Raw genomic sequence first — 72,089 nt, forward strand, 5'->3', positions numbered from 1 at the left:
CCGAGGAAAGAAATCGGTCTCTCCTTTTCTCTTCACTTGTTGAGGAAAAGAGGAAGCAGCTACTAGAAACGGCTCTAATTAGAGACCCACTTGTTTCTGCGTGGACCCATAGCTGGTGTAAAAACATCAGGCCTCGAGGATACGGAGGGTGTCTCGGCTTTTCGTGTGCCTGCGTGACTTCGCACAATCTTTTAAAGGGGTCGGTGGCTTGAGGGCATTCGTAGTATTTTCTCCCTCTAGCATACAGATCAGCAGCTGTCTTCTGCATTCCCCCTGTTTGTATTTTTAAAGACTGTATTCTTTCTGTCAAAGGAGGCTTGTGCCTCTTAAGAACATGGACAGTATTTTAGGGCATTTGCAGTGATCTGAGGACTTTCTGTGTTTTGGAGACGATGGCCGAATCGGTTCATGTGATGTTTTTGAGAAGTGACGATTGAAGCGAACGGATTTGTCTAGGGGAGAACGGGGAACCATGTAATGAATGTCTAGCATCAAGGTTAACTCAGGCAAACCTTCACTGAGATATCGAGAAACACACTTATTTTTATGACGTTTTACTCACACAGTTCACAAAAAAAAAAAAAAAAAAAAGATATTGTGCCCATTTTAATGAACAAACAATTCCAAATAAGATTGTGCCTTTTTTAAAGCCAACAAGAGTTTTTAGCAAGTCACCCCCAGCAAAATGTTTTTATCAAAAAAACACACACACACACACACAAACAGTACCACCATGCCTTCTGTTTTTTGTAAAAGAGAGATACAGAATAAGTAAATCTACACATATATATTTTATTCAAATATATATTGAATTCAAATATTATATTTCAATATGGTCATTTGATACAAATCAGGAAAATCCTATTTTTAACGGTAAAGATATGTATATATTCTAATGGGCATATTATTACCAGTATAATTCAGCCTTTGCCTTCTCACCCTTGCCTTCTCTTGACCGTTGAGCTGCAGTGACAAAGGCCACCAGTATCAGAGTTTTATATTTATATTGTAAAAATTAAACAAACAGTTATTGTGTAATCAGGGGGTGGAGGGTGCGATGGGACGAGGATTAAATGAGCGAGCAGAAACTTTTAACCAGACCTGGGTCAAATCCTATTTACCTTGTTGGTGGGCGTGTTTGTTTTAACATCCCGTAGTAGCAGATAGGTGGGGTTTCCCACATCAGGAAACCGAAAGGTGACTTTAATTCCCTTTTTCTGTTAACATTTTAGCTCTTTTTACTTTGTCCTGGGTGGTTACCCGCCTGCAACTCAAACCCGTATTTGGCAGCCACTCTTTGACCCCGACCCGCTTAAAAAAAAAAAAAAAAAAAAAAAAAAAACTGTAACGGGGAGCTGGTGACGGACGCCTGTGTTCAGAGCAGACATGATGATTCTGATTGGATGACAGCAGGTTGACTCTGGACTCAGCGTGGACTCTGGACTCAAGCAGGCTGTGTGTGAACAGAGTGTGTATGGGCTGCTCTGAACCCTGCCCATACGCAACACACACACACACACACACACACACCCTGCCCTGGTTACATTGAGGCTTTACTGTGGCTAGAATAAAGGGAAACATGACATCACACGTGACATCAGACACAGTCTCTCTGGAGTAGACTGCAAACCATAGAAACTACACACACACACACACACACACACACACACACACACACACACACACACGGAGGAAATTGCATCACAAAACCTCAGAGCGGAGTGGAGAGAGAGGGACTTCCCATAACCTGACTCGCTCATTCTGCTCCGTGTGTATGTGCACTTGTGAATGTGTAGGTTCTATAGTTATGCTCTCTATACACACACACACACACACACTTACACACTTTTCAACACCGTTCAGAAAGGACTAGCCAGATGAAGTCTTTGCCCGCGGTATTTAGTCCCAGTTTTCTTGTCCAGATTGTCCAACTTTCTCCAGTCTCGTGCAAATTTATTTTGAAATTTTTCCTCACCAGGCACAAAAAAACTCCCACACCTATCCTTCTAATTGGCTTGTTAACATTATCAGCATTATAAAAAGTCAAACCTCCCAACTTTTTGCCATTTGTTAGTGTAGATTGCTAAAAAGTGCCAGCAAAAAAACAACATTTTAGGTAACTTTAAGGCAGTTTTAAAAGTGTCTGGTAAAGCAGAACACAAACACCAAGCTGTACCTGAACTGTTGCACCTGTGCTGCCTTACCTGCCGTGGCTTCAAACACAAGAGAATAACCCTTTCCCCACCGGTCGGTATTTTCACCCCTCTCGATTTCATCAATGCTTATCATTTCTTCTGTATTTTTTTCAGACATATTACTGTTACTCTTGTAATTATTATATTATTAACATGACTATTTTTCATTATTTTGTACCCTCTTGCCCATGGCCCGGTCTCTTCTCCATGAATTCTGTTTTTCTGTGAGTTTTTTTTGTTGTTTCAGTTTGCACGCTTTCCCACAAACTTCAACTAGTTGGCTTCAGTGCAGTCTTTGTTTTCTTCTTCTTTTCTTTTTACTGATTTTATAACCATGTTACCATGGACAAGAGGAGGGTCACATAATCCCCACATGATATACAGCAGGGGAAGAAACTATTGTTTTCATATTATTATGTTGTGTATATATTTTTTTTTCTCCCCATTTTGGAGGATTCTGTATGAAAAAAAGCTTTGTACTGTTTAACCATTGTATTATTTGAAATGCGTCCCCTGTCCTCTCTCTGGTCGTCTCAGTCTCTCCTCTCGTGTCCACCTCAACACTGAGCTGTCACTCCAGAGGAGAGACTGAGACTTGTAGTTTTTATCATGGAGGAACCACCTGTACTTCAGTTTCTCATCTATCTGTTCATCTTCATTTGTAATTAAACAATAATCAGGGTTCATTAAAAAAAGGTGAAAATGGACATCAGTTTCTCTCTTTCTTTCTTTCATTTATTCACCTTCTTCCAATGGTGGAATGCAACTATACTTAAGAACCCAAGTACAATTTTGAGGTACTTGTACTTTACGTGAGTATTTCTTACTACAGAATACTTCTAACCCCACTACGTTTTAGAGGCAAATCTTGTAATTTTTAATTGTTTTTACTTCACTACATTAATTTGATAACTTTAGTTAGAAGCTACTTTGCGGATTTAGATTCTTAATACAAAACTGTAAATGAACTAATAAAGTATGATCTATTATTGTAGGTTAAGCTAATTATAACTGATAATCCATTAATATATACACGATTATTAAATGGGCAGTTCTGCGTAATGAATACTTTTGGTACTTTGAGTATATTCTGATGCTAATACTTTTGTACGTTTACTTCAGTAAGGTTTTAAATGCAGGATTTCTCCTTGCAACAGAGTATTTTTTACACTGCAGTGTTGCTTAGAGAACTGAATACTTCTTCCACCACTGTTTTCTTCATTCCTTCCTTTAAAGCATCATTTCAGAAAAAAATAACCAACCAAGAATAAGAATGTGCATATAAGAGGTGTTTTGTACTGACTAAATGACATTTTATTGTACACCTGAACAAAAATGTAATTATTAAACAGAGCTAAAATGATTAGTCAATTAAACTAATTGTCGACTATTCTGATAACCAGTTCATCATTTAAGTTTATTTTTTTTTCAAGTAAAAATACGGCTTTGTTCCAGCCTTCTACCTCTTCAGTGATAATAAACTGAATATTTGGGGGGTTTGGTCTGTTTTTTGGGCTAACCAGCAAATCACCTTGGCCTTCAGGATGTTTTAAAACCTGTTCTGACATTTTATAGACTAAACAATTATTATTAATAAACAATGACAGTAATTGTTAGTCTGACCCCTGATTAGTCATCCAGAGGATTTGGGTTTAGTTATTAATTGTTCTGGGGGAAACACACACACACACGCCATCCTGTATCACCTAGTCAGATCTCCTTCCTTTATGATGGTGGATTTGTATAACCTGCATCCTCTCTCTCTCTCTCTCTCTCTCTCTCTCTCTGAATGCTAAGGAGAAGCATTCTCAATTCTGCTTGTCCCTGACTTGGAGACAGCTGCAACAAAAAGACCTTGATGGGAGATTAATATTTAATAATAAGCTATTGCACTGTTCACTTTTGCACTACCACCATTGCGCACACTCTACCATAAAGCACCTTATCATGGTCATTGCATCACATGGTCAGTCCTTACCAGACCTTTGTAATCACTTCACAAATTGTTAACTATTTAAATTTCTGTGAGTGATTTTTATGTATGTGAGATACATGTGTGTGTATGTGTGTTTGTTGTGTTATGGTTGTCTAAGCTACTAGATGCCTTAAATTTCCCTCGGGATTAATAAATTATCTATCTAGCTATCTATCTTTCTAGCTATGACAATAGGAATGATTCAGGAGGATGGAGTGATGTTTGTATGAGAAAGACCTTCTGTTTAGGAGCAGGTGAGTATTTGGAAGAGATTGTTGGTCTTTGTTGGACATACAGAGTTTTTATTGTGTAGTTTTTTTAGTGTATACATTGGTTATCGGATTTTTCTTTTACATTTATACCAAATGTTTAACTGTTTAGATTCTGTTCTTGAGTACAGCATCATGATTGCCCCAACAAAATCCCTGAAAACTTTAATAATTAAAATCGGCTACTAATTGTGTCCCAGATGACACCTCAGTGATCCACCCACCTCATGTTTTTACTTCTGCTGAAATGGAAGTTTTAATTACTCACCAGACTGGCAAATCTCTTCCATACACAATGTGGGTTTATCTCTATCTCATGATTTGAATCAGACACATGACTGTGCCCCCTCTTTGGGTTGTGGTTGGTCCTGGTTTGATTAGAAGGTCAGAATTTGTGCCCGAAGGATTGTTTTAAAAGGCTGGCATTTAGATTATTTATTTATTTTTTACTGGAAAGTGCTGATAATGGTGATACTGTTTTTATTTAATATTTTTTTATTTTACAGGTGTTGCAAATAAAGCTTGTTTTCATTACAAATAAAATCAACTAATCATTTGTTCCGTAAAATGTCAAAAAAGAGTGAAAAAGAAGATGATGTCTTAAAAAAAAGCTTGTTTTGTCCAACGAACAGTAAATACCCCAAAGACTTCACAATCCCAGAAGGATAGGAAAACAACAAAATCTTCACATTTGAGAGGCTGGGGCAAATTAATTCTTGCTAAAAAAAATGACAAATGATTAATATGCAGTATTGTGAAAATAGCTGCCAGCTCTAGCCAAAACATCACAAGTTCAGTTTGTTGTGTAGCCTATATATCTTTCTTTCTGTTATTTTTCCCACAAATTCACCTCAGAGGGGTCTTAGGCTGCAGGTCAAGATGATGATCATGGGACTCAATTTTACTAATACAGTACAATAAAGGTTATGTATAAAGTTGACTTTGTTCCCTGACTTTGTTCTGAGCTTTTTACCCAAATCTCGCTCTTACTTCTGCAGTCGCAGGGATCGATTTTGGACTTTAACGAGACACCTTTATGTTTTTCCCGTCCTGTGTATGTATTAGTATAATAATCACTAGACAACCTTTAAAACCCGCTGGAGCAAAAGCCTCCAGTTGATTTCTCTCCTGGTGTCTCTATAAAACTCTGGCTCACCCTGCTGTCAGTTTCTAGTAGTACACCTTCTTGTACACCTTTCCTTTCCCGCATGTGCTCTGGAAACTCTCGCGAGACTTGTCAGCGATTCGTGGGATGGCATGTGAAGCCTGTGTGAAACCTATGCGAAACCGTAATGGCTCGATAATTGAGTGTTTGCCTGAAGTTTGTTTACTTTACATGTAAACACACATTTATGTCTAGACTCATCTTTCCCGCCTGGAAACATCTAGTCAGGGAAAAGTCTACATTATGGAAGGTAATGGAAATATAACAGGGGCCTTTTGAGCTTAGCTCCCTAATTATCATCATTACCACAGTTTGGTAATGTTAGCTAGGTCAACCCAGCATAATAGCTTATATTGTGGGGGTAACACTGCGATTTTTTTTTACAAACAATATAATATAATAAACAAAAAATGGTATAAGTCAATTTTTTTTTTTACCATTGAATTGGATTGTTCAATCAAACAACTCTCTTACATGCTAACTATGAAGCTAGTTTACATCCAGCAGGCAGTTAGCAATTAGTGTATTCCTGCAATGACCATTTGAACTGTACAGACTAGATAACTTGTTCCAGTTCCAATTCTCACGTATTTGTAGGCCTTTTTGTGTGTGTGTGTGTGTGTGTGTGTGTGTGTGTGTGTGTGTGTGTGTGTGTGTGTGTGTGTGTGTGTGTGTGTGTGTGTGTGTGTGTGTGTGTGTGTGTGTGTGTGTGTGTGTGTGTCGCGCCGTATATATATTGTAAAACAATGATTTTAATGACGACACTTCAGTTTTTGTTCTTATTAGGCAAACGATATATGTGTGAATGAGTGAGCTTTTCAATTTGGGATTTTGCTACCTACAGATCCAGGCCAGCTGTTTACCCCGTTTCCAGTTATGCTATGCTAAGCTAAGCTAACCGGCTGCAGTTTACCACACTGAGACAATAGTGGTGAAGTCTTTAGGCAGTTTAAATTATGTTTCCTTTATTTGACTCTGCATCATGAGGCATGTAGGTTCTCAAACATATTACAATAAAGTAGACATTCAGTTACCCTTCTGTGCTAAAAGCAGTGGTTTATGAAGTACTGAGATATTTTTACTTAAGTAAAAGTAGCAATACTGCAGTGGAAAAAATATTAAAATCAAAGTCCTCCATTCAAACCCTTACCTAAGTAAAAGTAAGAATGTATTAGCATTAAAATATACTTAAAGTACCAAAATCAGAATTATATATATTTCATTTTTAATTATACATTTTGATGTAGTAATGTGTGCATCACTTTAATGTTGCAGCTGCTATAAATGGAGTTCATTTTAATTACTTAATGTACCCCTGGGTAGCTGTACCTATAATAATGTATTAATAATTATATTATTATAATTATAATTTATTAGTTGATTTGTATTTTGTATTAATAATTTAAATCTGCAAAGTAACTCAAGCTGTCAAATAAATGTAGTAGATTAAAACATACAATTTGCTGCCAAAATGAATAGGAGTAGAATTATAAGGTAGCATAGAGTAGAAATACTCATGTATAATACAGCAAAATTTTACTTAAATACAGTACTTGTGTAAATGTACTTAGTTACAATCCACCACTGGCTAAATGGTATTCCTGTAGCAGCTATTTAACACATGACTGATTCTCTGTATCAGTCATGTTCTATTTTTTCTTCACTTTCACAGTCTCTTTTTGTTCTCATTTTTTAAATCCTGTTAATCATTCCAGTATTTGTTTCATCTCTCTGACCACCAGCTCTCGTCCTCCCCTTCTGCCTCTCTGTCTCCCCCCTCCACCTCTCTGTCTCTCCCCTCTCCCCTGCAATCTGATTTGAAGCATTCATCGGCTGCTGATCTCAACAGGGGACTGGCCGTGTTGAGTGGAGGCTGATTGACGGGCTGTTTGGCCTCCAGCGGAGAGGGATTGTTGTCTGGCTGTGGGACGAGGTCAGAGGTCACAGTCCAGAGAGGCCGAGACAGAAACCAGATCACAACAGAAGGCTAATTATCATGCATTGTTGCCGAGCTCCTGCTGGGACTCCGCCTTCAACTTTCACCATAAGGTCACAGCGAAAACTCTGGACCTCCAACATTTAAAACCTGGTGAGACATGTGATTGATATTGATATTGATTTCTTATCTTATTATCATCGGCAGTGTGTATATACGAGTGTGAAGGGGCGGGTCAATAGACAACAGATTAGCCGATTAATTGCTTAAAAACAAGATAAGTGTCTCTTACTATTATAGTAACTGACAAATAATTAAAAAAAAAAATGTAATCAGATTGAAAGTAATCAAATATTTAAAATTGAAATTATATATTGTATATATATAAATATATAAATGAAAGCAGATAATTTAGAAATGAAACTATTTTGCTACTTTTGATCAACTTTGAGACAAAATACATATTATTGTTTGTTTTTTTGGTCTGAAAAAAACATCTGTGCCACGCCATATTTAGTCTCCCTTCATTAGTATCCTGATTAAAATATGGGAAAAAGTGAGATTAACAAGTTTAATAAGTTATGTATCTCCCCTTTGTTTCCCAATGTATCAAATGTGAATGGGATTCACTTTATTAGGGACTCACCTTTTATTTATTTATTTGTTTTACTTTCAATGTCCTCCTCTATTACAGTTACTTCCTCCTAATGATTAGATGTCACACTATGCCACCCACAACTGTTAAAACATGATGCATTGGAGGCTATGAACCCAGTAAGGACATCATTAATTAAGTTGACAGTAAAGTATAGAGAAAAAGTTTAATTTTAAAGACTATAATACAGGTGGCAACTCACTGAAGACGGGTTGGCTTAGTGCTTGAGCAGGTAGTCAGTATGCGTGAAGGATTAAATGCTGACAGTTGAGTATTTGTGCAGCAGCAGGCGTGTGAGTGTATTTCTGGAGGCAGATCGTCCTCACGGCTCAGTGAACCGGCAGAGCAGCATCCTCGGTAATAAGGATTCATTATCTGTGGGAGTCACGAGAAGAGAACGTCCACTAGCTGCTGCTCGGATCTGTTGCCTCTTCAATATGTTCTCAAACGTCAGAAGAATAATTGTAGAGATCAAAATCACATGTTGAAATGGTCTCATGTGTCCTTTTCAGCCAACAAGCAAACCTCAGACTGTATTAGAAATCACATTATGATTCAAGGGAAACTAGAGATACTCTTCTTCTAATACAGTATATCTTTATACATATATATATATATATATATATATATATATATATATATATATATATATATATATATATATATATATATATATTGACTATATCTTTATCCTTATTAGAAACCTTTCTTAAAGTTAGTGCAAATTGGCTGCAAATGTAATATATCCACTGAAAATTAACCTAGTTATAGTTTCAAGCTCCCTATCTATTTGTCTGTGAAGCCGACATGTGTCAAATATATCAGCTTTACTGTAACCATAATGACAATGTTACACACCCAACAAAAATCAGGAGCATGCCACATCGCCAGCTTAGAAGAATGTCATTGTACAGGGAAACATGTTTCCTTACTGTGAATATGACAATAAAACTTTGCAAAAACAATGGTCAGTGCATTTTAGTTCTAGGGTACAGCGCCATCTACTGAGCAATAGAGACTGTCGCAGATATTGTAGAATGAATTAAAAAGAACAACCATTCAGAATGAATAAAGAACTGTCATCTATATCTATCTATCTATCTATCTATTTGTCTGTCTGTCTGTTTGTCTAAAGAAAATCAGTGCAAATACAAACCGTAAAAAGTGTGAAACTAAAAATGCAAATAATAAAAGTGAAATAATAAAATAAATTGATTGATTGATTGATAAACTAAAAGTAAATTATAATAAAAAAGTGTAACGGAAAAAAGGCACAAAAAAAGTGTCAACAACAGGAAAGTAAAGAAGAGCATGGCGCTGTCTCCCTGCAGCCATTAGATGACATGCAATGTGTGTGTGAAAGTTCAACAGTCATTTAAATAAGTACAACAAAAAATGATATATTAACATTACATTTACATATCTTCGTCAGGCTTCTCACACAATGTTTGGAATGCCCATTTTTCAGTCATGTTAGAAGAAGACAATGATGTGTGCAAATGGCTGCAATGTGCTCATATAAGAGAAATGTGCAAACTGAAGTGAAGAAGTTGGCGTCTTATTTCTTGATTTGCAAGCAAGTCAAAAAGTGGTTATCAAAGGTTTCAGGTATCCATGACAAAAAAGAGGCATGTAAGGCCTGTATTTTAAACCAAATATACAGTAATTATAAACTGTATTGTGCGTGTCATTCTGTCAGTGCAACATGTAACCAAAAGTGAGGAGCAAAAGCTCAACCCTTATCTCTGTTGCGTGAAAAGAGATGAAAGGAACAGTTATGAGAAGCAATACATAAACTAATCTCTCACTGAGATTATATTGTGCATTTATTTACACACCAGTATATGAATTGGAGCATGAAAGTTCATTGAATTTGGAAACAGCATTACAGTAAAAAGATTTCAACTCAAGGTGCCCTATTTTAACGATGAAGCACATGGCGTGAAGCACATGGCGCAGGTGCGTTCAGGGCGTGTCCAAATCCATTTTTGAAAGTTTGACGGCGGAAAAAAGGGTCCATGCGCCAGGCGCGTGGTTCAAAAGGGTTGGACTTAGTGTCTTCATTAATCAGAGGTGTGTTTTGGGCGTAACATGCAATAAACCAATCAGAGTGTCATCTCCCATTCCCTTTTAAAAGCCTTTGGACCTTGGCTTATTGCTATAATGATGGAGGATTGCACCATAATATTTTTATTTGTAATCTTTTGCATGTGTGTGTGCTGCTGCGCGTACCTGTGTGTGTAATAAGCACAGTGTGCGCGCGCTGTGCACTAGCCTAGGAGCATTTTACTAATGCTCTGTTAAAACAACAATGAAATGCTGCGTTATTGACTTTAGACCAGGTTTTTGTTGGTCACTGGCGCGATCACTTCCTGCTGCCTCAAGATAGCAACACGCCAAGAATGCACCTGAACACACCTCCCTGTAAGACCAGCACGCCCATGGGCGCAGGTGCATTTGCTATTTAAACAAAGTGGGCGCTGGACGGGAAATTGACAACTGAGTCGGTCTTAAACTAGCAAAGACACTTGTGTCAGGCTTTGCGCTGGGCTGCCCCGGGTGCAAGATAGGGCCCAAGGTCTATTTACCTGTTTGCAGTGATGGAAAGCACATTTAGTCGAGTTCTGTGTTTAAGTACAACTTTGAGCTAGTTGTTCTTTTCTTGAGTATTTCCATTTTCTGCTATTTTATACTTTCACTCCTCTACTTTTCAGAGGGAAATATTGTACATTGCATACTTTGCGAGATGTTCCATAAAAAAAGATATAGTACAGTTGACATTGCAGGTTTAAATACACTTTTCTTGTAATACTTCTGTACTTTTGAATGCAAAACTTGAGACAGTATTGTAAGCGTGTTATTACTACTTTTACACGAATAAATAATCTGAGTACGTCTTCCACCACTGCTCGATTGTTCTGGAGATCTCGTCCGACTGTGTCACTCTGCCCTCATCAGTAGATTGGGTTTGCTCAGTTGCCATGAGACTTTAGAGGTTCAAACTTTCCCTGATCGATGAGCACCTTCAGTTCAATTCAATTTTATTTATAATGTCAAATCATAACAGAAGATATCTCAGCACACTTTACAGATAGAGTAGGTCAAGACCACACACTATGATTTGCAAAGCCCGAACAACAAAGTGTATTACTACACTACATAGTATTTGTAAAAATGTAAATAGTATAAAAATGTGTGCCTTTATACCTTGCTGCTGTAGCACTGACATTTCCCAGTTTGGGATAAATTAAGTCCCTCTATCTATCTGAAATAGATTTGGGATACTACCTACTCATCTAACACCAGAAAGATATTAACATTTTTTTTTTTACAAAATTACTCAGGGGATTATAGAGGAAGTGGCTACGAGTGACTGCACGCTCATCTTTGATTTCATTATTCACAGCAGGTGCAGGCTGTTAAATCTACTGTACATCTACTCAACCTCAAAATGTTGGTCGGGGTGAAGACGAGTAGAGTTGGACTCATCTGGTCCATCTCTTACTGTCCATTTGTTCTTTTTTTTTTTCCCAAACACACACACTCTTGAATTAGAGAGTGTTAGAGTGTTGGGTCAGGTGCAGTGCAGGGTCCCTGGAGCTGTTTAGCAGTTAAGTGGCCATAATGCATTTAGAGTAAAGTGACTGGGATTGGGGGGGCTTAGCCGCAGCTCTCCGTCTCATTCTTAGAAAGTGCTCAGAGGTGCTAATACCAGCCGAATTTATGGCACTCATTCAGAAACTGCTCAACTTCTGCAGCCACTCTCGGTCTACCTCTCGCCATTTCACTCTGCTACTGTCTGTCTCCCTCTTCCTGTCCCTGGCATGATTCATGTCTGTCTCTGTGTCTTTCATAACTCTCTTCGCTATCTGGTTCAGGTCTACCCTTTCCCACAAAAGTCTCCCTTCACACATTCATCTCCAGTCACATTGTAAAGCTTTTCTGAGACTTCAATAGACTTCAGTCTCGGGTCTCTTTAATGTCTGTCAACGGCGCCTTACGAAACCAGCCACCCCTCAAAGTTCCGTGTTCGCTGTACTCGTCCTACATTTCTCGTCTACAGTGAATGAGCAGTCAGTTAGAGGGAGACAGAGACTGCAGTGCTTTACTATCAGGGGTGGGGAAAATGTCTGGAGATCACACTGTGTGTTCGTGGTTCATTTTTCACAGATTTATGAGTCACAAGTTACAGCCATGAAATATGTACAGTAAATACATAAATGCTAAGCTTGTGCGTGCGTCCATGCATGTGTGTGTGTGTGCGTGCAACAAAGTAATAATAATAAACCTGTACTGTACTTTATCGTATGTGCAACAGTGCATGTCTGTATGTTTGCATGCTCAAAGAGGCTGTATAGTCTGCACAATACACAAAAGTGTGTGTGTGTGTGTGTGTGTGTGTGTTTATTTGTGTGTGTACGTGTGTGTGCGTGTTTGATTGCACAGGACTTGGCACAGTGTGTGTGTGTGTGTGTGTGTGTGTGTGTGTGCTCCAGTACACGTACATCTTATGTAACGCCCGTACATGTTATAACTCCACTGCGCCTGCTATGTGTGTGTAGATGCTTGCTTGTTTGCGTGCACCCAGTTGTGTGTAACTGTGGCAAGTGTACACGCTTGTCTATGTGTGTCTGTGTGTGTGTGTGTGTGTGTGTGTGTGTGTGTGTGTGTGTGTGTGTGTGTGTGTGCGCGTGCATGCGTGCGTGCGTGCGTGGGCGACTGCAATGCCGCAACCAGCCAGCTCTCTATCATCATTGACCAAACTCGCCATCTGTGCCTCTAAGCTATAGAAACAGCGAGTCACACTGCTACACAGCAATCCACACACCATTAGTGTCTCATGAAATCACAGTGGGATGCCACTGCGTGTGTGTGTGTGTGTGTGTGTGGTACACAGGCACATATCTGTGTGTAAGTGTGTTTGTTTGTATGCACTCATGCATGTTTAACTGTATTTATTTTTTTTATTCAGCAGTGCATTACAGCCTGTACCTGCTTGTACACATGCACACCTCCCCGCTTGCACACAGTGTTTGTGTGTGTGCAGGAGGGAGGTCCAGAGTGTATGTGGGTCACTCTCTTAGGAACCATAATCCCACGTTTGGACCAATTTACTCACTGGGGTTTCACTTTTCCTGATGCCCAAGCTGATGGCAACAAGCATAGTGACCTCACCACAGCATTCGGTCATTGGCCTGTAGACCCCAGGCCTCTCAGCCAATTACACACTGCTCTGGTGACGTATAGCCTCCAGCTGCTGTCCTGATTGGCTGGAGAGGCGGGACTAAGGGATTCTGTGCCGTTTAGAGCACCTCTTATTAACTCGGAGAGAGTGAGAGAGAGAGGGAGTTTGTGAGAGGAATGGAGAGAGAGAAAGCATGTGAATTTGGGAGTTGGTGTTCTCTGTGGTGTGTTCCTCTAATACTACATTCAACCTGTGGCTCACATGGATCATAGTAAAGACAATAATGAATAAATAGCAAACAGAGAGCCAACTATTCTTATTAAAGTGTGGGTTGAAGTTATAATATATGAGACAGCTTGGGGCATATATTGATCTATATTAAAATTGATAATGTCATGTCAGTGTTTTATTTACTGAAATAAGTCCAACCCGTTTCAAAAGACAGGCAGTCCTCCCTCTGTCTACGCCATCTTTGCAGACAAATGAAAAGGGGATGAAAAGAAGAAGAAAGAAAGAAGGGAAAGATTTCTCGTCCTGCTTGCCTGCCTGTAGACATGCCCACCGAGGAACCCCATTGGCCGCCGCAGACTCGCTCTTCCAACAGCTGTTCTGTGTTTTCCCACACTGTGATTGGCCACGACGCGCCGTCGATCAAATTTACTTTGACGCGTGGCTCCGCCCCCGCTCCCATTCCGCGGAATCCTATTGGTTACTGTACGCGTTCGTGCTCCGCTATTGGCCGCGCGGGCTGGTTGTCAAGGCTTTGGGGCTTCATTCACCATTTTGCGACTGTAGTGTAGAATGTACAGGGCAGTAGTTTTACCTCCTTTTAAGTTGCTTTGCCGGAGAAACATGAACGGACGCTAATTGGCAGCTGCGGACGACCGGCCACCCTGCCCTATTTCACCCGGCGGACTCAACAGAGAATCACACTGGGGTACTATACTAGCTCTGGTGAGTATAAGCTGCCCACAAATCTTTCTCCTGCAGCACTGCAGTGGGGTCTTGTTGTGCTTTTGCCGAGCCGCTAACGTTGTTCATGTTTACTGTGGTCACAAACAGTATTAGCAGTTGAGCTGATCAGCATATTTTCCGATATCTGGGTGGCCTACGGAGAGGAGTAGAGGGCGGATTGGGTGTCTTCTGCGAAAAAAAGGGAGCGGTGCGGATAGACATAGTGAGCTTGAAACTTTTCCACTAGAAATAAATTCAACGCCATAACTGCTGTTGGACTTCCTATAACAACTGTTATTTTCCATGGGTTGTATCAAACCTCGAAAACTCGCTTGTCATTCCACCTTCTCTCTTTTACGTTGGCATATTTTCTTCCTCTTTTTCATGAATCAACGTGGCTGTTTGAATTAATGTGTTTTTGAGGGGCTCGAGGGCCTTCTTCTTGGACTAGTTGGCACTTTCTCCTTCTTGTATCTCGGTTGCAATAATGCAAATGACGACGAGGGTCAATACAAAGTTATTCGGGCAGCTGTAGCTATATTTTCAGGCGACTGTCACTTTCGGATGGGCACAAACAACCGACTTTGTCTGCTGTTTGTCGGTGTGTTGTGTGTGATTGACAAAGTTAACGCGTTCATCTGTTTGGGACATTTCACACCGTCATGCAGCACGGTGAATATGGGCTATATTACATGGTATTACGGGTCAATATGCCCGTTAAACCGGTTATGTCCCCGGTGACAGTGAGTTGAGGATTTCCAAGCGGCCTTGTGTGTAGTTGAGGCCTGGTCGCTGCACGCCACGGCCTGCTGAGTGTTGTGGAGTAAACCTGGTAGTAATCGCGGTACTACGAGGGCTTGACACATACACGGTACTATCCAGCTAAACCAGAGGTGACGACATCACCTTCTGTAGTTTGCATTTGCGCTTTAGGCCTTGTGTAGATACATTAACAGCTGTTATCTACTCTGGATTATGATTAGCCTTTATCAGTATATTTATACACCCTGGCCTGTCGTCAATAATGCACTGTAGTAATCCTGTCGTACACTTTCACAGAGGTGCTCTCTACAAAACTTTTAAATATCATGCAGTTTGGTTTAGATATAATACATGAAATATACTATTAATAATGATTTGGCATCTCCACAGGAGGTTAAACATACTATAAGGGACTGAAAGGTCTGCAAAGTTCACTCCTAGACAATGTATCCCCAGGAGAATTAAACGTATGTCAATGTTGCAAACATTTGTTGAGGGCATATGCTGTTTTATTCTTTATTGCTAGCATAAACATTTATGTTATATTATATATTTGGTACGATAATTAGTTTCATTTTGCCTATTTTTAGTTTGTTGTAGCCCAGTTGCGGTTGAAACAGTGATTAAACCATGACCTAAACCTGGACAATTGCTTAGCTAAACTAAATTATGCACCCAGAAAGGCAGCAGTTCATGTTTTTGTCACCTCACGTTACTCATATCAGCTCGATGTTGCCTACAGTCATGTTAACCATGTTTCATGTTTACCGTGCATTTGTGTCAAGAAGGTTAAAGTTGTTCTGCAAATAAAATAGTGCTCTGCTTGGAACTGAAAATGCAACATAGGAAGCCTACCATAGCTCGGATATGGACTTCCTTGCTCCATATTTCACAGAGAGGAGCGTGAGTTGCGTCAGTTTGTCTTTAAGCTGTTATCATTAGGCCCATGACTCTGACACCAGCTGTTGTACACAGTGCACTACTGAGTAAACACATGTAGCATGCCTCTATCGTGACCAAGTAAGGCTGGCTGCCAAATTATTTTATGATGGCTGCTCTACGGCTGTCTGTCCTAAATAGGGATTTACATAGAGCAAAGTGATGGCTATAAGCTCTCTGTGTGCATTATCAACTATCATCACATAGAGGTTTGCTGTGTGTGTGTGTGTGTGGCCTTGAGACAGGCGGCACTCATGTCTGAAAATGGATTTCTCTCTCGCCGATGTGATGTGGCAGATATTAAAGGACCTGAATGAATGCTGGCCTTCACAGATAAACAGGAAGGCAGCAGAAGGGAAAAGAGACAGGCCGACATAGAGAAAGCGATTGGTGGGAGGATGGATGTACAGTACAAACAGGGACAGACAGGCAGACATGGAAGTTAACTGACAGTCAAACAGTCACTGACAAGTAGACATCAATCCAGAACATTTTGACAGCGAATATCACAGTTGGATAGAGAAATTTCGACGACAGAGCATATAGGGGGTGTTTTGTCTCTCCCTCTTATACACTTGTTGTCAACATCTTTCTGGCACTCGTAGCTCTGTGGAGACTGTTGTATTGGAAGAAATGAGGCAGAGCACACAGCAGCTACGACCTGAGGCAAGTCCCGCATGTATCAACCACACAGCAAACAAACCAGTTAAATGGCAACAGTCTCCCGTTCAACAAGTCAGCAAAATCAATTTGCTTCACTTTCTAAACAGGGGCAGAACTGTGAATGAGTCCGATATGGAGTAGAATATATTCTGAACGACTCTGGCATGGTTAAGAGCGATACTGAATGACTCTGGTGTGGAATAACAATTTTTTTGGAACGATTCTGCTTTTCTGTATGACTGCAGCACAGAATGAGGAAAGAGACTAAGTGGAGGGAGGGGAGAGATAAAAAAAAAGGAAGAGATGAGAGGTAGAAATCAATATCAGAGAGAGAAGGCAGGCAGGGGATAAGAATGAAAGCGTAATAGTAGCAAAGAGAGAGAAGGAGAAATAAAGTAACGGGAAGTTAGGTAATGGTCTTCCACAGGAAATGGAGTTTGTAGGGGCGGATTGGTTCTGCTTTGAAATACATAGATAAAGGTCGCCACAGAGAGAGGGAAAGAGAGAGAAAGAGGGGGAGAGAGAGAGAGAGAGAGAAAAAAAGAAAGAAAGGGAGGGTTTCAGTATGTGAGCGAAGAAGGAATTCCCCCGCCTCTACTGCCCCGGCCAAGGAGGAGTGTGTGTGTGTGTGAGAGTGTATGTGCATGCAGAAAGGCTTGTCTGGGCAAATTGCAAAGTGCTCCTCACTATTTCCATACTGTGTTGTAAGCCTACATTGTGTTTACCCTACAATATGGCCTCCTGTTTTCTATATACGCCTGGTAAGGATGCAGGCCTTGTGTAATGTGAGTAGAACCTGTTATGTAATGAATTAATGTGTAATGAATTTGTAGATGAGTCACATTCATTACTACTATAGTACGATGGTGCATCATTTAGTAGGAAATACATTTTTTAGAATTAATGTTTAACTGTTTAGTCTTATTTTTTTTATGATGCATGTGATCCCTCTTTGCTTTGATTTTGTTTTGAATTACTTTGATGCCACTTTAATGTTTTCATAGATGTTGATTCAATCAGTCGCTTTTCCTCTCATAGCCGTGCAGTTAGTATCTATCTTTTCGTGGTGAATGGGCTTTGTGCATGTCTGAATGTGTTTGCCACATGAGTAACCCACACTCCCTGTTCCCTTTCTTTCAGAGTCTCTGGAATAAGGTGGGCAAGTGCCGAAGTCGCGCAACGAAGACAAGACAGGATGAGAGAGAGAAGCCCTGGCAGAGGAGGAAAATAGAGAGAATAGAAAGGAGGGGGAAGAAGAAAAATAAGAGGTAGAGCAAGAGAGGAACGCCAAAGAGAATCTCTGGGATAAATAAATAACAAGACTTGTTTGGAGAAAAGGCAAGCTAGATGAAAAGATGAAGCCGATAAAAAAGCAGCGGCGCTCTCCTCCCTCCACCCGGGCCAAAGGGGGGAAGCGTCGCGGAGCGGGGGATGCCCCAGAAGGAGGGGAGAAGAGAGACTCAGATGAGAACAGAGACAGAAGCAGATCCCCACAAAACCGAACACCCTCCTCTTCATTTTCTTCTAATTCGCATTCAGAGTCCTCCCAGATGGAACCAATCAGAGCGCGGGACACTTCAGAGGTGGAGGGGCTTCACAGAGAAGGGCTGTCAGAAAGGACGGTATCACTTGTGATGGATTCTGGGAAATTTTTGACAGCGTCGGATGATAGAGCAGGGAGGTTAGCAGTGAGCGGCAGCAGCCACAGTGACAGTGGTGGTAGCAGTTGTAGTAACAGTAGTACACCAAGCACCAACAACAGCCCAAACCCCGCCTCCAGCCGAAAAACAGCCACCTTCAAGGCTCGTGTTCCCAAAAAGAAGTACACCTCTGAACACTGCATGTCTGCTACTGGTAACCATAGCAATCCTTCCTCCAGCACGCCCCCTCCTCTACCTCTTAGTGGTGGGGTCATCAACCACGGGTCAACAGGTTCAGGAAGTGACATCTATGTCTCGCACCCTGATGGCAACAGTCAGAGCAGGAGCCTGATGGGCGACTTCCACAGCAGGACCACTGGCAGGGAAGGGCCTCAGAATGGCTCCTCGGGACCCCCTACCCTGTCGTTGGGAGGGGACAGGGAAAGGCCTGGAGGGGGTGAAGGGGTGAGAGAGGCAGAGGGAGTGTTGCCCAGTCCCCTGCCCCGCTGCTCCTCAACGGACACCGCCAGCGAGCACTCGGCTGACCTAGAGGTAGTCGGCGACCCACACGCCCTCACACAGATGTCTACGCACGCAGCGCCCAGTCTGCCCGACGCGCTGTCTGACGCCCTTGCCAAAGGGCTGAAGAATCAGCGTGTCCTCGCCCGCCAGCTCAGGAGAAGAAGTGACGAGGAGGGAGGGGGCGAAAGGAGGGACGAAGGGGGGATTTCAGAGTTGGTGTTCCGGGCTGGAGTCGTCCGCAAGGTCAGCGATGACTTTGGAAGCCTGGAGGTGCAGCTGAACGGTGAGAAGACACTGTGCCGTTACCCGTATCGACATGACAGCCCCCCAGGGGTGGTGGACATTATCCTAGATGCCCCGCCGCCTGGTGTCCATCCAATAGCTATTGGCACCCGTGTCTGCGTACCTTTTGGCAATGAGGAGGGCAGCGAAGGCCAGTGGTATCGACAAGGTGTGGTGACCCAGGTGGATACACACCCTGCTGTGGCCAACCGCTACCGTGTCCTCCTGTCTGAGGAAAGACAGGGCGTGGACGAGGAAGAGGATGGCAGAGGGACAGCTGCTGGTACCCAGGCAGTGTGGGTCTCCCGACAAACACTCCGGCTTCTGGTGCCACCTTGGGACCTGGATCTGCCGCCTGGAGGAGGACGAGGTGGAGAAGAGGGAGTGAGAGACAAGGAAAGGGAGTGGGAGGACAGGGAGGAGATAGACGTGGAGCAGGAGGTGTGTCGTTTGAGCTGCGGGATGACACCCGGCGTGGGGACAGTGTTGGGGAGAGGAATCCCCTACCCGGGCATGGTTCCTGTTTCCTCCACATCAGGACACAATATTACCTCCCCAGTAACACCAGCGTCAGTCCTCAGCCTGGCCCCAGGCCGAGAGTGGGAAATCGAGAAAGACTTAGAGAGGGAGAGGGACCTCCAGAGAATACAGGAAAGAGAGAGGGAAAGAGAGCGAGAACGGGAGAACAGTGCAATGCAGCAACAGCAGCAACAACAACAACAACAACAGCAGCAGCAGCAGCAGCAGCAACACCACCAGTACATGCCACTCACCCCCGAAGAGGACATGGAGGTGTCCCACTTTAATATGCTCCCAGTGGGGGCGATCATACCTGGGGCAAAACCAATGGCACTTTCCCAACACCGCCACATTGTCTCTAAGCCCCCGCCTGGCTACCTCAATCCCCACCTGTCTGTGGTGCGGGGCATCGGGATCTCCGGGATCCCCCCTACCCACCTGGCCTTGAAGCCCCACCCCCCTCCTTCACCTGTTGTTTTAAGCCTTGACCCAGCAACCGCAGCAGCTGCAGCAGCTGCAGCAGCTGGTGCTGTCATTACCACCTCTCAGCTCCCACCCCTGCCTCCCATCTCCTCTTCTACCGCTTCCTCCTCCAGAGTAGAGAAGGCCTCAGGAGGAGGTTCTTCCAGCGGAGGAGCAGGTGGTGGCGGTGGATCCGGATCAGGTTCAACCTCCTCGTCCTCGTCACGTTCCCGCACCCCACTGACAGCTGCCCAGCAGAAGTACAAGAAGGGAGATGTGGTGTGCACGCCAACAGGCATCCGTAAGAAGTTCAATGGGAAGCAGTGGAGGAGGTTGTGCTCCAGGGAGGGCTGCTCTAAAGAGTCCCAGCGCCGAGGATACTGTTCCAGACACCTCTCGATGAGGACCAAGGAGATGGAAGCCAGCGGAGGCAGCCGGGAACGGGGTGGAGCCAGCAGCACGGGGACCCTGACGCCGTCTGACCTCCGACTGAGCGGTGGGAGAGCGAGCTCAGAGTTCGACTGGGACGAGACGTCGCGTGAGAGCAGCGAGGCCAGCAGCCGTGGAGGAGACTCCCGCCCCCGCCTGGTCCTTCCCTCTCTGCTCCCCCAGGACCTCTCCCGTTTCGACTTTGATGAGTGTGAGGCAGCGACCATGCTGGTGTCCCTGGGGAGCTCCCGCTCAGGCACACCCTCATACTCCCCTATCTCCAACCAGTCGCCCTTCTCCCCTACCCCATCACCCTCGCCCTCTCCGCTCTTCGGCTTTCGCCCTGCCAATTTCAGCCCCATCACTGCTCCCGCCTCACTCACTCCACGCCGCCATCGCCAGCTTAGCGGCACTAAGATGGGTACACCAGGGGTTGAGCGAGAGCGCCACCTGTCGGGGATCGTGCCCACTTTTCAGACCAATCTCACTTTCACAGTCCCCATGAGCCCCAGCAAGAGGAAGCTCGACAATCACCCGCCCCCTCCGCTGCCTGCAATCCAGGACTACCAGACCAAACCTGAGCAACAGCAGCTTGTGAGCATAGGGGGAAGCTTGGTGGGAGACCCAAACCTGGGCCACAATAATGCCGCCTTCAGAGTCCTCTCCCCCCAGAGCCAGCCCACAACCCCCTCCTCGCTTTCCTTCCCCCGGCCTCGTAGCGCCACCAGCAGGCCACCATCCTCCGCCGCTTCCACGCCTCCACCCATGCTGGTCTCTCCCACTCCTCCCTCCCCGTTGCCCCAAGAACCCTCCCCACGCCGTATTGTGCCCTTACGTGATTCCCCAGTCATTGTCCGCAACCCAGATGTCCCTCTGGCCAAGTTCTCTGATGGTCCGTTAGGGAGGAGAGAGAGGAGCAGGTCCAGAGAGCACAGCCAGCCCCAACACACAGCTCCCCCAGGTCTGCAGGTCCCCGTCCCCATCAACGGGGCCACCACCAACGGTGCAGTTCTCTTGCGCAACCCCACACTTGTCCTGGTCACCTCCAGCTCGGTAAGAAAGTCACTATGTTTGTATATGTGCCACATGATCATGTACAGTTTAGGGATGGGCCATGTGGATAAAGTCTTAATTTTATAATGCGATAGCAATATTATGTCATAGCTACTAGGGCTGTGCAATTGATCGAAATTGTAATAGCGATTACGATTTTGGCTTTTAATGATCGTTATTATAACACTTATTTTGCATTACGTTTTGTAAGTAAACAATTATTTTGTCTTGTGTTCTGAATGAAAAAAAAATGTTTTAAGGGAAATTTCACAGTTCAAGGTGTTTTCACTGTTGATTTGTTTAACTGTTTCTCTGTTTTTTAAAGTCCAATAATTGCAGCATCTTTCCAAAAGACAATTGGTAATGGTGTTAAATAATCATGATTTAAATAATTACCAAAATAATCGGGATTATGATTTTTTTCCATAATCGAGTAGCCCTAATAGCTACCTCAGTATGGCAATGGTACAGCAAAAGAGTGTCTTTATTTTGGGGGATGTCTAATTTATATAATTTTGTCAGTGACTGAGAAACTTCACCATGAAAGTGAATTTCAAGGTGAAAATCTATATTTTTATTAGTAGTATTTTTAGTAGCAAATACTAATCGTGATAGACCCTAAAATTGGCCCTCAAAAGTTTGTAGCTTGTCCCTAATCACCTCTGATTCAAAACACAGTCAAATGGAGACCCAGAGTCAGCAAAATTATGAGCAGCTGCCATCTTTTAAGTATTTAATTCTCAAATATGCATCTACTATATTTTTGCTATGATTTAGTTCTCTGCAAATACTAAAAATGTTTGTGATGTCTCCTCCCAGTCACTGACCCCGGCCACAGTGGGCCATGCTGCATTGTCCAGCCCCTCCATGGTGCCCACTTCATCGGGCTCAATCCTGTCCTCCTCTGGTTCTGGAGGCAGGGAGCGTGAGAGGAAACCTGAGGGACACCAGGATGCCTCCGGAGGGGGGCTGCCACAGCCAGTCGCCTGTCACCCCACGCCGACTGCCCTGCTGCCGCTCATACTGCCAGCTGAGTCGCCCCACCCTGCTCCACGCAAGCAAATCATCATGGGACGGCCAGGGACTGGTGAGTAAGGACGGGGAGAGGGAATGAGATGTCATCATGGTTCTGTGGCTTTGACCTCGGTTCACGTCAGATACAAAGTCTGCCGAGCCACACTTCTGCTATACTGTAAAGTAGGAAGGGATGTGCAGGCTGAAGCTTGTGTACTCTAGCCCAGTCATTCTCGCTTTCATTATCCCTCTAGAGTTACAGAGCATCATCAGAGTGCTATGGCTATGAGTCATATACACTTTACTATTGTTTGCTTGCCGTGTAAGAAAGAAACCATATTCAAAGGATGTTTTTTTTGTCCCCTTAATTTGCCTTCCTAGTGCCTTTTGACCTTTTTTAGGAGTGTTTTTATTTGGTTATTTATTCATACCGGTATTTATTAGGCATGTATGTGGCATATACTCAATTTTCACAAATATGTTTTATTTTAAAGTTTAATATATGATGAATGAAGTAAACAAACCAAGAGTGTGAGAAATGTTGTGCTGCTTTAGGCTGCTGCTCTTTCTTTGCCAATAGCACACAGTTAACAATGGCTTTATCATTGGCTTCCTTAAAAACAGCCACAGTGGACACAGGGAAATGAGTTGCATTCATGCAGATTATACCGGTGACGAAAAAAAAAGCCGGAGGTCAATAGGTTATCAGTTGTTGGCATTTTATGAACATTCATTTTTAACCCAAGCTTCAGTCCTGCATGTAGATTTTGGTGTTCTAGGGATACATATTGTGATTATTTGCTTCATTACCTTCTTAAATCATTAGAGATGTTCCAATACCATTTTATCCTTCCTGATACTGATTTTAATACCTGAATTTGCGTATCGGCTAATATTGCATACCGATCCCATACCAGTCATAAAAATAAAAAAAGGTGTATATATATATATATATATATATAAATATATATATATATAAGATTTTTATACAGCTGTATACTACAAACCGTGTATGTATTGCTATCATTGTTGTATGTCCTGGCTTAGTTAAACCCTTTGTAAATCATTAAAAAAAATACATACAGAGAATGAATGCAATAGATACACTTTAGAACCTTTAAATAAACTTTCTTTTATTATCTTGTTTGATAGTCATAAATAAACTACTTTAAAGTATATTTTGTTCAGGGCTAAATTACGTGGTATAAGATCACTGCATAGACTCGCATGCTCACGGATACCAGCATTTTAGGCAGGATCTGAGGCATTTCCGAACATCTCTATAAACCATACTATCAGCTAACTATAAATTACAAGGTGTACTGTAAATGTCCGAAGGAGCACAGTGTGGTTTGAGGGAGGATGAAATTAAAGGGTGTGAAGTTACCCTTATGAGCAATTTTGTGCACCCTCTTTAGGCAAAAATCTGTTGTGAAGGGCACCCAGATAGCTCACTTGGAAGAGCGGGTGCCCATATGTAGAGGTTTACTCCTAGAAGCAGCGGGCCAGGGTTTGACTCCGACCTGTGGCCCTTTGCTGCATGTCACTCCCCTCTCCCTTCCCTTTCGTGTCTTCAGCTGTCCTGTCAAATAAAGTCCTAAAATGCCCAAAAAATGATCTTAAAATAAAAAAGAATCTGTTGTGAAAATATTTTAGCCAGCTTTGTTTGCATGCACTCTGTTGGATATCAGATTTGCCACTGAGAAGAAGAGGTGTTTGGGTTAATCATATACTGTGTGCTTGTTTCCATGCCAACCTTGCGATATTACAGCCGAAACTCAAATATGTTACTTTGAATATAGGAATGAGGAAGATAGTTTCCATTTGAAAAGCATGATTTCTCATTTTGTGTCATTTTAGCACAACACTCAATACACAATAAATGTACAGGAATGTGTCTTAGTGCAGAGCGATATTGGCAATTTATTGGTTTTTCAGTTTCACAGTTCATACTCACATTTGATAAAAAAAAGGGGGGGTTGTGTTATACAGTAAGTCATACAGACGATTAAAAAAAGCAGACGGTGCATTTTTCAGTTAATATGTAAATTTAGGAAACATGGCATGGTTGCAGTTACAGGAGAATTGTTAAAAAAAAACATGAAAAGTATCAAAAGTAACAGATTTATAGCATGAGGATCTGTAAATTCTAAATTTAAATACCGATATTTAGTATTTTGTAACCCTTTTCTGATTAAATTATAATTTCTTGACTCAAGGCGGCTTCAGAGTAAAACCTTTTTCCTCTGAGGCATGAAGATCAGAAAAGGTTTGATATATCAGTCACAAAGGCAGCCACCCCGCTGCTCAGTGTGTGTATTTTGTGACTCAGTTTGTGTTGTGTCAGAGTTATTGAGTATGCGTGTGCAGGGGGCGTCACTTTTCGTGTGTGTGTGTGTGTGTGAGTGTGAGTGTGAGAGATAGTTAAGGGGTGTTTCACTACTGAAACTTTGAAAGGGCGTGAGTATTGGCATGTCTAGACATACGAGACTGAGAGCAGGAGTGCAGAGAGCAACAAGGACAATCACACCTCCTCCACAACACACACACACACACACACATACACACACACACTCACACATTCATCTCGCTGTTTCAGACAATCAACAACCTCAGACAGAGCATCAAGGGCAGATCCAGCATGATGTGAATGTGTTTCATCACTCTCAGCAGAAAAAGGAGTAATCATATTGCCAGCGTGTTGTCATGGATACCCTTTTCCCACCAGTAGAATTAGCGCAGTAAAGCGTTGAGGCTTGAGCTGATTACCGAAGCGCGCTTTTATTCCTCTCTCTCTCTCTCTCTCTCTCTCTCTCTCTCTCTCTCTCTCTCTCTCTCTCTCTCTCTCTCACATCCCTACTAACAGCCACCTGCCTCTGTAGCGTTACGTTTCCTCCGCCATACATTTTTAAAAACGCCGAGAGCCACAGCCAGCCCAGAAACAAACACAGGCAGAAGGCAGTGGAGGCCCCACGGCTGAGATCTCTCCTAAATATAGCCCAACTCAAGTGCAGCTGCATTAGAATCACAAGTTGCATTACTGTGCTCTCTTTGAGTACATCTGCAGCCTTCAGTGAAGAAGAGATAAGTGCTCAGATGTAGGTGAGGTCCCATCTTGTTTCACAGCTCAGGAACTGTATTATTGCTTTTGCACCCACAGGAGAAATTATTAGAAAAATTCTCCAGGTGGTGGTAATGTGTAGTCATAGGACAGGTGGATATCTACAGCTGAGAGTAGCATACTTTCCCACCTTAAAGCATGAAGACAGCTGTTCACCCCATCAGGAGTATTTTTTTTCCTCCCTGCTGTCTCTTGCTATTCATCCTGTCAACACTTTAAGTAAACCAATAAGAGACAGATGGTTGTCTGCGCAGTGTTTCTTTCTCTGATATTTTTCACAACCTACCACTATCAGTGCTTCCCTGGAATATTCATGCCTCACCTCTTCAGGGTGTCAGCAGCTCCTTTAAATGTTTGAAGAATCTCAAGTTAGATTTGTTTAGCATCTTAAAGTATATGGCTATAGATTATATGTACTGTATCTCTCACTGCCAACAAATCTCATATACAATTGGATTTTAATAACATATATAACACAAAATCAAAACTATATCACTTTAATCCCAATACGCCAGGGACGTGCTTCCGATGTAATCCTAAAGGAACAGTCTTTCACTGCTTGTGGGAATGTTATGTGGGCAAACATTTTTGGAAGGTTAGCCAGACATGAGATGAGATGGTTAGCCAGACAACAAAACAAAAAATCCCTCGTTGGCCAAAGTTGTGCACCCTGGGTATAAGTATATTTAAGAGATTTTATCACTAAAAAGAGTGACCCTGCAGTAAAATACTTGTTTCTCTTACAAGAGAACATGATGGAAAAATGTAAACAAACCAAGTATGAATCGATATGTTGTGAGTATATCAACATGTGTTACTAACTTACATACATTAAAGGAAGCTGGCAGTTTTTGGAAATATCTGGGGGATCTGTATGGAGTTTAAAAAAATAAATGATTGTGTATATGTTTTTATTTATTTTTCTATTAATTTGATGGTATACTTTGCTGCCAAGATTGACCCTTTCATTAATATGTAATGTTTGTTATAAAAGAAAGAAAGTGTCTTGGTCACAATTCTTTAAAACAAATATAAGCGATCTGATTCAATAGTTTATGTTATGTGTTCTATGTAAAAATAAAAATAAAAAATTACTATGGTCCAATATATCGTTATCAAATCTTTTTAACTCCTAAATATCAATATCATTATCAGCCTTAAAAATCCAACATCGTTCAGACTGTACTGCTGATGTGTCCTTGAGCAAAGTCATTAAATCCCTACAAGCCTAAGAGCTGCAGCTTCATTTATTTATTTATTTTTATTTATTTATTTATTTGCACATATACACATGTATAAAAAGACAGAAAGAATTCAAGAAAACATTTGAACATTGTGCAGGAGAGGTTCGGAGCACAAAATGGCTTATGGAGATACCTCCCCTAATGAATATCAATAGTCATACTAAAGAAAAATGATAAGAAGATAAAAACAAAGACTCCGCAGTAATTCAAAGTTAATGGAATCTACAAGGAAGTTTAAGTTTGCAAGTTGAAATGCATTACAATGAAATCCATGAAGTCTTATAAATCTTTGCTAATAAAGTCCTTTTTCTGATGTTTTCAGTATTTCTGAACTAGACCTCTGCTCTACCTGTGGATGATCAATAAGAAGGAAAAAAAAAGTTATATATCTTTTTGTACAGTAAAGTACATTACCAGTACCAGGGCTGCACGATATGAGGAAATATGCTATATGTGATAACGCTGTTGAATAACGCGATAATGATATTACTCTAAATAAATAAATGAACAGATATTAAAGTGTAGTCATTTCTGCATTTCTACTGCTTTCAGTATTCTTCTAAAATACAACAAATTGCTTGCTGAATTTAAAAAAAGTGTACAGAAATCATTTCCAACGTTCTTTTATTGAACAAATTGAACATTGAATTGAATATAAAATGCACCACTACAAAAGATTGACAGTTACATTTTAAAGTGCAGTTTTCTACTCATATTCTCTTTCAACTAACACATCTGTCTTCAGTGGTGTGTATATTGCGGCAGTTGATATCGTGATGACAATAAAAAAAAAATGTGCTGCCCTAATCAGTACTATTCCTGGTCCTGCCCACCTTAAGAGAGTAACTTTTAGTATGTAAAACATTTGAATAAGCCTCACTTCCTCAGCTGAAGTTCCCTAGGCACACATCAACATAAACTGCCACTAAGTTGTAAGGAGTGCAAAAGTCAGAGCACAGCTGTAATAGTCATGAGACACTAATCAAAAGAGAATGTCTTGAACAGTGTGAACAGTACATCCAGGATATGTTTGCATTTTCTTCGTTATCTAGCTCATCAGTATCTGGATCTCCATTAGATAAGACAGTAGCCGGCAAATGGTTAGCTATAAATAGACCTTTTTGGAACTTTTTTTTATAAAATTATTAATGGAAACGGAAACTGGACATTACAGTGCTGCAGCCAGTCAGGGGATGAGTAGCGCTGTGGAGATAGTTCTGGCAGTGCGAGACTAGGGGGAGGAGTGGATGGTTAAACTGAGGCTGAAATCTTTATTAAATAATATTTTATGATTATATATATAAATGTACAGACACATAGAATAAACTGCTGCTGATAAAACCACAAACTATTCAACTGATTCCCAAAGTAGAAATATCTAAAAATGCAGTAGTGATGGTGTTAGCAGCAGTAATAGTTGTGGTTGTAGTAGTACTGGTGGTGGTTGTAGTATTAGTAGTAATGGTAGCTATACAGTAAGTGGAAGTAGTATAAGCAGTTGTAGAGCTTTCAGTGGTGTTGTATGGTGATGATACAAATGTATGAGCATATTCTGTTATCTGTTATCCAAATGAATGATTCTGAGGAAAATTATAAACAATATACAATACATTAAATTACGTCCTCTAGAGCTGGGCAATATATCGATATTATATCGATATCGTGATATGAGACTAGATATTGTCTTAGATTTTGGATATCGTAATATGGTAATATGGCATAAGTGTTGTGTTTTATTGGTTTTAAAGGCTGCATTACAGTAAAGTGATGTCATTTTATGAACTTACCAGACTGTTCTAGCTGTTCTATTATTTGCCTTTACCCACTTAGTCATTATATCCACATTACTGATGATTATTCATCAAAAATCTCATTGTGTAAATATTTTGTGAAAGCACCAATAGTCAACACTACAATATCATTGCGGTATCGATATTGAGGTATTTGGTAAAAAAATATCGGGATATTTGATTTTCTCAGCCCTAACGTCCTCCTTCCATATAGCGCTGACGTTTTATTCCTTTTAGTCCGTGTTTGTGTTGGCCTACTATTTTCTTTGCCCTTGTCCCCCAATAATGTTACTTGTGTAAAGCATCCGTGGGTTTCATGAAATGCGCTATATGAATCTAAGTTATTATTACGTTGGTTGCTTCAACAAACTCCTAATGCTTTGGCTCATGACACAGTGACAGTGAAACCCAATTTAGCTCACGAGACATACAAAGTAGGCTAAGTTACCGTATGCAACACTGGAAATGCAACAATGCATCTGTAGCTTATTCTTTTATTGTAAACGATTTTCTGTCTGAGCAAAACATCCATTGAAACTGTATGACCTCCCGGTAATGCTAACTAGGTAATCTACAGTGGGTAATACGGCACCGTAAAGAAAAGAGCTTTACGACAGCAGGATTGGTAAAAATACTACCGCTTTTGTCCAAATCGGTCGCTAGAAACAACACAAACTGAAAGTTACATATAGCCACTTTAAGTTACATTTTGAATGCAGGACTTTACTTGTAACATTGTATTTCACACTGTGGTAATACTACTTTTGCTTACATAAAAGATCTGAGTACTTCTTCCACCTCTGGTAGTACCGGTAATAGAGATTTGTGTACAAATTAAACTTTGTAGTCTTTGGCTTGAAATGGTGCCCGCTGGAGAAAGAGTTCAGTTCAGAGTCTGAAGCTCGGCAGCAGTCTAGACGGCGAGTAGTCTGGAGTCTAAAATCTCTGTGGATAAAATAACAGGTTCCCTCATCACACCGCATGACCCCTCATCTCTCATTATCCTGAGGGATGGTCTTTGTGTGTGTGTGTGTGTGTGTGTGCGTGCGTGCGTGCGTGCGTGCGTGCGTGCGTGCGTGCGTGTTGGAGAGGGGGGAGAGTAGGTGACTAAATAAACAACTCCATTCATGGTCTTCAGTGTCTATGAACGTGTAGTTTTTAGTAGCGCTTTAGCTCATCGCTGGCTGACGATCACGTAGGGTTTCACATGCTGCCACAGTGCGCTACCTTCTGTCTACAGTCCATGATACTGACATGGATAAACATGATGACATTTCACTTTCTCGCTCTCTCTTTCTTTCCTCTCTCTCTCCTTTCGTGTTCCCACAGTTTGGACCAATGTGGAGCCTCGGTCGGTGCCAGTGTTCCCTTGGCATTCACTCGTCCCTTTCCTGGAGCCCAGCCAATCAGGAGCGGCTGCCCAGCCTGCTGATGGTCAACAGCTTGTCAATCAGAGCAAAGGTAGCAAATAGCCCCACTCCCTTTCTCTGAATTCAACAGCAAGTACCCAAAAATATGACTGTATCTAATAAACACATATTTCCTAATATAATAATTATAACTGCTGGAAACAGTATGCAGGGCATTGTTTCTGCCAAAAACACTCAAGTGCAAAGTCGGACATACCAGCAGCCAAGTCAGAGTTTTCCAAAACAGTTGCGACTGAATTGCAAATCAGCACAGTTGGTGTTTATGCCAAAATAGTTCCAGTGACATTGTTGATAACACTATTTGCTGCCTGGAGTGCTAAAATGTATTCATAGACTAATATATTGACCTCTCGAGACGGTCATTAATCTTCAGAGCTTCATTAGGCCTTATTTTGGATATTAAGTTATCTTTCCTTTCTATTTGTTGTGTTAGTGCTGCAACTATTGATTAATCATGTAGTCTACGAAATCAGAAATAGTGGATACAATTTCTCAGAGCCCCCATCGTTAATCTAAAATCTGTAATATTTGCTAAAATATATGATAAAGAAAAGCAGAAAACCCTCAAATTGCAGAGACCAGCGAATTTGTTGGCATTTTTTGCTTGTAAATAGACTGAAAGGCTAATTGATTGTTAAAAATAGTTGCTAATAAAGTCAGCTCTAAACTGTTAAATTAACCAGCTCACTTTAGAATACATCATGGCATCCCATTCATGACTGTGTCACATTATCAATCTCAAAAGAAAACAGACAGTTTGCTATTTTGGGATGTATGAGCATCAAAGATAAAAGCAAATTTATTTTGGGGGATTTGTTTTAAGAGACCACCACACTGTATATAATCTGTAAAAAAGTATTTTTCAATCTAAATCAATTCTACAAAACCTCTTGGCTAAGTTATAATGGCCTTTGTATAAAAACAAAACAGAAAGAAATGCTGTGTCAACTAAGGTTTGGTAATTACTTGATTTAATGACAAAATACTTCTGTAATATACAGATATATTCACTAAACCCTTGATGGAACATTTCATGTTCCTAGTATTCTTCTTACTACTGTTACAGATTATAACATAGATGTAGTCAGAGCTTCTCACACCTCCCACAGCCAGAATAAAGCTGCCCATCAACAAGCGGCATGCAGGCTAGCCCTGCGTTTACAGACATATGGTCCTGTTAATTACTTCCGTGAAGCTTTTCACTAACTGGCATATAAATGGCTTTTAATTTTTAGAACCTCGTTGCGGTGTGGCCCTGGTGAGCGACGGGCGGACCGGCCCTCCAGACCTAGAGAGGGGATCGCCGTCATGCCCTCCCCCGACTAATGACAATCCTCCTACAGACAGGGGAGGGGCTGACAGCGAGACAGAGAGTGATATAGACGACCCGTAAGTACAAAGAGCCTGGTTTTTATCCACATCGCTGCTGGTATTATCATGGTGCTTGCTGCATTAAAATTGTAAGATTGTTTTCTGCAATGTCTTTTTTGGCACATAAAAAGTAAAAAAAACAAAAATGTAATTAACATAGCAGAATATAACAGTTTAGTGCTCAGCAGTGCATTTTGTGTTGGTTATCAAAGTCCAGCAATGGCTACGGATGGCAGATGGAATCAAGAGAAAAAGAGGAAGAAGCAGAAGAAACAAAAGATTTAATTTAAATTCAGGTGTAGAGTAGCGCTGTGGCACATTGACCACATTGTGAAATGAGGCCAGTCCACCAGTCAGACACAGGAAACTGCCAGGCAACCGTTGATTCAATTCAGGTTTTGTTTATATGCAAGAACGGTAATTTAAATCTGTGCATTATTCACATATAAACTCAATTGACTTCTTAAAGTGGGATGTCACTCTGTCAGTTTATTCTGTGGCACAGATACCGGCTCATTAACATAGTATGTAGGAATTTGTTGACATTTGAATCTTTTTATTTCTGATCTGATCCCTAGTTTAACAACTAATAGGTTTTTTTGGAGCTTTTTTTGGAAAATCTTAATTTTTAGTTTCCCAAATTATATGTATCCAGTTTGAAAGAAAAAAAAACCAACTCTGTAGCTATATTTCAATATTCCATACTTTAAATATGGAGAAACACATTTTTTGTTGTTGTCGTAAGCTAACCTTCTGTCCTTCTGTTTGTGTGCTACATTTAAATGTAAACTCAGTTTGAGCAAACACTTTATACGTAGTGTTTCCTTTCTGCGACTCCGGGTATGACTCAGTAGAAACAGATAGTTACTGTAGATTATATTAGATGCAGTTTGTCTGTGTAGTTTGAATCGCAGACTTTAAAACTCTCAAGGACGCTACGCTTAAAACAGGTGTACCGAAATCCACCTCTGACGGCAACATTTGAAAGAAACAAACAAACAAACAACTTTTCCACCAGCTGCATCAGTGTGTGTGTGTGTGTGTGTCTGGCAAGAGTTGCACAGCCTGTGCTTGTTCATTCCACTCAGTCTCAGGCTGCGTCTCTGCGTCTGGCTGGGTTATTGCTCTTTCAGAGTGACTCAGACGGGCTGCATGGCTGTCTGGCTGGTAATGTGGTTTTGAATGCTTCAGGGTCACCGTGCTAACAAAGGCCGCCATCACCGAAAGAAGTGCTCCAGCAATCTCTCCATGTTGCAGTGGTTACGCCTGTTATCCAACTACATCTCAATGGAGAGACTAATGGCATAAATAAAAAAGGCGACTCATTTAACAAGATTTGAGCTCCATTTATCCGCTGCTTTTACAAATACACACTGTACGAATGCTTACAGACGCATACAAATATAAGCATTTTATTTTTTTAAATGCATTTATATTTTGTTATCTAACACTTCTTATCTGTTACTCCCTAATTGTTTTTCATGCTTTTTTTAAACTAAACAAGAAGGCAAAAAAGCGCCATATTCATGTAGTCACGGCTCTGTAGTTCACCCTCTAACAGCTGAAAGTTTTCAGACGCTGCAGTCTGCCACCTCACAGTTTCAAAAGACTTTTCTCATAGTCGGGACTTTAAAGCTCGCAATTTAAACAGTTTTTTTTTCCAGTTGTGCCAAAAAAACTTAAATCCAGATTTAATCCAGATTTATAATTCTACAGTTTATATTTGTTTGTTTCATACAAACAGGACTAGGTGAATGGAAACCTAGAATGTGGCTGCACCGTGTTTGGTTTATGTACTAAATTGTGGCCAAATTGTCACAGGTACTGTATAGTCAGTGGTGTCCATAATGTGAATTCCTAGATATTAAATGTTCATCTGCAATTTTCTGCAGTGGTCCCAGTAATATTTGTTCTTAAAGCGTACTGAAGTAGCACATCATATGACATGGTTAAGCTACGTTTGAGTCAAACAATTAAGGACTGCTTTAATTTAATAAATTCAACATTATTCAATTTAATTCAATATTATTTATAGTGTCAAATCACAACAGAAGTTATCTCAGGACACTTTACAGATGGAGTAGGTCTAGACCACACTATAATTTACAGAAACCCAACAAATACCCAACATTATAATCATGCTGTTTTCGACTATTAGTCGTTCTGTATTACTGATCTGAAGCGTTTTTGTTCTATTTAGTCTATTCAGTCACCAACCCACAGTGGACACTAGGCAATGGTTTGCATTACTTTGTCAAACAGACCAGACCTAGGTTGCATCCCGTGACAATTCTACAAGCATGCCCACAGCCTCAAATGTTGGTCTTACGGAAACAGAGCAAGATAACGTTTCTGCTTCAGCTTGCAGACCGTGGTTGGGAAGCACAGGGGAGGCTTTGTTTACTTTACTTGGCTCTTGAGGGGCTTCAGCATTTATTCAAAGACAAACTGAAACCAGCACTGTTCATTTACTACCCCCTGACAACTTTACTGTCAATTTGTTCTCTGCTCCCATCACCTCACTCACTACACTCACACTGCACTCGCACTGAGCTATTCTTCTTTTAACATATGCATCAACACCCTACAAATATGGGATTGCGCAGCAGCAACGACCGCGTATAAATTGAGGAAGTGGATCAGATGATTGGTCTTTCTTGATTTACGTTTTAGGATTCATGTTCTCTTTTTGTCTCTGTGCAAGTGTCATCTCTAATATAATCTGTACTATTATATTAATATTAGTGGTGTGCAAAAAAATCGATTCAAATTCGTATCGCGATTCAAGCTCTAATTCCAAAAATCAATTCATATTTTTTAATAAAAAAATAAAAAAATTGTAATTGTTTTTGAATCGAAAATCGATTTTGAATCGTGAGCCTAAAAATCAATATTGAATTGAATTGTGACATTTTCTGAATCGTGCACCTCTAATTACTATATAATAAGAATTTGTATACAAATGCTATAATATACTGCTTACTGTTTCTCCAACTGCTGTAACAGTTATCTGTTCTTTTTTTATTTACTCTGTGTCTGGTTGCTTTTTCCTTGAAACGATCCAGTGGCTCACAGGAAGAGTGCAATTTAGTAGAAGTAGAAAAAGCAGTTTCTGTGGAATTAACTGAATAAATACTCAGTAGTTGGCATGCGCAGTGATAACAACCAAGGCTGAACAGATAAAGAAAAGTGTGTCAGTTACATTAACGGTAAATGAGAGGAAAAGAAAGTCAGGAAGACAAAGGGAAAACACTGTTCTGGTTGGCTGACATGGCATACTGGTCAAGTGCTTACTGTACATTAAGTGGAACTTTATGGAGCCTTGTCTTCAAACTACATAGGTGTGATATACATGAGAATCATTGTGTCTTGAAAACCTCCTAAAATCCTTCACAACCCTTTAGTCACTTTCCTGAAAAGCCCCACACAGTGAGGGATTTCCCTCGATTTCCCATCTCTATTGACTCACAGTTTCACTTTTTCTCTCTGTGTGAATGCAGGTTCTCCCCGGGTGTGGCCAACGATCCGACGCCTTCCGATGGCCCCATGAAGAGACGCACACAGTCCCTGAGCGCCCTGTCCAAGGACGGAGACAGGAAGGTCAGTCCGCAGACAGACAGATAGTCTGTCAGTAGAAAAAGGCAAAAAAGATACAGAAAAACAGAGACAGATTAATGCTTAGCATAAAACTAAACACTGTGTGCTCTTTCAAACCCCAACTAGAGGGAGAAGGACCACATCCGCCGACCCATGAATGCCTTCATGATCTTCAGTAAACGCCACCGGGCCCTGGTGCACCAGCGACATCCCAACCAAGACAACCGGACAGTGAGCAAGATCCTGGGGGAGTGGTGGTACGCTCTAGGGCCCAACGAGAAGCAGAAGTACCACGATCTGGCCTTCCAGGTAAACATACGTTCTAAAATTCTTTAATTGCTGTTTGTTTTACAGTTTACTTCTATTGGCCATAACAGAGTAGTGAATCTTTAGCCAGTATATGAGAGCTTTTTAATTGTGTGCTCTAGGCATCAAGCTTCACCAACAGCAGTAGCAGCTTGTTTGGAATTAGGTGATGAAAAACAGGCACCATTGCTGAACTACAGAAACTAGAACAGCATCGACAGAAAGTTAAAGACCCTCTCCTCCTCTTCCTCCAGGTGAAAGAGGCCCACTTCAGAGCGCACCCAGACTGGAAGTGGTGCAACAAGGACCGCAGGAAGTCACTGTCAGAGGGCCGTGGGATGCCGAAGGAGCCACGGGAGAGGAGCATGTCAGAGAGCATAGGTGTGTGTGTGTGTGTGTGTGTGTGTGTGTGTGTGTGTGTGTGTGTGTGTGTGTGTGTGTGTGTGTGTGTTAATTAACATTTCCAAGCCAATGTACAAAATGCCTTTAACAAGGAAAGCATCTTAGATCAGTGAATCATCAACTGCTTTCAATCTATTTTCCATTTTAGATCCTGCAATCACTTCAAATTAAGCCATATTTAGCCATTGTCTGACTAAATGTGCTGTAATTATATAAAAAAAAAAATAAACCTAACCCAACATGCTGCTGTTCTTAGACAGAGCATTGGTGTGTATTTTATGAAACTAGTTTTATTGATCTATTTCATACATGATACAGTGTGATATTTTGACATCTTTGATCAGAGTCTTTCCCCTCTCGTCTCCAGATCCCCATCCGGAGTCTCAGGTGCTGGAGGGGATGGGAGGAGGCTCGGGCTGGCCAGGGGGATCTGAGCGTCGAGGGGGGCTGTTTGTGGGGCAGCACCCCCGTCCCCGAGCTTTTTCCCAGAGTGCCGTGCACACCCTGGAGCAGAGGGAGAGAGAGAGAGACTTGGAGAAGGTAGGCAGTTGTTAATCTGTAGCTCAAAGGCAGCAAACAGACTCGGGAGATTTAAGAATGTGAAGCAAACTGTACAAGATCAGAAGCTACTTTAATCTTAAAGCTAGAGAAAGTTAAAATCATGTGCTTTCAGTCAAGTCAAGAGTATTATTCTTATTATTATTCTTCATACTATTCATCATACACATACACTTATTCTTACTATTCTTATAATGTTACTGTTTCTGCACTACAATGGTACTGTTAACACACTGCACATAGCTGTACATACTGTACATATCTGTCTATATGGTTCATACCGAATATCCATATTTATTCTGTTTTTCTTTTTCTTATAATATATTCTGTTAATACACTGCATATATCTATATTATTCCTACTACTATTATAATGTTAGTGCTACTACATTGCACATATCTGTACATGTTGTTCATACATTGTTCATATTACATAACCATATTTATTCTGCTCTTATAAGGTAACTGCTAATACACTGCACATATTTATATTTCATTTATATTACTCTAAACCACCTCCTGTAAACCAACTGTATACTACGGTCTACACTGCACTATATTTCTTGTCCCGTCTATGCAACACCCGTCTATATTTTGTATATTGCATTGCACTTTTCTGCTTTTTTTGCACTTCAGGTTGGACGCAAACTGCATTTCGTTGTCTTTGTACTTGTACTCTGCACAGTGACAATAAAGTTGAATCTAATCTAATTATTCAATGAACATTAAACTAATTTGTTGCATCAAAGAGAACAAAGAAAAAAGTAAATCAAATAAAAAAAATCTGAAAATAAAAGCAGCAGACTGAAGTAAGTCTTAAAAGAGCCAGTGCTTGTGTGTATGTGGGCGCCTACGCACCAACATGCGTGTGTGTATTTATAGATATAGCAGACGTGTGTCCTTCATATTGCAATGCATTTTGGTTGAACTCTACAACGGAAAACAGGCTGTTAAAAAAACAGTTCAAATGGACTCGCTTGGTTCTGTGTGTGAGGGCTTGAGTTGTTGCTGCTGAAAGCTCTGGAGGAGCTCAGCCTCCAAACTTCAAAGGTTTCACTTTCTACTTTTTAGTGCCTTTGAAGGCACTGTGGTGTTTGCTGCTTCGCTCCTAATCACAGAGGGATAGGTCTGCATGTGAACTCTTTTGTTTTGAAGGCGTTCTTTTAATGCTGGTGGCAAAGCCGCATACGTATGCATGCTTTGATAATAGTGATACTACTTCTTTCTGAAGTGTTGTTCTGAAGTTCTGTACTTAAATTCTGTAAGTCCCCATTTTTGAGTGGATCTTTTAGGCTTTTCTTTTTAGTTTTCAGTTTATAATCAGTGTCCGTCAAATAAATATCGTGTCCGCAACAACTTCTCAGACATGTTTTTTAAGTTGTGAAACTGTAAAATGTGCTTTTTCTTTTCTGTCAGGAGGACAGGGCGGGTTTGTCTCGCCACCGGCCCACGCCTCAGTCCCTGTACCAGGGCAGGGCCAGCGAGGACGTGACCAGCGACGAAGAGCGCATGGTCATCTGTGAGGAAGAGGGGGACGATGATGTCATGGGTGAGATAGATAATCAGCACAGATGGTCGAGTGGTGGTTAGAGAGACTGTTGCACAACCACAAAGTCATAGTTTCATTTCCCACAACGATCAGTGTGTCTTTAACAAAAGACACCAAACTTCAGCCGTCTCTTAGTCAGAATGACAATTTCAGCAAAACACCTAAAAGATAAAAACAAAAGTAACTGTGTCATCTGGTGAGCCTCAGCCCCTGACTGTAATTGCCAGCGTTAGAATATAGCAATAGCACATGATTGGCTTTTTGATGGGGGTACTGTTGATTTGAAGGCAGTGCTTGCAAATGAAATAATGTCCAGGGAGCAGTGGAAGGTGGGTTTGCTGAAATTTGTTAAAACACTTACTTCTGATATCCACCCTCAGAGGATTCCTGTCCTGAAGGCTCCATTGACCTCAAGTGTAAAGAGAGAGTGACGGACAGCGATGAAGACGAACCAGATGGACAGGTAGCTGCAGTGCTCATCAAATAACTTGAGTTATTTTATATCCACAGTGGGCTTCACTTTGAGCTAGATTTTATGTGTCCCCTTCCCCCCTTTTTTATGCAATACTTGTTTCTGATCTATATAATTTATTAAGTCTCTGCATCAAGAAATGGAGTATAAGGTACCAGATTTGGTAGCTCAAGTATTAATGTAGCTCGCTTTACAGTGTAGAGCCCTAAAGAGTTGCTTTCTTTATCAACAGTGTAATTCTGCATATCAGGCATCATATCCATGCTGGTTCCTTTATTTCCTTCCAGCATTTAAAAACACTCAGACTTTCCAGAGTTACTGAAAGTTCCTAAGTAACTTTACGTGGTAACTTTCCCAGCTTTGATCTCTCCATCTCTCTTTTCCCTCCAGCATGACTTCCAGCCAATGACTCGCTCCTCTCTCCCTCCTTCCCCTCCCTCCATCCCTCACTCCAACTCCACCTCAGCTAAAGGAAACGGAGTAGGAGTGGGTGGTGAAGAGGGGTCTGAGAGGAAGAGAAAGAGAGGTACAGACGGAGGAGAGGAGGGGAGCGATGGAAGATCCAAGAGAGAAGAAACATCAGCAGGTGTAGGAGAAGAAGGTGGAGGAGGTGGTGTCTCCTCTCTGTCCGTCACAGGCTCAACATCCAGCACCCAGGCTCCCCTCGCTTTGGCCCAGCAGGGTTTGACCCAGGTCGCTAGCGCCGTCCGTGTGGCCCCCACTGTGGCGACCAATGTAGTACAACCCATCATCAGCACGCCAGTGGAAGGGGCCGTCACCCTCAGCTCCCTGCCTCAGGACAAGAAAGCCACTCTCCTGATTGGAGGAGGCGGACCTCAGCAGCTGCCAATCACAGCAGGGGGTGGGTACCTGTCCTCCTCCTCCTCCTCCCCTGGTCCAGTCAGTGTAACCCCAGTGGGGGGCAGCGGTCTGGTCACTAGCCTAGTTCTGGGAGGGTCCTTTCCCGCTGTCCAACCAGTGCAGCTCCTTACCCCGCAGCCGCACGCACAAACCCCCCTACCTGTCCTGCAGCCACAGCTCCACCCCACTGCCGCCATCTCATCTCTCACACCTCCCGGCTTCCCCAAGCCGCTAGCGCAGATCCAGTTCGTCCTGCCTACTGAGAGCCCTTCCTCCCCTCAACTCACCCAGCAGCAAATTCTCTCCCTGCCCTCCAATGCCGCCCTGGCCAATGGCATGCACTCAGGGGCGGGAATCAGAGTTGCATCAGTCAGCCCCGGAACCAGAGGTGAGACAGAGAGCAACGATTGGCCGACAAAAAAAAGAACAAATCAGAGTTTCGTCTTAGTGATTTCACTGGTCCACTGAAAACTGAAGAAAAAAAAAAGTAATTTTCTTTCATTTTTCTTTCTGCTTTAGTTCCCTTCTTTCTTATTAATCATCTCCACAGGAAGCTCTGAAAATAGATTTAATTATCTTACATAAACAGGAGATGAATGATTGACAGAAGAAACGCTGTTGACATGAGTATGAGCGCCCACCGCCCACCCAAGCCTTAATCACTCTCTATTCATAAGAGTCTGAAGCAACAGAACAGTGTTCCACTTTGTTATCGGAGAGGAATTTCACTATCATCAGTAGCTGAAATGTCCTCTCTGTCTCAGTGTGTCTCCACCCACCCGCCGCTCCTGTGCTGTGTTCACCTTGATTCTGTTACTCACGCTGAGTGTTTTAATTCTCTCTCTCTCTCTCTCTCTCTTTCTCTCTCTCCTTCTCACTCTTGGTTCCCATGGCAACAGTGAGAACAGGGTCTACTCCTCCTCATCCTTCCATTTCCCTAGTCACGCCACCTCTTCCTGTGCAGAACGGCCCCGCGACAGGAAACAAGGTAAGAATGTCAATGCAGTAACTAGGGGCTGCAACTAACGGTTATTTTCACTGACGATTAATCTGTCGATTATTTTGTCGATCGATTAGTTGTTTGGGCTATAAAATGTCAGAAAATTGTGAAAAATGTTGATCAGTGTTTTCCAAAGCCCAATACGACAACTCAAATGTCTTGTTTTATCCTCAACTCAAAGATATTCAGTTTACTGTCACAGAGGGGTGAAGAAACTACAAAATATTCAGATTTAGGAAGCCGGAACAGAGAATTTTGACCTTTTTATTTTTTTCTTAATAAATTACTCAAACCGCTTAATCGATTATTATAATAGTTGATTTACAATCGACTAATCTTTGTAGCTCTAACGGTGACTACAGCAGTCAGCAGTGTCAAGGATGAATAGACGCCACCCTGTTTGCTGACAGGTAGTTAAATCCACAACAGCATCAGCGGCATTACAACTGTTAACACATGTTCATGATGGGAACAAAGTGGATTACAGAAGGTCGGCCTGCTTAATGCTTATGTTTTACTGCTCTGTGCTGCAATCTTTAAGTATTTTTGATTGGTCTGATTCGGAGCAAAACTTAAAAAAAAAAGAATTCACTCTTTGAGGTCAGAAAAGCATCTTCACAAACTGAGATGAAAAGTGCTGTGTAGTAAATTGATTAGACAGAAAATTAATTTCTTTTATTTTTTATTTATGAGACGCCATTTATTAAGAAATAATAGTTTTTTTCATGCACCAGCTTTTCAAATGTGATGATTTCCTGCTCATCTCTCTTTTATATAATTGTACATAACATATTTTGGGGTTTTGTTAGTCAGATAAAACAAGCAATTTAATGAAGACCTCCTGAGCTGGGCACTTCTGAAATGGGCACTTTTATTATTTTCACTATTCTTATCTTATGAACTTAATGATTAATTAATTATCAAAACAATTAAATCAAATGCCTGCTGACTGCTGTGCTGCTTTATATTCAGAAGGGACCAGTTGCTTTAACAAAGTGCTAGAATTGTTTTGAGGACCATAAAGCCACATGTGATATTTATGAGTTTGTCTCACTAGATACATAACAAATAATATCAGATGTGTGTTCTCTAAAAACGGTATATGTTAAGATTAGTTGGTGAAAATATTCCCTTTGTTTATGAGCTTTTCTTCCCCTCCCCACAAAGATCATCCAGATCGCTCCCATGCCTGTGGTCCAGACCAACGTTCATCCTAGTGGCGCAGCAGCAGTGCATCCTGGGAGCCCCTTTCCTGTTTCCGTGGCAACGGTGATGGCTCCAGGTGGCGCGCCCCCACAGACCGTTCTTCTGACCTCTCCACCCACCAGGTCACTAACACCTGAAAGACAGCAACATATACCCACTTTTATTTTCCTCAGTCACTGCTTCAGCTGGAACGATGTGAACTATGATACTAACTGTAAAGACTGTAAAGTTTAGACATGGGGGAAAGAAAATATAGTTCCATTTGGTCACATTGTGGAAAGTGAAAATTAGGTGTTTTTCTTTAAATTATCGTCCATTGAGCAGTTAGTTTGTTGACAAAAAATTAATCAACAACAATTTTTGTAATTGTTTAAGTCATTGTATTTGTTCCATCTACTCAAATGTGTTTAATTTTTGTTTTCCATGCTAATAACTAATGGCGTTTTCCTGCTCAACTCGACTCGGCTTGACTCGACTCGACCGCGGCGCCCCGTCCTCCATTTTCCATTGCAGATTTATGGTGCGTTCTTTTTGTCCACCGAAGTCGATCTACGAGTCGTTTTCTGGAGTTACGAACCGGAAGTTGCAAAAAGAACGCCCCCGAGGTCGTATATATACGACTCGTCAAGTCGTCTGAACTCAGAGGACCCCGAGTTCACTTTCAAAGATGGCTACGTCGTGCATCACACGTAGTAAACATTGTGGTTTTCTACAATTTTAAGCACTTTTGTCTTTGTTGTAACCAAATGAAGAAGTCGTACACATAGTGCTGTATACTGCTACATATAGGCATGTTGCTACAGTCTTATTAGGAGTTAAATATCGCCTGATTAGTTATTTTGTAGCTTGTGCAGCTGAAATTGGCAAGAGATGCTCGGTTGCTATACGACAACAATGGCTTTAAGCCGAGCCTTGAGCAGAAAGCAGAGCAGTAGCCTAACGTTAACGTTAATCAAAACGTAATTTTCATGTATCAAACTGTGAAATATATGTGTGTAATATGTCAATAACTGGGTGAATAGAATCCTAAATGTTACTAAAAATGTTACAAAAATCCATCTTTTCTCCGACTCGTAGTATTGTGTGACAAAAAGAACCCAACAACCTCGCGGTTATTCGTTTTTCGACATGGATGTGACGTCACATTCGAGCTACTAGTCGCGATTACAAGACAAAAAGAACACACCATTAGTACCGCCTCATTCCTGAGGCGAGAGTGGCTGGTCGTCATGGCGATGCCGCAGGACACTGCCGTGGCTTGGTAGCGTTGCATTTCCCCCGACTCATTTCCTGGTTCTCCTTCACCATAAACAACATGAAATCAAGGAGAGGAAAGAACAGGGGAGACACTTTGTTTCTCTCACTAGGACTCCAGAGTCAGTATTCGCTCCGAAGCTAATCACCGTCACTCTCCCACACACACATATGCTGGCTCAACGCACACACCAGCGCACAAGTATACGCATCAGACCACTTGCGTAGGCTACGGCTACTCTTGTTTCAAAAGAAGCTGGAGGCAGCAAAAAAACACCGCTGGCTAAACTATTTAAAAATGCTGGGTTTGTTCAGGACACCCCCCATCTGTCGCTAGCAATGATGAGTGCAGTGATTAGTAACGATTCTCTCCGACCAATCAGCAGTCTGCAGGTTTTCACGTCACCTTTTGGTATCGCCTCAGCTCGCTTGGAACCTCGATGGAGCTGGTACTAAAAAAAAGTACCTGTTAGCAGGTACCAGGGACTTTTTTTCGTAATGGAAAACCAAAAAAGGCGAGAAGAGTCGAGGCGAGTCAAGCAGGTACCATGTAATGGAAAAACGCCATAAAATCTGTAGATTTTGGATTGTTAGTCGGACAAAGCAATTTAATATTTGATTCACATTTCTTAATCTTTATGATATGATGCTTTATTGTCATTAAACACATACATGTTATATATAAATATATATATATATTTATATATATATATATATATATATATATATATATATATATATATATATATATATATATATATATATGAATAGTCATAGTCATATACTGCCCATACATGGCACATAGAATTAAATAAAAATCATTACAAAATAAAATATCATACATATTGCATTAGCAGCTGAAGTTAGGTTTTGTACTTGGGGCCTAAGTACTAGTTGTTTATTACTATTATTATTTATCGATTACTTAAGAGAATAATCAAAAGAATAATCAATAATCAATATATATAAAATATAATATAAAATGTTTGCAATACATTTGCTCTCTCATATACTTCTGTTGTATCATCTATAATTCATCTTTTTTTAAATATAATTTTATAATATATTATATACAAACTTAAATATATCAGAGTCTTTTAGTATCTGTGCTGTTGCTTAATGAGCTATAGAAGTTAGTAAGCTGCTCAGGTCATATTATATACTCAGCCATATTCAGCTTTGACACTCATCACTCTTCTCTCCTTTAGGATCACTTATGTCCAGTCTGGCCCAGGAGTTACCACAGCAACGCCCCAACAGGCCGCACCCGCTCCAGGCCCTGCCTATCTCCCATCATCCCTGGCAACCCTGGGCTTCACCGCCATCACTCCGGCCGGGCAAACCCTGGTTCAGCCGATTGTTGGTCCACCGCCACTGTTGGCTCCAGCCCCGCCCCTGAGCTGTCAATCACAGACCCCTCCGGGTCAGGCCTCGGGAACGGCTGGTCGTCAGGTAAAGAGGAACAGAGAACTGTACAGTGTTAGTACCGTCGTGTATAGGTGTGGGGTCATTAAGAACATTTGAAAAATGAATGTCGAAAGTAGTTAATAAATAGTATTTGAGGAGTGAAAAATTAAGTTTTTCTTCTCAATACAAATACGGCAGATTAAATTTCCTTATTTCACAAAATGTCTATGTTTTACCCGTGTTTTTTGAAAGCAATTGGTATCAATAAGTAATTTTCCACTTTTGAGACAATAAGGAAATTACTGTATAAACAAAACGAGAAAATATTGGCAGTCACTTTCGGTCTCAACACTACATTTTACATTGTGTGGCACCAGTTTTGAAAACCGAGTTGATTTGCAGCACAAAGATTAGTTTACTGTGTGTAAGAAAACTGAATATTTTTTTACTCCAGAAGAATAAATCAATTTAATTCCACTTTTCTCACTGCTTTAGCTTACCTTCTCATGACATGTTCACTCTAGTCAATAATAACTTTATTTGTGTAGCACCTTTTATACATTAAATGCAGCTCAAAAGTGCTTTACAGTATGACATAAAAAACATAACACAACAGAAAAAAGACAACATAAAGACAAGATAAATAAGTTCATAAGAATAAAATAAAAGACAATTAAAAGACAGAAATAAAAGTAGTAAAATGGCAGTATAAAAAGTCAAAACAATTTTAATTTTTTAATTTTTTAAATCTAAATTTTAAGCCTTAAAAAGTTTCAAAATTTTCAATTTCTAAGTATTGTGTTCTAGGTCTTAAATAATTATAAACAGGTCTTAATTTTCCTATGTCCATGCAACGCTACCTCATTTTGCTCAGTTCTTTTTTTCACTAGTTCAAATATAATTTCGCTGTGTTACAAATGAGACCAAAATGTAACTTATATTGTAGCCAATCAGCTTTCGTGTTATTGGTGCGAGCCTTTTTGGGATTGTACCACAGACATAAAACAGATTATATTCTTCGGCTATGAGGAAGTGCAAGTTTAGATGCACTTGGCTTGAGAAAACTGAATTTAGGGCTTAATTGATGTTGTGCTAAAGATGTTACATTTAATTCATACTGGTCTTAAAAAGGTCTTAAAAGTCTTAAATTTGACTCTTTGGAACCTGCAGAAAACCCTTCTCTTCCCTTTTTTTTTACTTGCTCTTTAAAACAAACTTCAAAAATCAGGAGTGCCTCATCCGAAAATAACACACATCTCTTGTTTATTGACGTGCTTGCATTGCCGTCTTGTCCATCAGGTACTAACTGCCATCTGCCCTGCACCAACCGTTACTCTGCCTACTGGGGTGGTCTCTGTGACAACCTGTGACAACGTGCCGCCTGCAGTGGCCGCTCCAGCAAAGGACGCGATGAACCCTCCCTCTCCGTCGGCGATGGGGGTGCAGGGTTCAGCGGGTACGACACCTCAGCCTAACGAGGCGGAGGAGGTGGAGCTGAAGGTGGAGGTGAAGAGGGAGAGCCTGACGGATGGTCAGACTGAGGAAGGAGGACAGGGGTGGTCAAGCTGTGCTGCAAGCTCCTCATTGGCCACCTGTATGATTGATGTCACAAAAGGTAATGCATCACTGGTTTTGTGTGGTTCGTTTTTTTTTAGTGTTGGTTACTTTCTGTTAGCGGGTTTCTCTGCAAAAATCGTAACTTATTATTTAGTTCAGTGTGTGGAGCCTGACAAAGAATCAAAACCAAATGTTGACATCAACATGAACCCATCCTACAATTTTCTTGGCTATCATTGGTCTTCACTTTCAAATATTTAAGGTTTTCTCTTTACATTTAAAGCATGAAAAGGAGGCATATTGTTGCGGAATCAGTCTGTTTTTCACTCAATGTTCTCCACTTCCGGGATTGTTTAGGTGCCGCCGGAAATTCTGCCGGATGTCTTTCATTTCGGCCGGATATCCGTTACCCTCCGCTTTTTCTGTGTTGGCATTTTAAACTCTGGTTGATTTCTGAGGACTATGGTTAACTGCTCCTCAGATCTCTGCAGGGTAAATCCAGACAGCTAGCTAGATTATCTGTCCAATCAGAGTTTTCTGTTGCACGACTAAGACAACCTTTGAACGTACACGTTCCACCCAAACAAGTTCCTTCCCGAGGCTATTTTGCAGAGGCGCCATTGCTATGTGCGGCTCTTAGTGCCGCCCAAGACCATTGATATTGGTTTAAAGAAATGCCAATGTGTGGACTCGCCAGACAGCCAGCCTTTGCAGCGCTGTGGAGGAAGGTCTGGCAATGCGAGACTATGTAGTGTGAAACTGAATTTGCAGGATTAAGACTGTAAGACTAGTCAGATCAGTAAGGATAGATACAGTATTGTTTAAATCAAAGTCTGAACTTATCTTTATCTGTTCCAGTTAAAAAAGAGGAGGACAGCGGTCTGTACATCAAAGAAGAAAACCTCAGAGATGGATACAGCAGAGAGAAAGGAAGCGACATGGACAGAGAGCAAGAGAGAGGGAACAAGGAGAACAGTGAAAGAAAGGGAGGCAGAGAGACACATAGAGAGGACCACAGCATGGGCAACAGCAGCAAAGAGGTGAGAAAACGTATCTGCTTCATTCACTCATTCATTCATTTTGACTTTGACTACAGAAAACAAAGGGAGGTTAAGGAATCAAACGGCAGGGCTGCGATGGGACTCCTGTTTCACCAGTCTTTCTCTCAACTCTCTCGCTCTCTTCCCAGGCTGGACCTCGCACCCCTCCTCCACCACCCTCAGGTTTGGAGTCCCCTCCCCCTCCTCCTGCGGAAAGAGAGCCCCCCTCTTCCTCAAAGAAGACCAAGTTCAGACCCCCACCGCTCAAAAAGACACCTGACTCTCTCGAAAAGTAAGTGGGACAATAATAGACGCACTAGAAAGGCACAAATCATTAGCTGAGGGAATTTCACATTAGTTCTTCCATTTTTTTATTAAATCAAATATATCTGAGTGGGTTTGGTGTTTGGTGATTTGCAAAGTGACATTAATTGGGTCAGTAAAATTTAAATTGAATGCAAGACGTTATGTGTTCTGCAAGACAAGCTTTTATTTAAGTCCGGAGCCATCCTCGCTGATCAGACTGTAGTTATGGCTCTTGTAGAATCAGTGCCAAAGCAAAATAAAAACAAGTCTGCCTGGTCCTTCTGGCTTTCTGGTCGTTTTAAGACAAGGTTCTCAATATTTTAACAGTTTACATTTTCTCAAGCTGAGAGAGCTCATATAACCGTAGCTTATCTTCTGTAATTATAGCCTGAAGCAGCTTGAAGAGGAGATCCAGCGCCCTGGACAGGACTCCATTTGTCGATTTTTATTTAACACTGATTTTCACACATTGTGGCAGCTAGTTCTGCTTTTAGTTTGACCCAACCTCCAGCTTCATAAAATGATGGTGGAAACTCATTGTTTACTGAATGTGAGTGGGCAGAGTGCTCAACCTTTTATTGTCTCTATTTAGACAGCGGGAGAGTGGCGGGGAAGCCACAGAGAAGAGAAAGCCCTGGCAGAACTCAGCCCTAAGGCATGAGAAATGTGCATCCATCCCTATCTATTTAAACCACCGGATTACTGGACTGGGGACTGACATGACCACTGTGTTCTCTGTGTGCAGGGTCTTGTCGGAGACGTACTTTGAGGAGCGTTTTGCTGAGCTTCCAGAGTTTAACCCAGAGGAAGTCCTTCCTTCGCCCACTCTGCAGAGTCTGGCCACCTCACCTAGAGCCATCCTAGGAAGCTACCGCAGGAAGAGACGTAACTCCTCCGGTGAGATGCAGAGAGATACTAACTTAAGTGTAACAAATATAGTCAAATAAATTACATTTTTGTTATTTGGATATCTTATTTGGAAACATTTTGTCTCATTACATTTCTGCATCTCCTATCTGATATATACCTCCGTTTCTCCCATTCTGTGTCGTTTTTCTTTACCTGCCTTTCCTCCTTTTCTTCTTTTGCTCCTTGATCTGTATCACCCCATTGTCCTCTGCAAATCACCCTTACATTTCATCACTCCCTACCCATCTACTCTGTCCTCTCTTCCTACGTGTCCTTCTTTTTTCTTAATACTCTGTTACCCCCATTTTTCTCATATTTCCATGTTTCATACTTCATGTGTCCAGAGCTGGAGCTGACAGCAGAAGACCCCAGCTCCCCGAGGAGGAAGACCCGCCGTCTCTCCAGTTGCAGCTCGGAGCCTAATACCCCTAAGAGCGCCGCCAAGTGTGAGGGAGAAATCTTCACCTTCGACAGAGCGGGTACATCCTATGCTGTGTTCCTGCAATAGAGGAAGCTGCAGTCCCAGGACCGTTTTTCTACCCTAGTTACTGAACCAAACTGGCACACTGAGCAAACGTTAACACTTTAGTTAGCAGCTAGCTAGTCTATATTAGAGGGTGACAATTCTTCGGGACTCCCACGGGTCATGGTATTCCCGCGGGAGTCCCGCGGTACAGGAGTCAATTTCACTGTTGGTGACGTGATAGGGACAGAATAGAGCATAGAAATCAGCAGGACGGAGCCGGAGATTAAATTAAAAAATTACGCTGCAATGCGGTGTGTGCGCCCAAAGATAGCGAGGCATTCCTAGGCTACTTAGTATGCGGAAGGCAGCGATTCTTCTAACCTACCCTAAATCGATAAATGTGTGTTTTGAGTGTGAGAAGATCTCCATTTGGAATTATGTAATGAAATCGTCTAGGCCTGCAGGTAATGCATGTATAGTGTAGCCTACATTTCCAAGGGAACCTCAGTGATTTGACCGCAATTAACCAAACGTGCTACGTGGGGGCAACAGAGTCTGATAACTTTAGACAACATAGGGAACGAAACGGGTGCAGGACGAGATTCGGGAGTCTTTCTCTATGGATTTTGCAGGACAGGATTTTCTGGGGGGGCAGTCACATGATCGGGATATGACGGGAGTATTTTCGTGAGCTCGGGATGGGATGGGAGCGACAATTGATTCCCGTGTCACCCTCTAGTCTATATCCACGACATTCCATTTCCAGGATTGCTCCGTTGCCGCCAGAAATTCTGCCGGATTTCACTCTTTTCGGCTAGATAAGATAAGATAAGATACTTTATTTGTCATTGTACACAAATACAACGAGACATTGTTTGGAAACAAACCTGAGATGCCCACAGCTAAAAAGATTAAAATGCATAAATATATTAAATAAATAGATAATAACACATGGTATGCAAAATTCAAATTTCACTTGTACCCAAAATCATGGTTTTCAGTGACTAAGTGTTTCAGATGTCCGTTACCTTCCGCTTTCTTTGTGTTGGAATTTGAAACTCCGGTCGATTTATGAGGACTACGGTTGACTGCTTCTCAGATCTCCGCAGGGTAAATCCAGACAGCTAGCTAGACTATCTGTCCAATCTGACTTTTCTGTTGCATGACGAAAACAACCTTTGAACGTACACATGTTCCACCTAAACAAGTACCTTCCTTGTGCTATTTTGCAGCGGAACTGTGGCTCTGCCCAGTGCTTAGCACCACCCATGACGATTGTGATTGGCTTAAAGAAATGCCAATAAACCAGAGCACATTTTTCTCCCATCCTGCAATGCTGTGTGGACTAGCCAGACCCTCCTCCGGGCGCTGTGGAGGAAGGTCTGGCAAAGCGAGACTAGCAGCTAGCTAGCTATGAAGGGCTAAGGTTAGGGTTAGGTTAAAATAAAGGGTTTGGTTAGGCTTACATCTCGTTACTTATAATCTACCCGAAAGAAATTGCAGTTCTGAAACGGCCGCTTCCTCTATTGCAGGATCATGCTTCTCGGTACATCAGGTGCAGCAGCTGCAGAACTGCTTCAAAAGGTATATTGAAATTGACACAATGTTCTCCTCGTTCAACCAGGTACAGAAGGAGAGGATCTTGGAGATTTGGACCGGGTCCCCTACTCGTCTCTGCGTAGAACTCTGGATCAGCGGCGGGCCCTGGTCATGCATCTGTTTCAGGAACATGGCTTCTTTCCCTCAGGTAAACCACTCATAGATAGAACACAATGTCACGGTAAGAACAACTGAAATGGAGATTCAATCATTTGACTTTTATTGAACCGCACAGGCAAACCTTTCTTCTGCTCCCTCATTACAGCTAAAATAGTAATACTCACATGTTGGAAGAAAACTACCTTCCTAATCATTAAAATGTGGCTGACTTACTCAATACATTAACCTCACATTTAGAAAAGATGCATAATACTTTAAAAAAACAAGCTCTCAATTTAATAGAATTTCAAAACTCCCATTTAAGTACTTTGCAGGTTAAAATGAGAAGATAATCCACAATAATTTACAGCTTTCTAACATTCACAATATGATACAAATATGAGTGAAAAATATACAGGGAATTTGGGTGGGTTGACAGGGCTCTTTGTAGCTGTTTCTCCCTTTTTCCCTCCTCAGGTTATTTTGTTGTTAAACTGAGCTACAACTGAATTATGGTTATCTCTATGTGACGCAAAATTCTTAATAAATACAAAGAAATGCACACAATCGGTAGCAATTGCAGCCTTAAAAAATACCATACAGGATATATGGTAATACTTAATATCATGCAGTTTGTATAACAACTGCTCTATTTTCTTACTCCCTGTTTTCACTCCTCCATTCCCAGTGTTGGGAGTAACGCATTACAAAAGTAACGCAATTACAGTAATGTATTGTGTTAAATTTCGGTATTATTATACACGTTACAATCTCAGTAAGTAAGTTACAACGCATTTTAACGCAACATTTTTTAAGAATTTCCCAACACCGCGAAACATTTATTCACTGGAAAAAAAAAGCCGTGAGTATTATTTCATAACATCTGTGTCCCAACAGGTGACAGTACGTCAGCGCGGACAGCAGTGTGTCCGAGCCGCTGACAGATTTAAACATGTCGGGAATTAATGTTTAGGCTTGCTACACATAAATATCATTGCAGTTTATCAGCCGTGGAGAGTAACTATGTCTGTAGTGGAATGGCTTCGAATGACGACCAATGACGTCTTTTACTGTCACCACTTACTGTTCAATATGTTGCAGTTTTACAAACAAGAAAGTGAGCAACTTAGCTTGACTGACATGTTTGCATCTAGGGTCTCACGTTCATCTCAACACAAGCTAGCAAGAGTACACAACTTCCGTGTAGGCTACTTCAAAATAAAAGCACTTCCTGTGACGGGTCGCAGTAAAACTAAATTACTGTTAAACAAATAAAGTTGTGGACCTTTTCACATATCAGCTGTAAATCAAGTACTGTAAATAATGTAAATAGTGAGTTTTAATCACACCATAATTGACAATTTCCTTTAGACTGTTTTAACATGAATTTCTTATTCAAGTGCTTTAAACAAACAATTTACAACAATGCCGTACTTCAATACAATTGTAAGGTACTTTTAATTGAGTATTTTCATTTTCTCCTACTTGCCTGTTGTACGTTTTACTTATCTATTTTTATAGCTTTAGTTACTTTGCATATCCATGTTCATTATACAAAATATTATGAATAATCTATGATGTAAAAGTGGATAAAGAGGAGACTTTATTGATCCAGTGATGCTGCCAGGTCAAACTTTCGCTGTTATTTTGGCAAAAGTAACTCAAAAGTAACGCATTACAATTCAGAGACAGTTATATTGTAATATAACTAATTACTCTCAAATGACAGTAACTAGTAATCTATAATGTATTACATTTTGGAAGTAACTCGCCCAACACTGTCCATTCCCCTCTGCAGCTCAAGCCACTGCTGCCTTTCAGGCACGCTACTCGGACACCTTCCCCACCAAGGTGTGTCTGCAGCTGAAGATCCGCGAAGTCCGACAGAAGATCATGCAGACGGCCACGCCCGGAACCTTTGAACCTGGAGTGTTAGGAGGGTTGGCTGAAGCCAACCCCGCCCCGTCCCACAGCTCCTCTTTCAATCAATCAGCCCGGGAGGATGGAGGGTCGGAGCAGCAAGGAGACAAAGGCCGGAGCCCCGAGGAGCCAAAAAGCGAAGGCTCATAAGCTGGAGAGGATGACAAAGTGGGAAAATCAAGGAAAAGAAGAGAGGAGTGTGTCATCACCGCAGAATGTTCTTGTATGTGTTGAACCAGTACTGTGAATAGCTCCAGAGGATCTGTTCTACTGGCACTAATTTCCACCAGACCTGGGCAGAAATACATAAAAATATGGTCCTAAATATTCAAACTACTCAAGGTGCGCTTGAGTTGTCTAAATAGACTTTCAAAAAAAGCCTCAAAAGTGGACGAATCACTTGCAAGTCCTGATGAGTCAAGTGCTTCTTGTAGTATTGTGTTTCCTTTTTTCTTTCCAAGTATCCCAAATATTTTCTGTTAACACTTTATCCAGGTCTGCTCTCAGCACACAGTAGTTTGTAGTTTGACACACAAACTATGTGGCACACAGTCAATATCTCTCTGGCACACACACACACACACACAAAACCTGGTGCATATGTAATCTCCAGCATGCACATGATCCAACAATAAACACACATGCATACATACATAAATACACACACACACACCCTTACCAAATCAGACTGTTACTCTTGGTTGGCAGTCCCCAGGAGCAGCCACCAAGGACCATGACACACAAAGGCACTTTGTCACTTATTGTGCAGATGCAGTTCGCTGTTGCCAGCCAGCCAGCCAGCCCTCAGATGCCATTGACTTGACCTCCTTCTCGCCCTTCCACTCCTCAGCACAGTGGTCGGGACACAAACACAACCCCAGCGACCTCCACTGATATTCCACAGCCCCTCGATGCTGCAAGACAGACAGCACACACACACACACACACACATACATTTACAGTACATGCACACACACAAACACACGCAGTACATGGACACATCTGTGCAGTGTGAGCACTCGTACATACACATAGTCAACCCTGGTCTGACCAAGCCATTGGCCTGCACAGTTTTTAGTGATTGTAGTGAGAAGATAAACTGAAAGCATGACTCAATTCGCTCCTGAGAAACAAAAAGAAGGCAGGAGTTGGGATGTAGTGTGACCAATCTTTGCACCTTCAGTTATTGCCATTATGAAAGACTTAAGTCCTCATTGGCGGGAGCTGATTATATTTGTCTGTATGTCTGTTGGGGTCCCCTCCCCAAAACCTGTGCGAACAGGCACCGTAAAGAGATTATGTTAAGAGACTATTGCTTGTGAGGCTTTGAAGAATCAACGTTAAGTTCGACACTGACCTGCTCCCGACAGAGCACAGAGAAAAGGCAGAAGAAGAACCTGGATGATGCTCGTTGGATGGAAGATTCATATTCCAACTATAGGAAGACAGATAATAATAGTGAATAAGGACAACAACATGACAAAGAAAAAGTAGAATTTTAACCAAACTTCTCTGAATCTCCCAGTGGATATAATGTTGCTTTCTCTCGTTATCGTTGCCGTGGAAATAACCAGTTTTACCGTGGCCTGTTTTTCTCTTGTGGCTCTATTGTGTTTCTTCTCCAACATAAAAAAAAAAAAAAATCACAAAAAAAAAAAAAAAAAAATGGACAAAGAAGGGACAAAATCAGTCTGTGCCCCCCCCCCCCCCACACACACACTTTTAATTGTACCTGGGGCGGTTCTACCCCCCCCCCCCCCTCCCCATTCCCTCCTCTTCGATTTCTCACCAGACACAGAAGTGGGGGAGCAGGGGCGTTTGTCGTTTTGTAAAAACGTTGAAATCAGGTGTTTGCACAATTTGTGCGGCCCTTCTCGCCGCAAGTTAAATCAGGAAAGTATTGTTTTTAGAGATTGTTTTAGTAGAAAAAAATAATAACCTTGTTCCGTATGTTATCAACCACCTTATTCCTCCCCCTTTTCCTCCCTGCTTTTCTTTTAACTCCTATCTCCTCGCTCCTTTCCTCCCTTCTTTACCTTCCTCCTCACCCTCCTCCTCGACCCCTCAAGTGTTGTTAGAAAGTGCCCTTAAGCACTGGTCCCGGGTCAAGCGCTATGTAGCTCAGGATGGTTTTGGTTAGTTCAGGGAAAGCAGATCCTAGACCAGCCCTGGAGGACAGTCTCTGGAGCCCTCCCCTTTTCCCCCTCTTCTCGACACTTTATCCCTTTCCGTCAAATGGTGCAATAGGACATTTATTTTTTTGGAAATGGGTGGGTTATTTTGTTTTCGGGGAAAGGCTCTGTGCCATAGATATAAATCCAGTGCAGTCCGTGAGAGGAATAAGCTGTTGTGATACTGTCTTTAACTATGGTATAAAACAAACAAAAAAGAATCACACAATTATTGTTATTGTTGAAGAGATAGAGAGTATAACTTACTAAAAGTCAAAGACAATTTTTGAATAGCACTTTTTGGCTCTTTGCTTCCTTGGTGAAGAGTGGGGGTAGTTATTATTATGAGTATCTCTTTTATTTCTCTGTATACAGTTGGATGTGTGAAAAAAAAATATATACCGGTATTTCCGTATATGTGCATTTAGGTCTGTGTATGGGTGTGTGTGTATGTTTTGGCACATGCAGGTAGTGTGTAAACACAACCAACCTCTTGTTCTTTCTCCACACAGCAACATTATCAATAGTATATTTTTCATTGTATTCTACATTCTATATTCTACTCTAGAGACCGTATTTTTATAGTCACCACGACTATTTTGTCTGCCATCTTGACTGTTATCAAACCCAGTTGATTCAGGATATATATGAAATATATATTCAGGATATACAATATATAAATATATATGAAAACACACAGGTAATCGAGGACTATCAATTCACATCTCTTTGGGGTTAAGGCTGTAAAGTGTCCATCTGCATGCATGTGCAATCGCATGCACGCGTGCACACACCCACAGACATATGTGCATACACACACATGTATGCGTGTACATTGTATGATTGTGCTTAAAAATAAACTGTCCTTACTTTGGAGAAGGAATTTTAGGATGAGCGAGGTGAGTGTTATCTCATAAGCAGGCATGTTGACCATGTGCAATATTTCTAAACAACAAAAAACTAAATATTGAAAATATTAAAGATCTAACACAATGTCTTATGTCTTTGAAATTATTTCACATCCTTGAATTTTTCTAGTGTATGTCTTATTTATCAATCAACATACAGAAGGTGTCAAATGACTCCCTGATTTATTGCAATCTCTACTTTGACTTTCCTCTCTCCAAAATGGCAGAGGAGACAAGAAACAATAGCTGATGCAAATTAATCCTCACTTGAACAAATTTCGCTGAACAGGATCTACAGATGCAGCCCCAGCTTAACCCACCAGGCAAGTCCCCAAAATCCCTGGAACAAACAGTCTGTACTTCCCCAGCTGGCCTCTATCAAGCATCTCAGTGTTAAGAGTGCTTAATGGATTAGAGTAGCCTTTCAGATTCAGGTCGTATTGGGTGAGCAGTGGGTTAAATTAAGGGGACCTGGTCAGAGAGCCTTTCATATTTTCAAAAACACTCAATTTGAAACTAGTAGTTACAACAACCTGACCACATCAAAACAAATAAGCCCAGAGCCCTTTACCAGTCAACGCTTAAGTTTGTTGTTTTATCCACATAAGACATATCATCATATCACTGTTTAAAATAAATAACATTACAGAAAACCCCTTCATTCAAAGCAAATCTAGTTGGAGATTTAAACAATACCACAATGCTGAACCTCCCAAGTTTCAATCATGGATTTTCTTCCCATTTGCATTATTATTATTGCTTTAATTATAATTTTACAAGCAGTAGAAGTACTAATTAGCAAATTTCAAAATGAGGTTACTAAGTGCTTCATGGGCCAGCTACACTAATCTGCAATGTAAAAAAAATAATATCTGTACTACTAAAATAAGGTAGTGGGCAACTTGCAACTAATAGGCGAAATGTAGTGATTTATCTGAGATTTTTTCTGAATAGTAAAATGGTTAGCTTTTTTATTTTATTTTACTATATACTGTGGTTGTTGCTCTTTCTGTGGCCTACATCTGTTAAGTCATTTTAAATTTGTAGTTGTTTTGATTTTAGGAACCCTGTGCAGCAAACCTCGACGACAGCTACGTCGAACTTCATCTCCCATGTGGCATTGCGAGCGGTCTGTTTCTAGGTGTCTAGCAAGTAACAGCTATCAGCCCAGACAGCCGGCGGCAACGGGAGCGGTATTTCTTGGTGTGTCTTTCCACGATTATTTGCTGCGGGGTTTTCATAATTAATAGTCGCTTGGCTGAAAATAGTGAAAACACAACCCTGACCCCTGCACAGAGATATGAGCGGCAGCGGGCGGCCCAGGACCAGCTCGTTTGCTGAGCCGCCAGGTGTTCCAGGAACTGCCGCTGCGTCCACCGGATCAGCCGCTGCCGTGGGGAGCAGCACAGGAAAGTCCGGGGTCCCGCAGGCCTCCGGCAGCAGCTCGTCGGGATGCTCGAACCTTAAGCTGGCCAGTAAGTTCTAATTAGTCTTTGTCGGAGTCTCTCTATCCACTAATTGATATTCTGTGTTTTCACCTCAAAAAACCCTGCCAGTGTTATGTGTTACAACCCGGTGAAAAGTCGTAATTCCCCCCGTGTAGTGGTAACCAACTTGCTAGCATGCTAACTAGCCAGCCTGCTAACGTTAGCCACTTGTTTTGTGTGTTACTAGCTAACGTTAGTTCCCGTCCGACCGATGGATGTATCCAGCCTTACTGATCTCAAACTAAGCATCTGTCTCGTCATAACCATAACCCAGTGTAATGCCATATATATTATATAATAATATAATATAATACAATTCTGATTTGCAAATGTTAAATTACAAGCTGGTGTTTTGAATTATTTCACTGTGGTCAGTGTGCGTGAGCAGTAAAACGGGGCTCTCTTGTTCTTTGTGGCCAAGCTAGACCCAAATACCCGAGCTTGAGTGTTGCAGTCAGGGTTCTTTTTTTGAGTGTCGTTGAGAGTGCGGCATTGACTATCAGCCTGGCTCGTCTGGGTAGGGTCAGGGCGGAAAGTTGCCTTTTCACCAAGGTCACCTGTGGGGCAAAACCTTAGCAGCAGGTGGCCGACGCCTGGAGGATGCAAGTGATGCATATCCAGCACAAAAGCTGGGTTTTCTGCTGGGCTGCCAAGTAGTAGATTTCCTCGGTCTGATATGGAGTTATAGTATGCCTCTTTATCGTCATAGTTGCGCGCGGGTGTGTTAATCCAAACCTTATCATCCATTAGCAGGCTGTGGTGTCAGACTTTGATATTAGAGCCCAAATGGGAGGTCATCTCCAGTTCAAAGCAGTGTAACCCTTGTTTTCTAACTCTCCTTGATGCGCTTAAAGCCTCAAATGTTGCCTTCAGCTGGTAAAGATACCCTTTTTGGATGATTGATGGGAAATGTTGTCAGGTTTGGGAGACTTGGGGCTATTTTAAGAGGCAGGATTAACCCAGTTAGCCAGATATTTGTGAGGGACAATGATGTGATTTGGCATTTTGAATTACAGTTAAAATTAAACTTGGACATGGATTATTAAGGATGTTGTGTTGCCATACCAACCAGTGATCTGTCATTATGAACAACAGTGGAAGATGTTTGATGATGAAATGTTGGTTTCCATTAAGTACCTCTTGTTATTTATTTTATTTTAAATACTCATACTGTAAAACTAGTGTTTTGCTCCAGAATCTTGTTACTTCTAGTCTGAAAGTGAACTTTAGGGATCAAACATTTTTTTTGGTTACACAATGTGAACCGCAGCAAAAAGGTAAGACTACTTGATCAGCCACTTTACGGGCAAGATTAGCAGGTACGTTTAGTAATATGTTTGTTACCCAACTGCTTACTTGTTGAAGTAGTTGGTAGCAACGGCTAGACCCAGTAGATATACGGTGTCTGACACTTCATAGCAACTGGTGCAAATGTCGGACAAGCCCAGACATGTATCGTCAGTGATAGATTGAAGAGATGGCACTGTAGTGGAAAGACACATAATGGACTAATTCAGTGTGATGGCATTTTTCCTGATACAGATAATTTTCCACTGAAATATTTGCCAATTGTTTTAGAAAATGTCACATCAACTAGGAAATTAATGATTTCATTAGGTCACACTTTTGTGTGTTCAAATAGTTTTTGTGTTTTGTTAATATATTACACCCAGGGGGATTTTAAATGAGGGTTCACATAAGGTAAAGTCCACACAACAGTTAAATGCTCTGAAAAAATATTCATGCAGAATCAGGCACACAACGTTTAGGCCCAAAATGTGGTCTTCCTCAGGTGTCATTGTCTTTTTTTGATTTTAAAAGAAGGCTCATCGCAGTAAATCAGAAAACTTCCCTATATCTCAGTATATTGCCACGGCTGCTGTGACAGCGTCCAAACAGTCGTTCCGTTATTCACTGTGGAGCAGCTCCAGGATTTGTCCCTGGGTGACATCATCAGCACAGTCTGTTTCTTCGCTGTCCTGCTTAATGAGAAATGTTCAAATTCACAATTAAGTTGAACAATAAAATATTGCAGAAAAACAATTGTTATTTTAGGGTTGATTTTCCCTTTAACAGAATACCATGGTTATGTCTTTGAAAACACCACAGACACCGTTATTATTGAAAATAAAATCATATGACCAACCCTGGGAAATGGTGGTATGATCACAAGATTGTTTTTGTCCACAATTGCTTTATGTAAATTTGATGTACTGTTTACTGAAAGGCATAATCACGATCCATTGGGAAGTGGACGATGTGTTAATTCTGTTTTTGTGGTAGACTGTCACATGAGCACAATGACTCTAAAACAATAGGTACTTGATAGAAACCTCAAAGTTACACCAAAAGTTTTCCCTACAGACTAGATGGCCTGGTTTGATTTTTGGAAGATTGCTTGCTGCATTAAACTGCATATTAATAAGGTAAACTTAAAGATGTGGAGTTCATGTAAGCACAGTGTGTCATTTGTCTATGAAGACAAGACATTAACATCTGCTGGTTTACGCATTCATCAGAATAGTTTGTATATGTCATATTGTATTGTAATCTTGGTGGGTCATGTGCTTCTTACCTGTTTTTTAAACAGACTTTGCTATGTCAAACCTCACTAGAATGGATATGAAAAAGTTTGAAAAATGGCGTATTTCTAAGGGATTATTTTCTCCTGGAGACTTGAATTTCCTTCTGTGAATGACAGGAAGCGGAGTGTCACACAAACACTGAACTCAGACACAATGAAACAATGATAAAACGGACACACTGATAAAGCCAGAGTAAGGTATTGTCATTTATTATGATAGATTATTGACCTCAAGAAAGTTTCAAGCTTGTGGAAGTTGTTTTTCATACTGTAAAAAGAAAAAATGAATGGCAGCATAAAAAAGGGCCCCGATATCTCCGGCTTTACTGACTGATGCATCAGTAAGAGGAGAAGCAACATGGACAGTTGGCATAACATATCCTTTAACCATCTGTCCTACTTTTAACCTGGAGCCCCCTATGAGTGTGTATTCACTGTGACCTGGTTGCTGTGCAGGCTTCACAGTTTCAGCTGTAACATATATCGCCAACGTGCCAATTGGATGACCACTACACTTTTATGGCTGAGGACCATTTACTGTGTGGGCCTGTATATGGACGTACAAGAACACCAGGGCGTGCAGTTGTGCCTGTAAGAGGGCCATATCAATAAGTGCATTGTTGTTTGGTAAACAAAGAATTAAGTATGTAGACATGGTCAGGGTGACAGTGATACAGCACAATGACTGCTAGATGACAAAAGTTTGCTCCATTATTAAAGTAGCAGAAATGAAATCTCAACTGGCTATAAATTCTTTTAATGATAATGTACTGTGTTGACATGACCTGCAAATTGTACTCCTTGATGTGCAATGTGGCAGATTGAGCAGAAAAACTTGAATTAACCAGAATTTCTGTGCTTTCATCTCTTCAGAAGTCAACTGACATTTCAACTCTTTTCATCTTTCTCTTCAATTGATATTTCTCCTTGTGCTTTGACACTTTAACCTCTCAGGTCAGCAACAAACGGCAACAAAACAGACTTCTAAGCTTCTCTGATTTCCCACAACTTCCACTGTTCATACAATTTACTCTGACTTCTTTTTAGGACTTCCATTTAAACTGCTAGTTCAACTCCTTTTTAATTGTATTTCAACTGCCACTTTAACTACAACTTTAACTATTTGATTGTTTTACATGTTTTAACAGTGAAATTTAAGCTGTAAACACATACTTTTCTCCATAAAATTCAGCCTTTTCTTGTTAGAATTTTACCTTTTGGACTTTGTGAATTTCTAAACTTGCTACAGATAGCCTATCATCACCACAGCCTACCAATAGTTTAGTTTTTTTCCCCCTATGTATTTAACCAGCAGAAATGGCAGCAGGGACATGCAACTGAAGGCCAGACTCAAACCAGGGATAATGCTGTTCACGGTCTGCCTGGGCACCCTGTACTATCTTTTTCTATTTAGTTTAATGTGTGTTTAGTAAGCCCAAGAAGCTATTGCCAAATAAACTAAAATGCGGCTTATAGACTGAAAAAGTTATGACAGAGAAAACCACTATGGCTTTGGGCTTAACCCCTGAATGTTTATGAGACAATAGCATGAGCTGACCTGTATAGTGAACACAAGAGGGCTGCCCCCTAAAAAGTCAGTGAGTCGTGTCATCAGTCGAGAAGACCCTACGTTACGTGTCTGGCCTTGTCTGTTTGCTGCTCCGACTGACACTCTGTTCTGGTGCTGAAGTCGACTAAACTATTTTTGAGCCTGACGCTGGTATATCCTCCTCTAGTGCAGTGAATTTTATTGGGCCACAGACAGTTTTGACCACACTTGAGATAATGACCTATATATGAAGTTTATTTTGAAGACTTATAAAATAAAACAACCAAGGAAAAAACCCCAGTGTTTTAAAACTTTTTTTCGAGCCAGGATTTTTTAACTTGTGAACGCTTTCATGGCAATTCCTCCTTTTGTATCTGAGGTAAAAATAGATGTAACAAAGGTACACGCTACAAGGTATTATACCCGATATGTTTACTTATGATCATAAAAATAAAAACTTGTATGGTACTTGGTAGAACAGTTTATCAGGACAAAGAAAGTGGTTGGCCTATTTTTGGGTTCATACTCAGTTTAATTAGTCACAGTGTCTTGAATATGAACTCTGCCATTTCTTTCTACTTCCTTGGAGGATTCATAAAGTTGACATCCATTCACTAGGCTGTCATTAACCTAAATATTCAAACGACCAGCAGAAAGTCGGCCCAGATGTTCAGGCTGGCAGTAGCAGGTGTACTGCACTGAACGTCAGGAGTGTTGTTGTGGTTACGTTGCGAAGCCGTTTCATATCATTACCTCTTGTAGAAAAGTGTCAGAGGGACCACAGCCATTTTTAATCCTTTTTATAACTTCACACGTTTTAGCACAATAAAGCAATTAAGAGATTACCTGCTTTTACTCGAAGGTACAGCATCATGTTCTGAATCATAACATTATATTGTCCTATGCCCTGGCCTCCTATTGACCCTGTTCCTGTTTGTTTCCTAGGAGACAACGGGAAGGTGACTACAGTCGTGGCCACACCAGGTCAGGGCCCGGACCGCCCACAGGAAGTCTCTTACACTGACATCAAGGTGAGCCAAGAAGTAAAACCAATACCTCACAGTGTCCTCAGAAGGAGCTCTGGCCTTTATATGTAGACAGAAGTACAACGTTATCACCTCATCTACTACTGTAACTAAGACTTTTATTACCTCATTACACAAAACGACTGCAATATATCTGGCTAAAGTTGATAAGGGTGTTGATCAATACCAGTGGCTCCATAATTACTTTGGCAGTTGCTAAGATTTATGACTTTCAGTGCTAACTTTATCGCCTACTTTCAGTTGGCGGTCTTGTCTCGGATCGAGGCTAATGAAACTACCTGAGATTGGTGTTCAGACTTCTTCGTACCTTTTGCAGGTCCTTCTGGTGTTTTTTTTTTTTTTTTTTTTTTTATCACTTCTAAGATTACTTAATGCCACTTTTATAGTATGCTTTTACTAACATACATTTATCACAATTTTTATCTCAAAGGTAATGGTCTTATTATACTGGCTTTTTAGAAATATTGACTCTTTTCCCATGTCTGCTGCAGTTGAAGGTTTTCAAGGTTTCCTACTACTGAAATATTTCTGTTGTAATTTAATATAGTTTTGAGAATCCTGAGGATAAAACTGTGATCATAATCGTCTACCACAATCAGAACTTTTTTATGGCTTGGGGGGTTGCCTGAATGACAAGGAATTATTGATTACATTAATTTGTTTTGTGTGTGTATATATATATATATATATATATATATATATATATATATATATATATATATATATATATATATATATATATATATATATATATATATATATTTAACATTTACAGTTGAAATAATGTCCTTCAAGTATTGCATTTCTGAATGTTGTGATGTTATTATTCTGTTAGATTGTTTATCTTTCAAAGACCTTGCATTATTCACTTCAGTTGTAGCAAAAGGAGTTGCAGTACATCACACTTAAAGAACCAATCTCTGTCTGTCAAAAAAAAACAATAGTCAAAAATATTAAACTTTCTTGAAATTAACGAACACCATCAACCTGGTGGCTGAGGCGATGCAGACACTGCCTCTGGAGCACCAGATAAGCTCATGAGCCAACTCCCCCCCGGACTCTGCCCCCAACAACCAATACCACAATTTTCCGCTGACCTAGTTGTGACAGAGGTCATTTGAAATTGTTTACACAACTTACAATTTTAACACTCTTGTTGTAGCTGGACTGACTGCTGATATACATATCAGCAGTCCGAAACAACAGCCTTATAAATGATGTCTGTATTTTGCACTTTTGCACCCGATAAGCTCTCATTGATTTCTTTAGTCCAGAGTCTGACTGTTTCCTCCTTTGTGAAAACCTCGCAGGTGATTGGCAATGGGTCGTTTGGTGTTGTGTATCAAGCTCGCCTCATTGACAGCCAAGAGATGGTGGCCATTAAAAAGGTTCTGCAGGATAAGAGGTTCAAGGTAATATATTAATTTCCTCACATATTCTCTTGTTCTCAGTTTCCTTTCATCTGCTCTGGGGTCAGACCTTGTCTCCCACATGTTTTATTTATTTATTTTTGTTACACAATCATTCTTAAAACATTAAACGTAGGTCTTGATATGAACATGCCTGGTGTTCATTCTGTACATGTAAAGTTTCCCTGTCTTTTAAAGTTCTTCTCATGCTTGGTTTGTTTTCTTGATTTTTCCTCCTCCACTCATGTATTTTCTTGTCCTTGCAGAATCGGGAACTACAGATCATGAGGAAGCTGGACCACTGCAACATTGTCAGACTACGTTACTTCTTCTACTCCAGTGGAGAGAAGGTACAGCTTATGTTTATTCATGTATTTTTTATTTTTTTTTTCCTCCTTTGTTCGTGCAGAAAATTTGTATTGCATGGTCATATTCGCGCAATCTTATCTCACAGCACCGTAGTTTTAGGATATTACAGTAAAACAGAAGAAATGATGCATTCACGTAAAATATAAAATTAGTCATAAAGATTAGTCAAAAGAAATACCCAAACCCTAAAAAAAAGAACCAATGCATTTCTTGGACTGACCGATATAGAAACACTTCTGAATTTAATGTTCGAGTAAATTACTTCAAACATTTTATTTATTTATTTTAAAATATGTAAATAAACGGTCACGCAGGCAGTTTATCTGTGCTTGTGGAATAATTCAGTATGAGGTGCACTGCAACATTGCCTCCTTGCACTATGAAATTACTTCCTGACTAATATTCAATCATACATATTTTAAACAATGATCTCTCTCTCTCTCTCTCTCTCTCTCTCTCTCTCTCTCTCTCTCTCTCTCTCTCTCTCTCTCGTGCTGCACAGAAAGATGAAGTGTATCTCAACCTGGTGCTGGACTTTGTCCCTGAGACGGTCTACAGGGTTGCCAGGCATTTTAACAAGGCCAAGAGCATCATTCCTATCATATATGTGAAGGTAATTTTCTTTTCTTTTTTTCCTACCAAGACATTTCTGTGTTGTCTAAGTAATGTAATGTTTGTACAAGTCGTTGGAATTCTTTGTTCTTTAACATCTCACAAGAGGCATCTTTAGACCAATTTGAAACTCTTAGGGTATTACAAAGCATGTTATCTTTTTGTTTGTTTCCCTTTTTAACAGTGTGTTCTTATGCTTTGACCCCCCCAGGTGTACATGTACCAGTTGTTTCGCAGTCTGGCTTATATCCATTCCCAGGGTGTGTGTCACAGAGACATCAAGCCCCAAAACCTGCTTGTCGACCCAGAAACTGCAATCCTCAAGCTGTGTGACTTTGGCAGGTGAGATGCGTGAACAGATGAAAAATAAAGAGTTTTAGCATGTTTGTATGTGCAGAAAAACCCCCAGAATTAAACCGATCTGTATATGTTTTCCAATTGGGTATTCAGTATGTGACATTGCCGATAATGTGTGAAGGTTTAGGCATGCATTAAGTATTTTAAACAACCCAAGAGCATCATGGGGCTGTATTCAATATGGCAGACCTACTTCTTAACCCCCGACCAAGTTTGTTTTGTGCGGTGGACCTTTAAACACTGGGTAGGTTAAAAACTTCTGTAGTCTATTGGGAGATGAACACCAATAAACCCTATAGTTCTTGTTAGCCATTTACTCCACAATACTACTCAATATTACTCACACTTTTCATTCCCTTGGATCTCATCTTTAATGTTTAATTTGATTTCTTGTGTTTCCCCAGCGCCAAGCAGCTGGTCCGCGGTGAACCCAACGTGTCGTATATCTGCTCACGGTATTATCGCGCCCCTGAGCTCATTTTTGGTGCCACAGACTACACGGCAAACATTGACATCTGGTCAGCAGGCTGCGTACTGGCTGAGCTGCTGCTCGGACAACCCATATTCCCCGGTGACAGTGGGGTGGACCAGCTCGTAGAGATTATCAAGGTGAGTGTTGATTAGGTATCTGTGTGATGCTGAACTGATCAGAGGGCCACTTTAATTTCAGTTTTCAGTGGAGATTGTCAAAGTAGGCTATCAACCTGGTTTGTTGTTGTGGGTGTGTTTTTGTGCTATTATTTTGTATAAATGTTTTGGTATCATAAGACTGCTAGAATAATTACAGTCAATCACACACCCACACGGCCTGTGTGTCTACAGAATACTGCTCATACTCCTACATCTATTCTTAGGTCCTAGGAACCCCAACAAGGGAACAAATCCGAGAGATGAACCCAAACTACACAGAATTCAAGTTTCCTCAGATCAAAGCTCATCCATGGACCAAGGTAAGTCAATACCTGAGGACAAACCCCAGCGGGGAAGTCAATGTTCGCCAGGCCTGCACTGTCTGGCATGTAGAATGAACAAGAAAGAGAATCTGTTAACTCTGAAAATGTCCTGAATTTCTATATACTGTACATACAAACGTATTTGATTCAAACACGTTACACCAGTTACTCATAACAAAAAAAGAGAATATATGTGGACGTGTTTCGTACCCACACAGTCTATTTAAATCTGCCAGTTAAAGTGCTTTAGTGCCCTCCTCCTGAAAGTCGGTTAACCCTGTGACACCTTAAGAGTACAGAAACCACTTAAAACCAACAGAAGTGGCCCTTTAACATTTACTACAAAGCGCATAGCTTTCTACTTCAAAAACTGCATGCAATTGCTGTTTTAGATGCCGAACTCTTCTATAGAGGGTTTTCTTTCTTTTTGAGCTTCTACGTTTACCAAACGTTTAACACTAAAATGAAAGTACTTAATGTAAATGGAACATTGCAGCGTCTCGACGCTAATAAATATTGTTGTGCAACAGTTGTACAATTTAGTGTGATGGTAAATCTGCCCATACATACATACATACATACGCATGCATGCAATAAAGGAATAAATTTGACATTTACAGTTGAAATAATGTTTTGTAATGTTTCTTTTTTGTTATTTAGAATTTTACATTACCTACAGAGTGCTTTACATTGATGCTAGACATTTTTTTAGTGTGGTTGTCATTTTTGGCAGACATTTTGACTTAAACTCTTCTTGTTCCTCAGGTGTTTAAACCTCGCACCCCTCCAGAGGCCATCGCTCTTTGCTCCCGGCTGCTGGAGTACACGCCGGCCTCCCGGTTCTCCCCACTAGAGGCCTGTTCACACACCTTTTTTGACGAGTTGCGCCAGCCGAACACACGACTGCCGAGCGGCCGAGAACTGCCCATGCTCTTCAACTTCAGCACCACAGGTATATACAGATTCAGGCACACTTATCTTAAAGGTTTTGGTTTAATTTCAGCACCACATTGATCGGTTTTGTCCAAAGAAGTACTTTTAAAGGGGTGATAGAATGATTATATAGGGTATTTTACACTGTTCCTTAAGGTCTCCTAATGGGGTATGTAACATTGGTTGGGCTGAAAATTGCCCGAATGCTATTTTATTAGGCCCTTAAGTACCCTGTGAATATGGCTCTATTTGGAACAAGAGCTTTTCTTCCAAATATGGTATGCTCATTAATATTCAGAATGAGCTACGCGCTGATTGGTTTGAGCAAACTACATAGAAACACATGGGAGACTCGACAGCAGGTCTCACTGCAAAGTTATACATTGTTTGTCGGGCTATTACGTTATTAAATTCACTTCTGAGACTTTTTTAAGCGAGAAATCAACTATATAAAGCTCAAATATGGGACGTTTCACGAAAATTGATGGCTTATTGCAAATTTGGTAAGACTGTGTGTCGGAGTTCAGCTGCCGGTGCTGCCTGTGTTGCTGCCTCGCTGCACGGCCTGCCTTCCTCCACAGACCCCGGCCTGCTGTGAGGTAGCTGGAGCTCCGTCACGCCTGGCAGCCCACAGCACTCCATACCCGCGCAAAGTCACCGTTTTGGGGTTAATGGACCAAACGCTGCTGCGCTGACAGAGCTCCAGGGCCTGCAGCTCCCCTCTTCCTGCTAGCTAAATGGCCCGTGTGTGAGAGTGATAGCGCGGTCAGCGAGCTTGTTACACCAGCAATCTCTTACAACAGTTCCAGTTAATCTTGGCTGGCTGTCAGCATAACTAGCTATATTTACAGTTTGAATTTTGTCACGCCACTTATACAACATATCTCTAAAGGTCTTATAAAGCTAACAACGGTGTCCGATTTCAAGTTAATTAATTTTTGTTAAGGTTAGGGGTTTCGTTATCTGACTGTCCCTTCAATCCTAGCTATGTGTGGCTAGCTACAAATCACAGATAGTTAGCTTCATTTTTGGCGCAATTTCTGTATATTTACAGTTTGAATTTCATCACGCCACTTATACAACATCTCCCTAAAGGTCTTATAAAGCTAACAACTGTGTCCAATTTCAAGTTAATGAATTTTTGTGAACAGTGGGGGTTTCGTTAGCTATGACTGTCCCTTCAATCCTAGCTATGTGTAGCTAGCTACAAATCAGGGATAGTTAGCTTCATTTACCGCATAATGTGTGTATATTTACAGTTTGAATTTTGTCACGCCACTTATACAACATCTCCCTAAATGTCTTATAAAGCTAACAACGGTGTCCGATTTCAAGTTAATGAATATTTGTGAATTTCAGAGGAATTCTAGGAGGAGCTAGCTCTCATTGATAGAGCTACATCCAGCCGCAGGCTCTATCAATGAGACTCGCGGACAAGCGGCGTTTATTTCCCCAATCGTTTGTTTAAATAACTCAACACATTATAATTACACACATTAAAAGATTAACTGGAACCTGTGGTAACAGATTGCTGGTGCAACAAGCTCGCTGACCGTGCTCTCACTCACACACACCGGGCATTTAGCTAGCAGGACGAGGGGAGCTGCAGGCCCTGGAGCTCTGTCAGAGCACCAGCGTTTAGTAGTCCATTTGCCAAAAAACTGTGGCTTTGCGCGGGTATGGAGTGCTGTGGGCTGCAAGCCGTAATGGAGCTCAATTGAGCTCAGAGCAGGCCGGGGTGTGTAAAGGAAGGCAGGACGGGCGGCGAGGCAACAACACAGGCAGCACCGGCGCTGAACTCCGACACACAGTCAGACAAAATTTGCAATTAGCCATCCATTTTCGTAAAACGGCCCATATTTGAGCTTTACATAGTTGATTTCTCGCATAAAAAAGTTTCAGAAGTGAATTTTGTAATGGAATAGCAGAGATCTGCGTGACCTAGCTAGATTCAGAAGACCACCTGATCTTAGGTCAGTTGTGTAGCCGATGTAAATGTTGGGGCGTGACTGTTCCCTTAAGGTTCCGGATTTTGAGATGCTTACGTAAGCAACTAGCTTTGTTGAGATTCGCCCGTTTTCAGCGGCAGTTTCAAAATATGAGATTTTCATAGTAAAGGGGTGTCAGTGGGACTTTGAGTTTCTATGTATGTCCTATTTACCCACCAAACTGTCGTTATTCAACTATGACAGGGTAAAATCAGTTTTGCATTCTATCGCCCCTTTAAAAATAAAATTAATTATCCAGGAGAAGTCCGATTCCCATCTGTTTTATATGATTAAGTTGTGTTGAAGCTCAATGGATTCATCACCATCTGTTTTAACTTAAATAGGGCTGCAACTAACGATTATTTTAATAATCGATTAATCTGTCGATTATTTTTTCGATTAATCGATGAATCTGATAAAAAAAAAAAGCATTCATTTACATCAACTCAATACATACATACTTATTGTTTTAGTTAATAGTTGTGTAAAGGTAAGTAACCCAAATAGCGGATACAGACACACCCACACACACACACACACTTATTCATTTAATTATTACCATCATTGTAGTAAGTGCAAGTTAAGTTCGTTTATACACCACACACTATTATATTTGTCAACAATAACTGATATGGGACAAAGCACATAATATATACATGACAACAGATTGAAAAATGAATGGGCCAAAAAAGGCGAGTGAATAAAACAGTGTCTTTAGTCTTGCAAAGTATGAAGTAGGATAGTGTAGTGACTTTACCCTGCTGTTGAACTCCCTTCCTCCTCATCAAGGACTCCAACATGTTTACGTTTTAGGTGCTGACTCATCACCGTGGTGCACCCGTGCCATGCCGTGTCGCTTTTGCTTATCTTGCAATTAACACGTTTTTGATTTATTTAGTGTGAAATGCTCCCACACCTTGGATGACTTGGGTCGTACTGATTTCTCTGCCTCCGCCGAGTGTTTCAGAACAACGTTACGGGTCTCTCCGGTCTCTCTCCGTATTTCTTCTACCCCCGCTCTGCTCTTTTTTTTCTTTTCTTTCGCTCCGCGCTGCTCCGCTCTGCACTCAACAAAAATTTTTTTTTTTATCTCCGCGACTAGGTGGCCTAATAGTTGCGCGACACACCGAATCGATAATTAAATTCGTTGCCAACTTTTTTAGTAATCAAATTTTATCGATTTTTATCGATTCGTTGTTGCAGCCCTAAACTTAAATACAATCCGGTGCTGTATCTTGGTTTGTTTTGGGCCAACGCTGCGACCTCAGAGGAGGTGCATTTAATGCACCGTACAAAATTCTTTTGTGTGACGCTGTCCTGTCGATATGTGACTCATCATTAAATAAAAACTCTTCTTTTATTTTCTGCAGAGCTGTCCATCCAGCCCCAGCTGAACCCAACCCTCATTCCTCCCCACGCTCGCGCTCATACAGCTGCTTCCGCCCACGGTGGGAAACTCATATGTTAATGTTATTATAATTTTATTGTAATGTTGTTATCACCATAGTTTTGTGGTGGCTGACGAAATATTTGCTAAATATATTTGAAGTGAATACCATTACAAAAAATCCAAACTATCCAAACCACATTGTTACACAAGCTACTGGAGGGATGGTACGTTCCTCACTTCAGAACGGAACAGAAGTAGGATAGTGTAGTGACTTAATTATTGTTACACAAGTAACTATGTGGAAGTAAAGTTTTAACACCATTTTCTTTTATTTATTTTAAATAGCTAGTGTGTGAAAGATCCTGGTCTTTTTTTACTGGTGATTAAAAGTAATGCAGCAGATTATTTAACATAAACATAAAATGTTTTTTGTTTTTTTTTCTGACAAAATAATTTCCAAAAAACAGTTCTGTAACTAAAACATCTTTCATGTGTCCAGTCTGGTTAGCAGAGTATGTTTTTGCTGAAACCAGAGTAATGAGTCTTTTTGGACAGAAGGTGGTGGTATTAGATATAAAACTTGAATTTGTCATAAACTGATTAGATGTGAAATATTTGTTCCTTCTTTACAAATATCAGAATGCACACATTGTCAAATTAAAAATACGTAGTTAATATGTAATGTATTTGCTCGAATATTAAAAAGACCCTGATTATAATCGACCACCCTTTTCGAAACCTCTGTTTTCTGGAAAGATGCGCAACAGTCCAAAGATGAGATTGTTCTCATATTTGTAGTCTCGCCGGACATATCTCCACCCTGGAGAAGGGTCAGGCTGAACCCATATTCAACCCTTATTCTGCCCTAAGAGAAAAAACGCTCCGGGTTGATGGTAATTGTTTTTTTTTTTATATATACCAATCATAATCGTCTTGGGCAGCGCTAAGCCCGGATGCAGCGACGGTGGCCTTGCAAAAAATGGGAACTCGTTTTAGTGGAACATTTACATGTGTGGAGGTGAGCCCTGGCATTAAAATGGCCATTCACCTGAAAGAACCAAGCATGTCTGCCTTATTGCAGCTTGGAAGTTTCACCAGAGACTGTTCAGAAAGTTGTTTTAGAGCATCTTTGGTTTCACGTAGCGACGGTGATTCTGAAAACGCTAACACGCAGATAGCAGAAAGGGAAGAGAAGTATGTTTTCAGTCAGAACCATCATACATCTACTGTTGTGAATGTTATTTTGTAGTCCTTAAATATACAATGACCCCCACTTTTTCACACGTATTTCCAGAAAACAATGTTGTCTCATATTAATATTATAATGTAATAATATTTAAAATAATACTACCTTTTGTGTACTGTACTGTTAATGCACCACTGTCTTTTGTTATCTCTTTCGTCCTTCAGATGGTACCGGTTCAGATTCATCTCAACACAGTTCAGTACCAGGATCTCTTAACAGCATCTGAAGCAGCTCCTCACCTGCCTGCCAGCCTGACCCTTATCTCTCTCTCACTCTCACACACACACACACACACACACACTGCACACACTACTGCTTTCTTCCATGCTGCTTGCTCTCCTCTTAGATGATCTGTTTTTGTACAGTAACTGCATTGAACAAACATTAGTTCTGTAGCTGCCAGGGGTGAAACTACGGCAGGTGATTGTTAAACACACACACACGGAGTTGTCTCGCTGCTGCTTGGGTGGTCTGTAAAGGTTCAATAGTCGGGGCTGGTCCTCTGTAATATAACCTTGTTTTTTTTTTATCAACATTTTTTTCTTCCTTCTTTGTTTATTTATTTGACTAATTGAAAGCAAACATTTTTGTCTCTGGAGTTTTCCTTTTTTCCACATCAGATTATTTTTTTATATTCTTAAATGTTTTTGCATCTGAACTGTACACTGCCTAACCAAGATCAGAACTGGCCCCAAGTAGGTCATCAGGGTAAAGGATGTTTTATTCAACTCAGGGCGGGAGAGCGGATGCAAGGAATGATACATTTCTAAATCCTCCAGCCACTTTATATTTACCAATCCAGCCTGATGTTTACATTTAAATTTAACCTCCACATCTTGTTAATTTATCTGCTTAAATGGCAGGTAGAGTAGAAAACCTCATCAGTACCAGGGTAGCAATTATCAGTGTATGGTTGGAGGTGTATTGCCCCTTATGTGAATCATGTTAAGTGGCTGCATTACTTTATGCAGACTGACTCCACCAGTCACCGCGTCTGGTGTCCAT

At 41.1% G+C, this 72,089-nt stretch overlaps 2 protein-coding genes across 9 annotated transcripts in view; both read left to right on the forward strand.

Annotated features, from left to right (window-relative positions):
• The first annotated feature begins 5,710 nt into the window (after positions 1-5,710).
• cica (capicua transcriptional repressor a) lies at positions 5,711-53,742 on the forward strand. 7 transcript variants are annotated; one of them, XM_028597091.1, is made up of 23 exons: positions 5,711-5,854; positions 7,347-7,693; positions 17,839-21,605; positions 22,425-22,692; positions 30,104-30,235; positions 31,440-31,593; positions 35,076-35,175; positions 35,299-35,481; positions 35,733-35,859; positions 36,248-36,420; positions 37,854-37,986; positions 38,367-38,449; positions 38,849-39,707; positions 40,219-40,307; positions 41,487-41,647; positions 43,988-44,231; positions 45,486-45,801; positions 46,602-46,783; positions 46,933-47,075; positions 47,835-47,986; positions 48,343-48,477; positions 50,089-50,211; positions 51,961-53,742. In XM_028597091.1, exons 3-23 carry the CDS (start codon positions 18,054-18,056, stop codon positions 52,230-52,232), a joined length of 7,581 nt encoding a protein of 2,526 aa, XP_028452892.1. In that variant the 5' UTR covers positions 5,711-5,854; positions 7,347-7,693; positions 17,839-18,053; the 3' UTR covers positions 52,233-53,742. The 7 variants fall into 7 exon arrangements, with proteins under 7 accessions (XP_028452892.1, XP_028452890.1, XP_028452893.1 ...); XM_028597089.1 differs by having other exon boundaries at positions 7,428-7,693; XM_028597092.1 differs by having other exon boundaries at positions 7,454-7,693.
• Positions 53,743-56,257: 2,515 nt separating this feature from the next.
• The window catches only part of gsk3aa (glycogen synthase kinase 3 alpha a), a 16,072-nt gene continuing 240 nt past the window's right edge, over positions 56,258-72,089 (forward strand). Inside the window, exons 1-11 of one of the 2 annotated variants that reach the window (XM_028598169.1) lie at positions 56,258-56,636; positions 61,727-61,812; positions 63,138-63,239; positions 63,503-63,586; positions 64,108-64,218; positions 64,429-64,559; positions 64,979-65,183; positions 65,429-65,524; positions 66,293-66,479; positions 69,819-69,896; positions 71,249-72,089. The exon at positions 71,249-72,089 is cut by the window's right edge and continues 240 nt beyond it. In XM_028598169.1, coding sequence (XP_028453970.1) covers positions 56,462-56,636; positions 61,727-61,812; positions 63,138-63,239; positions 63,503-63,586; positions 64,108-64,218; positions 64,429-64,559; positions 64,979-65,183; positions 65,429-65,524; positions 66,293-66,479; positions 69,819-69,896; positions 71,249-71,310 — 1,317 coding nt within the window. In that variant the 5' untranslated portion in view covers positions 56,258-56,461 and the 3' untranslated portion in view covers positions 71,311-72,089. The remainder of the gene's footprint in view (positions 56,637-61,726; positions 61,813-63,137; positions 63,240-63,502; positions 63,587-64,107; positions 64,219-64,428; positions 64,560-64,978; positions 65,184-65,428; positions 65,525-66,292; positions 66,480-69,818; positions 69,897-71,248) is intronic. The other variant, XM_028598170.1, reaches the window with a different exon arrangement.

Source organism: Perca flavescens, chromosome 14, assembly GCF_004354835.1.
Source record: "Perca flavescens isolate YP-PL-M2 chromosome 14, PFLA_1.0, whole genome shotgun sequence".
Classification (NCBI taxonomy): Eukaryota; Metazoa; Chordata; class Actinopteri; order Perciformes; family Percidae; genus Perca; species Perca flavescens.

Bases quoted from the DNA above. Each gene is read 5' to 3' on its own strand.
- cica (XM_028597091.1), top strand. From the start codon at position 18,054: ATGAAGCCGATAAAAAAGCAGCGGCGCTCTCCTCCCTCCACCCGGGCC. The intron at 31,594-35,075 runs GTAAGTACAAAG...GTGTGAATGCAG, and splicing joins GAGAGTGATATAGACGACCC to GTTCTCCCCGGGTGTGGCCA. The intron at 44,232-45,485 runs GTAAAGAGGAAC...CTTGTCCATCAG, and splicing joins CGGGAACGGCTGGTCGTCAG to GTACTAACTGCCATCTGCCC.